This window comes from Eschscholzia californica, unplaced genomic scaffold (genome assembly GCF_041429995.1).
Source record: "Eschscholzia californica isolate CP2 unplaced genomic scaffold, dmEscCali1.0.p SCAF_4, whole genome shotgun sequence".
Lineage (NCBI taxonomy): Eukaryota > Viridiplantae > Streptophyta > Magnoliopsida > Ranunculales > Papaveraceae > Eschscholzia > Eschscholzia californica.
The window spans coordinates 33639346-33700293 of NW_028238461.1; the positions used below are offsets into that span (position 1 = coordinate 33639346).

General features: G+C 36.6%; 5 protein-coding genes and 3 long non-coding RNA genes across 10 annotated transcripts; 5 read left to right on the plus strand and 3 right to left on the minus strand.

Annotated features, from left to right (window-relative positions):
* Positions 1-11306: 11306 nt before the first annotated feature.
* LOC147544224 (protein EXPORTIN 1A-like) lies at positions 11307-24675 on the plus strand. 3 transcript variants are annotated; one of them, XR_015223225.1, is made up of 32 exons: positions 11434-12012; positions 12543-12659; positions 13305-13397; positions 13496-13567; positions 14494-14601; positions 14716-14798; positions 16354-16492; positions 16699-16767; positions 16853-16930; positions 17048-17110; positions 17201-17245; positions 17489-17596; positions 17667-17765; positions 18322-18525; positions 18756-18815; positions 19334-19444; positions 19790-19887; positions 19973-20081; positions 20507-20572; positions 20747-20845; positions 20966-21046; positions 21199-21288; positions 21756-21841; positions 21993-22073; positions 22155-22337; positions 22584-22650; positions 22733-22843; positions 23117-23362; positions 23443-23574; positions 23657-23761; positions 24157-24403; positions 24487-24675. XR_015223225.1 is itself a non-coding variant. In XM_086633412.1 (31 exons), exons 1-31 carry the CDS (start codon positions 11914-11916, stop codon positions 24277-24279), a joined length of 3225 nt encoding a protein of 1074 aa, XP_086489538.1. In that variant the 5' UTR covers positions 11307-11913; the 3' UTR covers positions 24280-24675. The 3 variants fall into 3 exon arrangements, 2 of the variants coding, with proteins under 2 accessions (XP_086489538.1, XP_086489540.1); XM_086633412.1 differs by having other exon boundaries at positions 11307-12012; positions 24157-24675; XM_086633414.1 differs by having other exon boundaries at positions 11365-12012; positions 13496-13817; positions 14427-14601; positions 24157-24675.
* Positions 12050-16191, minus strand: LOC147544225 (uncharacterized). The gene is made up of 3 exons (XR_015223226.1): positions 15913-16191; positions 14411-14971; positions 12050-13801 (listed from the first exon to the last, which is right to left on the minus strand). It is a non-coding gene; the product is annotated as an uncharacterized LOC147544225 (long non-coding RNA).
* On the plus strand, positions 15210-15514 carry LOC147544226 (uncharacterized). Its single transcript, XR_015223227.1, has 2 exons — positions 15210-15348; positions 15388-15514. It is a non-coding gene; the product is annotated as an uncharacterized LOC147544226 (long non-coding RNA).
* A 17071-nt stretch (positions 24676-41746) lies between the features above and the next one.
* On the plus strand, positions 41747-44203 carry LOC147544227 (uncharacterized). The gene is made up of 3 exons (XR_015223952.1): positions 41747-42010; positions 42861-42925; positions 43988-44203. It is a non-coding gene; the product is annotated as an uncharacterized LOC147544227 (long non-coding RNA).
* A 1141-nt stretch (positions 44204-45344) lies between these two features.
* On the plus strand, positions 45345-46079 carry LOC147544228 (uncharacterized). The gene is made up of 2 exons (XM_086635656.1): positions 45345-45793; positions 45893-46079. Exons 1-2 carry the CDS (start codon positions 45345-45347, stop codon positions 46077-46079), a joined length of 636 nt encoding a protein of 211 aa, XP_086491782.1.
* Positions 46080-49380: 3301 nt separating this feature from the next.
* LOC147544229 (vitellogenin-2 protein) lies at positions 49381-51059 on the minus strand. The gene has a single exon (XM_086638225.1). It carries the CDS (start codon positions 50413-50415, stop codon positions 49672-49674), a length of 744 nt encoding a protein of 247 aa, XP_086494351.1. The 5' UTR covers positions 50416-51059; the 3' UTR covers positions 49381-49671.
* A 3996-nt stretch (positions 51060-55055) lies between these two features.
* Positions 55056-55739, minus strand: LOC147544230 (uncharacterized). The gene has a single exon (XM_086635657.1). It carries the CDS (start codon positions 55737-55739, stop codon positions 55056-55058), a length of 684 nt encoding a protein of 227 aa, XP_086491783.1.
* A 3234-nt stretch (positions 55740-58973) lies between these two features.
* On the plus strand, positions 58974-60385 carry LOC147544231 (aspartic proteinase CDR1-like). The gene has a single exon (XM_086635658.1). It carries the CDS (start codon positions 59048-59050, stop codon positions 60383-60385), a length of 1338 nt encoding a protein of 445 aa, XP_086491784.1. The 5' UTR covers positions 58974-59047.
* Positions 60386-60948: the final 563 nt, after the last annotated feature.

A 60948-nucleotide genomic window follows, 5' to 3' on the forward strand; every position in this document is an offset into this window, starting at 1 on the left:
TCCGGTTGATTTAGGGGTCGTGGAGTTTAAGCTAGAAACCAACCACGATCGTCGAATTACGAAGTAATTCACAGCTAACTTCGACCGGATCCTACAACGGGTTACACATAAGAGTGTCAATTTGATCAAGGATATGACTAGTGGGAGTGAGATATAATAATGGGAGTGTCCCATAAAGATATCTCATAGGCCTAAAGAGAAATTAGGCAAAGATAGTACAAAAAGCCCAAAATTGAGGTAAACCGATTCGGGCACTTTTAGGGCTCGGATTGGGTTTATTTTTGGAGGGAAGTTTCCTTATGTTATGAACATTAAATCTGCCAATTTTGGCTGGGTTTGGACGTCACCCCCTCAAGGAATGGAGAAAATATCAACTAGTTGCTATTTTCGACAATTTCCTTAAATCTTATTCTAAAGGGTCTTTTAGGAAACCAAATTAGAGGTGGACTCTTATTAGGGATCTATATAAATACTCTTAGGGCAGAGAATAAGGTGTGGAATTTCTCTCTAAGCTTTCTTACTCTACCACATCAAGTAGAGAGGAGAAAGTGAGCTAATTCCCAACTATCTATCTAGTCAAAGAAGAAGTAGTTCTTCATCCAACCACCATTGGTGTGCTAGCTAACAACAAGGTGGGAGATCAAGTTGATTGCTCGTGTCCCAAGTAGAGGAGCTAGGTTTGAAGCTCTTGGTCTTCTCAAAAGCAATTGGAAAGGTTCGAGGGAAAACTAATGATTGAGGTATTCATCTTTCTAGTTTTACTTGATTATTATTATAGGCTTATGCATGTGATCCTGGGGATACTAATGTTAGACATATGATGTCTTTATCCTCTATAAAGATTAGTAGAAGGGTGTAAAACCCAACAGTTTCTTCTGGCTGACCTCCCAGTTAGGGGAAGGTTCGGTGGACCATCAGGAGCTCAGCGGTCCTTCTGCCTTAAGCCGGCTTGACCTTGTTGACTTCAGGGCAGATCTTGACTCTTCAGACGTTAGTCAACGTCTAAACATTTTATGCATCATCAGTTTCCCCTTAACAGTATAAATTAGGTGTCTTCTGAGTAAAAACCAGGGTCCCTTTAGTAACAGAGTCTTCTTCCTTCCAATCAAACTACCATGAAAGCTAACTCAAGCTTTTTCTCTTTAGGATTTTAAGTCCAAAACCGAATCAAACACAAGGAAAAGCGAGGCAATATAGTCTTAAGAAAAACCACTAAGGTTTCCGGTCAAAAGAGTGGCCGGAACAACCTTGAAAATTCGACAAGTTAAGAAGAAGTTCGGCCAAGATCATTGTACCACGCAAGTGTTGCCTTCTATGTTGCGTCCCGAGCTCCTCCTCTGGAATAACGAACCTTCCCTTGCTTGTCCCGAGCTGATGAGCTTCGTCTTCGTCTTGAAAGCTTAAAGCAGTCCTAGTTTGATGAAGACCCGAGCCTCTCTGTCCCGTGCTCTGATTGTAAACTCGTGTCGGCCAAAGCCTTGCCCGAGACGTTCTTTTCTTAAACCCCCTTTCTCTCTTTCCCTCTCTCAAACTTTAAACTCTTAGCCAAGAACTTAGAAACCCTAGTTGTTTAAAGGAGAAGACCCCCAAACCAGGCTTCCTCTTCTCCTTTTTATCTCTTTTCCCCTAAATTCAAACCCTACGTCAATCTTGAGTCTTGACTTGGGCCACCTCCTATGACTATTTTGACTTGTATTCTTAAAAGGAGGTGCTCTTAGAGTTTCTTTTTATCCTTCTTTAGACTATTGGGCTTTGGGCCTTGTATCTCATTAGAAACCAAGGGAGTGCCTTCAACTTTGTCATGTCTATCGGCTTCTTTCTTTCGTAGCTTCCTCGTCCGAACTCCGATTCGACTTCCGTCTTCGTCGTAGAACTCACCATAGACTCCACTTATCATTTAACCTATATCTTTCCTTCTGGTCTCTTCCACATGAGATATAAATGTGATAAATGCTTCGTTTTATTTTGAATCAAGCTCCTTACTCTAAATAGGCTACCTAACAAGAAAATCACCTAAATGATGGGAGATAAAACCCGAAACCGACTGACTCATCGAAGTTAAGTGATCTTAATGTGACATTTTCCCGCCACATCATGGGAGACTGAAGGAGGTGTCCTTCGACCAAAGATGCAATGCGAGCAATTTGTCGGATAAGACAATTGATGAAGAAGATCATCAAGTCGGACGATTTAGGGATCGTAATATTTAGCTAGAAACCAACTATGATCGTCGAATCGTTAGGCGATTCCCGACTAACTTCATCCGGATCTTATAACAGGTTACACCAAAGAGTGCCAATTTGATCAAAAGATATGATTAGAGGGAGGAGACATGAGAGTATGGATTAGATCCATAAATATGTCCAAAAGGCCGAAGAAAAGCTAAGGTAAAGATAGTATAAGGGCCAGAACAAAAAGAGAGTTTTGGGTCGGGCTTAAAGCCCATTAGTGGGCCGACGAAGGCATGGACGACCACACTATAAGGGGCCAAGCAGACCTATCCGTTAAAGGCATAGGGTGGTCGTCCAGAGAAAGAAAGAAAATTGAAGTTAGTTTATATTTTCTGAAATCCTAAGTCTGTTTTGGCTTTTAGGAATCCTAATTAGGGTTGAACTCTGACTTTGGGATTCTATATAAGGGCCTAATTAGAACAGAATAAGGTGTGGAAATTTTTCAAGGAGCTTATAGACTCTACAACATCAAGTAGAGAAAGAAAGAGAGAATACTTCTCAACTATCTATCTAGTCTAAAGAAGAAGGTGTTCTTCGTCTAACCACCATAAGGTTCTAACTAAACTTGAGGTCGGAGATCAAGTTGATTACTCGGTGTCTCAAGTAGAGGAGCTACAATTGGAGCTTTTGGTCTTCTTATATTCAACCGTTTAAGTTCGTGGGAAATAGAGATTAAGGTAACAATCTCTATCTAACTTAGTTCATATTATGCTTATGCATGAGATCTTGCGGATACTAGGTTTAGACATTAGATGTCTGAGATTCCTCTTAGAACACTAGGAGACACTCTAACCCAACACAAAATCCCTAAGTTTTTCGGCCAAGAAAATGGTCGGAAAAGTCTAGAGAAAATGGCCAAAAAAATGCTAAAATACGGCTAAGGCAAAATAGTCCGACCAACTCCTAGAAGGTCCCGAGCCAAGTTGTTAAGTTTGTGCATGTCCCCTTCTCTAGCTTGTTGTTCCCGTGCTCGTAAGAAACCCTACACCCGAGCTGCTCCTGTTGCCTTCCCGTGTTCGTAATGGCAACTGAAGAGTTGTTGTGTGTTGGCCGAGCTTGACCGTCCTATTGTTGTCGACCATGCTTTGGCCGACAACTCCCCATGATCTTTCACTCTCACTTCAAGCGTTTTCTTCCAAGAACCCACAAAACCCTAGCCTTGTTCTTCTCTCCAAAAGCTTAAATCCTTAGTGTTAGATCTCTTTTTTCTCTAACCAAAAACTCTTTATCAAGAGATTCTTTCAACTACTAAAACCCTAGTCTACCTTGACTTAGTCCACTTAGTTAGACTCTTTTGACTAGTCTTTGAGTTTTGGATTTTGCGTTTCATTAAGAAATCAAGTGGGTGCCTTCAACTTTGTCTCTACATTCTCTATTTTCCCAAAAAACACCAAAATGCCCCTCGACTTCTTTCTTTCATAACTTCTCCGCCCGAGGTCCCATTTAACTTCCGGTTTCACTATCGGATTCACCATTTTGTCTTTTGACCTCTGATTGTAACCAAAATAACCCTGGTGTTTTTTTCTTCCAATCTCGTCCACATGAGATTAAAATATGATGAATTACTTTGTCTTGTTATGAATCAAACGTCAGACTCCAAATAAGCTATCTAAAAAAATACATAAATTCTTATAAATAAAATCCGAAACGAACTAACTCATCGAAGTTAAGTGATCTAAATGTGGCATTTTCACGCCACGCCAATTCAAATAAAAAAATGAGATCGGACGATGAACAATATATGAAGAAGATACCTCTAGTATTTGAGGTTTGGGTCTTAGGCTTTAAAATTTTGATATACCGAGCACTTCCGAAAATGTCGAGTATTGTTTGTTTGTTTGTTTTTGGGAAATTTTTTAGGCATCGACACAGTATACTACAATTTTTGTATAAAACATTTAATGTAATGTTTTGATGTTACAATATTACTTTATAGAGTTCTTGGAATATCGTATCTTTTAATCACTTTCTCCATTTGTTTTATAGATGAATATGGATACCTAAACTACGAATTTTATGGTTTGTATTCGGCAAACCTTTTATTAAGTATGAAATTTATTTATTTGTCTTTAGAACATTGAAATTTATATTGAATAACTAAAGTTTTATTGACCATATTTAGGAACATGCAATGAAATTTGAGGGAGTATGTGTACCAACACAAGTTTCTGACCACTTCCACTAACATTTAAGAACATAAAATGAAGGGGTTGCACAAAAAAAATTCTCAAAAGAGTGAGAGATAAAATGCCTATCTATTTTCCTTGAGCATTGGACAAAGTTTAATATGCAACAGGAAATTTCAAAATAGCAAATGAAAAGAGGAGGTCGCATCAAACACACCTCATAAAAGAAAAAGAAGAAATGTAAAAATATGTCTCGTAGTACTGTACAAATACTTACATTTGAAAATGCAAAATGAAACGAAAATGTTGCATTAAAAAAACTCAAAATAGAAAGAGATGAAACGTGAAGATATTTTTCGCAAGCAACATACAAAAGTCTATTATCCAACAATAATTTTGTAAAATGCAAATTAAAAGGAGGAGGTTGCATTAAACAAACCTCGAAAAGATAACGAAATAAAATGTAAGCATTGTACAAAGTCTAATATGTAACAAGAAATTAAAAAGTAAAAATCGTAAAGTATGGGTTGCCCAAAGAAATCACAAAAGAGAAAGAGACGAAATTTCAAGACATTTTTCGTAAGCATTGTACAAAGTCTAATATGCAACAAGAAATTTAAAGTGCAAAATTAAAAGTAGGGGTTGCACAAAAAATACTGAAAAGAAAAAGAGATGAAAAGTCTAGTTATTTTTCATAAGTTTTGTACAAAGTCTAATATGCAACCAGAAGTAAAAAAAACCCCAAAATGAGTGAATGGCCCAAAAAATGGGGAGTAAATAAGCTTTATCCCCAGCCCAAAACAGAAATAAGAAGCAGGTCCAATTTGTCAGTTTTTTGGTGGGTCCGAGATGACAAGTACAATAAAGAATGTGTCTTTTTATCCTACTACCATTAATACCCTTTTCTCTTTATTTTCATTACATTCTCTCTCTCTCTAAAAACATTCTAGAGATATCTTCTTTCTCTCTCTAAGAAATTTCAAAAGCTATCTTCTTTCTCTCTCTAAGAAATTTCTAAAACAAATTTGGTGAAGAAATATTGGAATGGTTTAGGGTTTTGGAGAAGTCAGATTCAGTTTGATTTCTTGAACAAATTTGGTAAAAGTTTCATGGTGAAGAAATATTTTAGAAAAACCAGATCTGGAAATATTTTGAATCGTTTAGGGTTTTGGAAAGTCATATTCGGTGAAGAAATATTGGTGAAAGTTTAATGGTGGAGAAATTGAAATGGTTTGATTTCTTGAACAAATTTGGTGAAAGTTTAATGGTGAAGAATTATTTTGGAAAAACCAGATTTGGAAATATTTTGGAATGGTTTATGGTTTTGGAGAAGTCAGATTCAGTTTCAAATTTAATGGGGGAGAAATTTTTTTCTTGAACAGAGATGCATGGGTTCTAGAGAAATTTCAATTTGTGCAAAATTAGATCTGGGATTGCTTAAAAGGTTTTTAGGTTCTAATTAATTTGTCTTGATTTTTAGGTAATTTTGATTTCCTGCTAATTTCAGTCGGTTTAGTTGCTTGAGGTTTTAGCAATGTTGATTGCCGAAGTTTAATTGAATTCTGCAAAGCTTTTGAACAACATAGGAATATGGCTCTAGATAATCGAAACAATCACAATCGTTCTCGAAACAAGAAGCATAACAACGGAAATCCTATGAATTACTAGTACATAAAGCAATTCCCGGTACACAAGAAAATTACCAGTACAAAAGTAACTAGTACATAACCAAATGACTTGTACATAAAACAATTCCCGGTACACAAGAAAATTCTTAGTAGAAAAGTGTCTGGTACATAACCAAATGACTAGTACATAAAACAATTCCCGGTACACAAGAAAATTCTCAGTACAAAAGTGCCTCGCACATAACCAAATGGCTAGTACATGAAACAATCCACGGTACACAAGAAAATACCCAGTACAAAAGTGTCTAGTACAAAACCAAATGGCTAGTACATAAAATAAATCCCGGTACACAAGAAAATTCCCAGTACAAAAGTGCCTAGCATTTAACCAAATGGTTAATAAAAAACAATTCCCGATAAACAAGAAAATTCTCAGTACAAAAGTGTCTAGTACAATGGCTATTACATAAAACAATTCTCGCTACACAAGAAAATTCTCAGTACAAAAGTGTAGCACATAACCAAATGGCTAGTACATAAAACAATTCCCGGTACATAAGAAAATTCCCAATACAAACTGTCTCGTACATAACCAAATGGCTAATATATAAAACAATTTCCGATACACAAGAAAATTCCCGGTACACAAGAAAATTCTCAGTACAAAAGTGTGCAGTACACAAAAAAATTTACAGTACATAACCTCTTGTTTTAAAAAATGTACAATACTAAAAAATCTAAACAAATGCCCAAAATATAAGGAGATAGAGTTATAGAGAAAAAAAATAGTTAAAGAAAGAAAAAATATTTTTAGATAGAGAAAGTGTAAAATAAAATGAAAGTATTTGGGAAAATACAGTATTTGATTCAAAAGGAAAAAACTCTAGAGAGAAAAATGATAAAGAGGGAAGGAAAATCTCGAGATAAATCTAAAATTTGAAAATGAAATCCATCCAAAAAAACTTTAAGATTTGAAAAAAAACCTACCGGAAAGAGAGATAAATTTACCGTAAATTTATGAGAAAAATTAGGGGGAGAGATAAATCTTGAGAAAAATCTGGAGAGATAAAGTAGTTATAGGAAGAGATAATTTAGTAGAGAGATAATTTATGAGAGAGAAAGAAAGTAGTTAGAGAGAGAAATAAGGAGGAGAGAGAAATAAAATTGAGATGAGATAAGGGAGAGAAAGGACACATGTCACGTTTGAATTAAAAGAATGTGGGTGAGTACGGGATTGCGTGAATGGCATTTCTTGTAATTTCGTGAAAAATGAAGCCTAAACTAACGCTCCTGACCCCTTCCTGACACGCTGGACTTGCTTCCTATTTCTTCTCTGCAGTGGAGCGGGTCCTTATTTTGTTCAAGGGATTGGGTGTTTCAAAAAAAATGAAAAATGGAAAGAGGGGTAGTTTTAGATGCAATTTGTGTGTAATGAGAGAGGTTTTTTTGGGGAATTAAAAAAATTGAATTGATATGACTGATTAGACATTTGCCCTTTAAAAGTTATTACTTCTTAAAAACAAGGGTACAATGGGTAATATTGATAAAGGACTCAAAATTTTCGAGTATAAATATTTTCAAAATTAGTCAACTAAGATTGTCTTTTTAGAAGGACTCAAAATTTTCGAGTATAAATATTTTCAAAATTTTCGAGTATAAATTTTTAGAAGATCCTATAAAAGAATTTAGTAAGAACTTTTATAAACTTAAACAAAATCTTTTCTAGAGATCTAAACTTTAAACTCATTCTAAGTGTTTCTTCTTTTCTTCATCTTCTTCTCCAAACTTTTGTTTTCTACTAATCACTAAACCTTAAAAATATGGAGAACAAACCTAATATGTTTAGAAGTGACGAAAAATATGTTTTATGATTCACAATTAACTAATTTCTAAGGTTTAGAATGTGCTAACCTTTCTTGGGGAGGATTAATGGATGAAGAAACTTGTTTTGAACATCTCATGGAAGATGTATTAAGAGTTTCAAGAGATTTTGTTTGATAATTTCTAGAGTTTAGAATGTTTTTCCCTCTTTGTCTCTCTAACTTGGTATATGAGTTAAGAGAAATAAGGATAATAGGGGTTGGATATTTGGGGAAGGTAAGTAAGAGAAGTGATGGAGAAAGAAGAACAAAAAGTTTGATTAGAAGTTATGGAGGAGATGGGATGGATGAGTTTTTCTCTAGAGATAAAGAAAGATCATGGAAAGAAGAAAGAGGGGGAAAGGACTTAAAAAAAGAGTTAATTCCTATTTGGCCCCCTACTTTGTTACCAGCTTCCTTTATGACCCCTTATCTTTTGTAAATTCAAATTTGACCCCCTATTTTCATGTAAATGACATAACTACCCCTCTCATTAATATATTTTTGAAATAAATTTGATTAGTAAATATCTCTTTCCACCTCACTTCCCTCTCCACCACACATGTCTCTCCACCTCACCTCTTTCTTCTCCGACGAGGTCGCCGGCCGGAAAAAAATTTGGCCGGCGACCTTCAAACATTAAAAAAAACTTTTTTTTAAACCCTCCTATTTCTCTCTCTAAAAAATATTTAGAGAGAAAAAAAAGGGAGGGAAAGAAGGAGAGAAAGAGAGATATTTTTTTATGTTGAAGGTCGCCGGCCGGAAAATTTTTCAGCCGGCGACCTTCGTCGGAGAAGATAAAGGTGGGTGGAGAGAGGGATGAGGTGAAGAGACATGTGTGGTGGAGAGGGATGTGAGGTGGAAGTGAGGTGGAGAGAGATATTTACTAATTAAATTTATTTTGAAAATATATTAATGGGAGGGGTAGTTATGACATTTACATGAAAATAGGGGGCCAAATATGAATTTACAGAAAATAGGGGGCCATAAAAGAAGCTAGTCACAAAGTAGGGGGCCAAATAAGAATTAACTCAAAAAAATTGTTTTTGTACTTAAAGTTAATTTTGTAAATTGTAATTTTTTCTATGTTCTTCATAGAAAATCTTCCCCTGAGATTTTACAAAGAAACATGGATTCTCTAGAGAATTTATTCTCCAGATATTTTTCTTTATTCCCTAAAGTCACAACCTTATTTATTTATTCTAATCTTGTCTTTATGTATATTGAGCACTTTTAGAAGTAGTGTGCAACTGGTTGGTAACATAATTAATTTGTTTGTCAATGTTCCAAAAATTGTGTAATTCCAAATGGTGAGCTTTTTTTTTTTTACTTAGATTTATAAGTTTTAATTAGACCGGTTCAATGGATCTCTCGCTATGATTCAGAGCCCAGTTGTCCTCGATGAATTTGTGACAATTGGGGTGAGTCATCCATGTTCTAATTAACTTGAAAGGTTTAGGTGAGTTGTGTTTGTGGCAGCCTATGAATAAATGAGTTGGAATGGATAAGAGCCAACACCTTCTAAAGTAATGATATGAGAATCTAAAAAATTGATCATTTAGTCCCTATTAACTAAAGCTCTGTCAAATCTCTCTTGTATAATATTTTTATTACATTGTTTATGAGAGTACGGTAATGGGAAATCCGTCAAAAAGACCCAAATTATTGATATGTTTCTGAAGCTTGAATGTGAGAGAAGGGATGCCCTCCTTCTTCTGACTTTTCATGAGCGTGTAAATACTATTTAAGGTCTCCCATAAAAGCATATAAATATGCTTGTTGAGGTTCTCCAACTTCTTCCATAGAGACAGTTTATTCTTGTTACATGGGCAGTCGTAGAAATCAGTAAATAGGAAATTTAGATTGATGTTGTTGATATAACATGTATGGATCATATTCTTGTTCGAGAATATCATGTGCATATCCATATGCCTCTTCCAATAAATAGCCATCCCCAAGTTTTTTCATTGGATCTAATGTGTAAAGGTTGTACTCTCTGTTTGATTGACCGTTTTTGAAGTTTTATATTGATACATTTAGTGTCGGACAGAAAGACAACATTAGGGTGTTTGTGATGTACCATCGTAAGCAGTTGCTTACGGGTGATGTAATTATCACACCCTCTTAAATTCCGAGTAAGAAATGTCATGTTGTTATAATATGTAAGTATTTGTCCATGCTAGGTTGGTCAAACTGAAGTCAAATAAAGGTCAAAACCGAATCTGCATATATAGATAAAATTAGGGAGTTATTCCATAGCCGACCTCTCGATAATGTAATTAAGAGCATCTCCTTTGAAAGACTTTATCTTAAAATCTTAAGTGTAACCAAAGACTTCAGAGTTTTTTTTAACATCTCCAATGCAATACTCATTTGAGATCTTAAGAAGATGTGGAAACATTTAATTGTAAGATGTCTTAGTTAGAAACTCTATTTTTTTTTTTCTTTTGAGTATCTTAAGTATCGTAGTCATCATATTTACTTTTTTGGATCAATAGAAAATATTTCTCTATTAACCACTTTTTCCTATTAAATGTGTGTGTGACATGTGTAACTATTAGAGTTTTTATTAGTGTTGCATTGGAGAAGGACTTTAATTAAAGACACTCAATTTAGCCATATAAAAGAAGATCTCAACTGGGACTTAGACGCATAAGTTACTTAGATTGTTTGTTTGTGTTTTGCATTGGAGATGCTCTAAAGTTTAGAGAGGTATATAGGATACTCAAAAGGTCCAACCTCCTTAGAAAAATAACTAACAATGTTGAAGCTTGGACTAAGTCCAACACAGAAAGACGAAAAAGATGAGAGTAAACTAAAGAGTACCACCAAGTAAGAGTGGAAAACCAAGATATTATCACAAGTCAATAAGATGGCAAATGAACAAGAACTAATAGTATATAAACTAGCTCAAACATAGAGGACAAAAAGAAAGACTACAATAGGTTAACGAGCAAGGAAATCTATTATAATATTACATCAAACGATAAAACAGAGAAGTACATATATTATGACCTAAAAAGGAAGACGGAGAGAAACAATATAACAGAAGGACAAAACAAAGATCTAAAGATAGTAATCAATCATAAGTAACCTGAAACTAATTCGAAATAATATAAAGCTAGAAAAATATGCTAACTTAACTAATAAACAGAGATTTGTTGAAAAATAGTTCTATAACTTCAACCATACTTGGAAAACTTCTAAGATGTTTTAGACGAGAGATAAAATACCCCCTCAGATGAGTGGTTGTAAAAGATCTGCAAGTTGTGGTTGCTTTGAAGGGTTCGATCACCGTTTAGACGATTGACAAAAAAAAAAAACGTGGAGAAAATAAAGATTAAAGTTTTGATTTACCCTGTATAAGAGACTAGGGAGATTTAAGGTAATTATATTAATTTTTTCGCTATACGGTTCAGTCCGACCTATTTTGCATTAAATACGATCAAATTATTTTTAATCGGGTAAACGTGGTAATTAAGTAAACAAGGCGCGTATAGAGAAAGCCGCTTTACTGAACAAGACGATTTAAGAAAGGAGGAAACCCCATTCGAACCCCAATTACACCCTTAACATAGGGAGAGTCATTATTCACTCCTTTGTGTATTCATTAGTGGTTCTTCCTCAATTTGGATTTAAATATTTTTTCAAACAAGGAAAAAAAGGCTGTAAATTTGACCAACAATTAGGCGGAGGCATGATGTTGCGTACATTTTACACACTGACTGACCCTCTCTCTCTCTCTAAAAGGTTTACTAATTAAAACAGTCATTCCACATCAACACCATAAGACTCGAAGAAGAAACCTAAAAACTCCCCCGACCCCCTAACCAAACTGTCTCCTTCTTCTCCCCCCTCTTTTTCAAACTCTTTCTCTCTCTCTCAGCGGAAAGTATTTAGTTCAAAGGCCGAGTTATAGATAGAACATATAGGGTTAAGCTTAAGCCCTAAAATCCAGTGATTTTACTCTAGGGTTTATCAGTATTTGAAGTTCTATTTCGGTTGTTATATAGGGTTTTTGATTTTGGAAAGGACTTGCTTGAAAAACTATCGATTTTATTGTTCCGTCATGTTGGCCGAGAAACTTAAAGATTTAAGTCAGCCGATCGATGTTCCCGTTCTTGATGCTACTGTTGCTGCTTTCTATGGCACGGGATCTAAAGAGGAAGTGAGCATTCTGTATTCATCTCTTTAGCTTGATCTTGTTTTTTTTTTTTATTTTTAAGTTTGGCTTTGAAACTTCCTTGTTCGGCTTTGATTTTGTGAAAGGAAGTACCTTTTTTGGGTTTACAATATAGGGTTTCAGCAATTTGAAACAGTGGAAAGGGATGATTTGGGTAGAATAGAATATTTCTTCAACTATTGTAAAGGGATGCAGCTTCCAGTCCTAGAAACATAGCTTGTTTCCATTGTCTCAACCAACTAGGACTCTCTATAGTTCTTTAAGGTTCTAGGAAATTGCTTTGGATGATGACAATCAAAGTTCTTTTTCCCTCAATGGGTAGGGTAGTGCTTAAACTTGCTAGTGAGGGTTAGTATTATTTAACTTGAATTGGTCATTCGATGATGTATATGCAGGATTATGTTACACACGTCCGTGTAGCATTGATATTTCTCATTAGTTTATCTTTTTGGTTTCAGATGGGATCACATTTCTTTGTGTTGTAGTGTTCAATTTTCTTTTTATTTTGTTTGCAGAGGACGGTTGCAGACCAGATATTGCGGGAGCTGCAGAACAATCCAGATATGTGGTTACAAGTGGTTCACATTCTGCAGAACTCACAGAACCTGAATACCAAGTTTTTTGCGTTACAGGTTAGTTGTGCCTGCGCAATATGTAAACAGGGAATTTGATTTAGAGTTTTGTAATTGGATAGAAAGCCGAAAATGGATATGATGCGTTTGTAGCTCTCTCATAAAGTTAATTGACAAACACCCTTTAAAGGGAGATTCAAAAGGAGCAAGCCTGGGTGATTGAAGAGCCTCTTTTATTTGTTTGCTACCCTCTCCATCCTAACAAATATTTTAGCAATAAGTAATTACTTGTGTTGGCAAAAAAATCTTTTTGGTTGGAAGAGTAACTTGTCTACTTTTCTGGTTGTGTCCTGCATTCGGTTTATTTGGAATTCTCTGAACATTCACACTTGGATCTTCTCAATAGATGCACTATAGATGCTAGGTCATTTCTTTACTAAAGAAGTTAATTGAAAATGCTAGTGCGAGAGTCGGGCTTTATTTTTTTCTTTACAAACATGGTTCTTGTCTGTAATCCCATTTCTTATTATGTCGAGGCTTGGCAATCTTGGAACAGTTTATATCAGGTCTTTGATTTCAAAGGGACGCAGCATTATGTTGATTTATCCCTTCCAAAATTTTTATTTGAAAACAGAAGTTCTACGTTTCTTTCTACAAGCTCAGTGGTGACTTTTAATTTGACAAAATAGGATTTTTTGTTTATAGGTTCTGGAAGGTGTTATCAAGTATAGGTGGAATGCATTGCCTGTTGAACAGAGAGATGGAATGAAAAACTACATTTCAGAGGTTATTGTACAGGTAATTGCCATTGACTAATTCTTACTGAATATGACCCTGCTAACATTTCACACACTGTTATAACTTCTTGTCTTCTACTTACGCTCTGCTTCGTGTAGCTTTCAAGTAGCGATGCTACTTTTCGGCGGGAAAGGCTTTATGTTAATAAGCTCAACATTATATTGGTTCAGGTAATACCCCAATCACTGAGCCAATTAGTTCTTTTCAAATATAAGGATGTAAACTATTTCAAATACACCCAAGAAATGGGGAGCACCATTTTTTGATTCTACATCCTTGTTTGCTTATCTCGGAGTCCTGTTTTTGTGGTCTGAGAAATAAGGTTTTGATATTGCTTATAGCAAGTCCTTTTACTTCTTTCTTTTGTTTCAGTTTATATCTTGTTTTAGTTTGCTTGAAAAATACTAAGATAGAAGCTATGTGGTTGGTCTCGGCCGAGACAGCCGAGAATCTCGGGTCTCGTCTCGGTCTCGGCCCTCTCCCGAGACGAGACTCGGCCGGGACCCCGAGTTAGGGTTTGGCCGAGATTGTCGGCGAAACTCGGCCGAGACAACCCGAGACCGAGACAGTAATTTATAAATATTTAGAACTTTTTTTTTTTGAAAAACTCTTAGACCTAATTGTGTACTACTGTTTATTATCTTCTTAAATCTTAACTACTTGTTGTATTCCTAATAGATCTAATATAAATAGCAATAATACTATATAAAATTTTTAGGTTTTATACCTTATAAAAACTTCGAAAACTCTTTCGAAACTTTCAAAATTTTAGTAGATTAGGATTTATTTATACAATTATTAGGTTAGAATAAGTAGTAAAAACTAGAATTAAGAACTAATAAAGAAGTAAAGAACACAAGAACCTAATTTTAGTAGATTTTATTTTATGCCTAAGTAGTGCCTTAGTAGTAGGCCATTAGCTAACAGGTAGACTTGCTGTCTCGCCCGAGAATCTCGGTCTCGTCTCGGTCTCGGCCTTCGGCCGGACCGAGACCGATACCGAGATCAACTACATAGGATAGAAGATAGTAACATACTCCCTTCTGTCATTATTTTTTTGGTCGCTTCGATGTTATATGCTTTATCGAAATTACAGATTTTGAAGCATGAGTGGCCAGCCAGATGGCGGAGCTTTATTCCCGATCTCGTCGCAGCAGCCAAAACAAGTGAAACGATATGTGAAAATTGCATGGCTATATTAAAGGTAATCTATTACATTTGTAGTAGTTTGTCGAGTATGTTTAGTTTTGACATAGGAGTGAAGACAGTGTATTGCTTGAAAATATTACAAGCTTGAAGGTGGAATGTTTTTTCTCAGCTTCTCAGTGAGGAGGTGTTCGATTTTTCACGAGGCGAAATGACACAGCAGAAGATCAAAGAGCTAAAGCAGTCACTAAATAGGTAACTAAGATGGTGGACTGTGTTTTGTGATTATTAGTCTGACGTGTGTACTGATGTTTAAGCTAAATAGCTAATAATTTGCTTTAGGTTCACAAATTGCTATATTTAATCTAGTTAACTATTATCTTCTTTGGAATTAAAGTAGGTTAGCGAAGTTCATTAGTTTCAGGAACCTATGTTGTTTTGGGCGTGAGGCGAGGCGAGGCGACAGACTCATCCCCTCGCCTTGGCGAGCTTAGGCGAGCTTAGGCGAGCTGAGGCGAGCTGAGGCGACAAATAGTATATATTTAAGTAATACATACATACCTAATTACCAACATAAAAATAACTAAATAAACACTCAAAGTATGAATTATGAAAGAGTATGAAAGTATTAAGTATGAAGCGTACTCTGTTTTTAGCAACAAAAAAGAGTATGAGAGTATGAAAGTATGAATGTATGGAAGTATGAAAGAGTTGCTACCTTGCTGAAAACTATTGTCTACAACAGTAAACAAGTTTTTTTTTTCAAGTTAATAGTAAGTAAACAAGTTAAAAGTAAGTAAACAAAGTTAATAGTAAGTAAACAAGTTAAAAGTAAGTAAACAAGTCAAGAGTAAACAAACAAGTTAAGAATAAGTGAAAAACAAAAAAAGAGTTGCTGAAAATCACTAAGAACAGCAAAAAAAAAGTGGGAAATCGAGTTTGGACTGTTTGGTAGAGAGAAGAAATAGAAACTAGAAGAAGGAAAAGAAGAAGAGGGTAGAAACCGAGTTACCTAATGATGAAATCAACTTAGTTTAGTGGAGAAGAAGATGAAGAACTCTCGGTCATGGAGGTTTTGTTCGTTTAGGGCAAGTTAGAGAGAGAAACAGATTAGGAAAGTCGATTTAGATGGTCTGTCCCTTTGGGCAAAAGCCTAAAATTAAAAAAATTCTGTGGGCACTACCCTATCTCGACTTGGGCCGCCTCTCGCTTCCCCTGGGGCGCTTAAAGGCGCTCGCCTAAGCGTCTGAAGGCGCCACCAGGGGAAACCTGTTGTTCTCGCCTCAAAAAAAGGCGACACCTTTGGCAACCTGTCGCTTTGGGCGCTTAGGCGCGCCTTGGCGTCGCCTTTTACAACATAGTCAGGAACAAAAATAAGTTGCATCAAGAAGACATGTAACGACTTTATGAAATTCTCATTGCAAAATTACTTGGTAATTAAAAAGTTTATAGTGCCTTACCTATCTTAAGTTTAAAAGAATGCAGGAATGCAAGTCCTGGTACATCATTTTGGTTTTCTAAGAATGTGATGTCACTCATCCCAGATGCTAAATAACTGGCCAAGTTGAGCAAACTAACTTGTATTCAGAAGTCAGAACTATTTTTGCATATGTTATATACCCATGATAACCCTGTGTTACTCAACCCTTTGTAATCTTGTTTAATTTTATTTAATGGGGGTAGAAAGGAAAAAAGTTCTCACAAAGCAACTTCCTTTCGCGTGAGTTCCAGCTCTTTAATGAGCTAGTTTGGAGTAATGGTTTTTGCTGTAAGTTTTGTTCTTAATTCTTCTTAATCCATTTGCCTACAGCGAGTTCCAGCTCATTCATGAGCTATGCTTGTACGTGCTATCAGCCTCTCAAAGAACTGAGCTAATAAGGGCAACATTAGCGACATTGCATGCTTTCCTCTCATGGATTCCTCTGGGTTATATATTTGAATCCCCCTTGGTATGTGCATCAATCACAATTCTACTGCCATTATTCTTTGTCAATAGTCAGTAGTATAGATTTTTTTCAGGAAAGTGAGGTAATGAACACATTTAAGTTAATAAAAATAATTTATTTTACTTTTGGCACTTTAATTTCATTTTGCTTTTGTCCTGCTTCAACTTTTACTTTAATCTTTTGCACCTTCTGTTTTTTGGAAATCGTAGCTGGAAACGCTCTTAAATTTTTTTCCAGTTGAATCATATAGGAACCTTACACTCCAGTGTTTGTCAGAGGTGAGTACGTCTTTTATATTGCTTTTTCTTCTTTTCTCGGGAGTTCCATTCCTTCTAGTTTAATAGAGCTCCTCTTTCTTCTCAGGTTGCTGCCCTTCAATTTGGAGATTTCTATGACATACAATATGTTAAAATGTATACTATCTTCATGGTGAAATTACAGGTACATGTTAAGTGCTTTAATAGTTTTTTGTCTACATATACTACATATAAGAGCTGGAGTTACATCATTTGCTTCATCATCTTTTGGTTTTGTTGAATGATGTTATGTACTATGTAGACAATTCTTCCACCTGGAACAAACATTCCCGAGGCATATGCGCATGGTTCCACTGATGAGCAGGTAGCTTTTTTCTCAATTAGATGGATTCTGTCAGGCGCAAGGCTTGTTTTGTCTATTTTGATCTGTTTCTAACTATTCTCTCTCATGCAGGCATTTATTCAGAATCTGGCATTGTTTTTCACTGCATTTTATAAGGCAAGTTACACAGTTGGATATGATATATATTGTAAAAACGTCTATAAGTTATGAAGTGTATGAGTTTGTGTTGTTTGTCTCGCGATAGTTGTGATTGGTCAGGGCCAGACTGTGATTTTACTGTGCCCAGTTTGTTTGCTGGAGAAACCTTTTCTCTTACTACTTACTCCTGTATTCTATTGATTCTGCATTCATTGTAATATGAGTAATTTGAAGATACTGATCACTTTTTGTTTACGGCAGTCTCATATTCGAGTACTTGAAGCTACAGCAGATAGTAGTTCTGCACTCCTAATGGGGCTTGAGTATCTGATTGGCATCTCATATGTTGATGATACAGAAGTTTTCAAGGTATTGTCAATGAACTAGTGTGAAATCATGTCTATTGTAGTCCTTCGCTAACTAGTGGATTATTGACCAGGTCTGCTTGGACTACTGGAACTCCTTAGTTTTGGAATTGTTTGAGGCACACCATAATGCGGACAACCCAGCAGCAACTGCAAATGCATTGGGCCTTCAAGTATGACCTATCTATCCGTTTATTTAGGTTTACATTTTAGCTGGTTAAAAATTATTGTTTAGAGTTTGCTTACTGTTCCGCTGAAAACTTTCTCTGTAATCTTATAATCTGCTTTTTTGAATGAAACGGAATTCAAGAATATAAACCAAATTACTCCGCAAGTCAACTGGCTGATGGCCCGACTACGGCCAGAAACTGCCAAGTAACTCGGTTTATGAGAGACTTTAAGGCCTCTGCTTGAGTTTGACTCGGTCCGGCTGTACATGAGTCAACTGCCTCGGTTGTTAGACTTTTTGGCAGCGACTATACTGAGTTTATTTTTTATTTTGTTTGATTACTTGTACTGTATAGTGATGATGTAAAGCAATTGTGACACCAAGTGACCACAGAACGAAATTTGCCCCACTGAATGCCAAACCTTATTTTATGTTATTGCTTACTTTATTTGATGTCAGGCACATTAACTTTTCTATGTTACTTGTCTTTGTTTCTTGAATGTTACCATCCGACTTTTTGTTAGTAATGCTTGTTGACTCTATTTATACTTAATTTGCAGATGCCATTGCTCTCTAGTATGGTTGATGGTATGGGATCACAACTTCTGCAGCGACGTCAGCTCTATGCAAGTCCTATGTCGAAGTTAAGAACCCTTATGATCTGTAGAATGGCCAAGCCTGAAGAAGTTTTGATTGTTGAAGATGAAAATGGTAATATTGTGCGTGAAACTTTGAAAGACAACGATGTCCTTGTCCAGTATAAGGTTCGTATTTTGTTCATTCCGAGAAAGAGTTATGATATTTGTCCTATGACCTTTTAAAGATTAACTAAAGCTTATCAAATGATAGTTACACACTTGGATCAATTTCCATTGTCTACCTAATCTTTCTTACTATGTAAAACATGTAATAGTAATTCTAAGGTGTTTTCTTTCAATATATCTTATCTAATCTTTTTTGGTTTTACTCATTCCTGTTTTCAACATAATCTCAGATCATGAGGGAGACATTGATATACTTGTCACACCTTGATCATGAGGACACTGAACATCAGGTATGTATTAAACTCATTTTTATCTTTTAAGTTGTTGAGTGTGTTGGTATGTCTCCCTTGATTCCTTGAACTAATCTTCTCACTTCTTGATGGAGTGTGTTTTTGGTATCTATCTTATTTTGTTAGCATTGTTCTCTGAAAAGTGTCTCTGGTAGCATGTTTATCTCTTTTTTGTTTCGTCTACTTATTGAATTCTTCTCCTAAACGACCTTATTTTGAGATGAGGGTTTGTTATACCTATAATGGTAGGTTTCCTATAGAAAGTTCATAATTAGCTGAATTTTTTCCAAATGCATAATATATTCATAGGTTCTAAAGTTAGATTGTATTTGCCTGCACCAAACGAATACATAATGTAGACATATCTGCAAGTCTGTATCATGTGTAAATGAGTAACATTTCTGGTAGGTCTAAAATCAATACGTGTTACGGTGTTAGCTTCCTGCTCCTTGTTTTGAATAATTTGTCTTAGATTTGTATTTTGCTGTAATCGTTGTATTATTTTGTGTGTAACTTAGATGTTGAAGAAGCTAAGTAAGCAATTGAATGGTGAGGATTGGTCATGGAACAACTTAAACACATTATGCTGGGCAATTGGATCTATATCTGGGTCAATGATGGAAGAACAGGTATATTATTTCCTTGGTTTAGTGAACTTCTGAATTTTAAGATCATGTTTTAGTTTTTTAACCACATATTCACAGGTTAACTGTGGGATGTCATATATTTGCATTTTCCTAGACGTATAATGGCCTTTCTCTTGTTCACCCTATACTGTTTCACAAGCGACATTATATGGGACTTTACCTTTTCATAATCATACATCTGTATTTCTTTTCCCTTCTTTTCAGTAAGTAGTCTGTTGGATGTCAGAGTTGTTACAAACATTGCTCTCACATAAGCATTTGTTTCTCTTCCTCCCCTTGAAGGTCTTTTTGTTCTATAAGATAAATGGACGTTTGGCACTTTTTCAGGAAAACAGGTTTCTAGTGATGGTGATTCGCGATTTACTCAATTTGTGTGAAATCACAAAGGGCAAAGATAACAAAGCTGTGATTGCCAGTAATATCATGTAAGAGATGAGATTAATAATCGTTCTTAATGGGGTCTTTAATGATTCGTCATTTATTTCATTGACTGTTTCGGTTGTTTGGCAGGTATGTTGTCGGTCAGTACCCTAAGTTCTTAAGGGCCCACTGGAAGTTTTTGAAAACTGTTGTGAATAAGTTGTTTGAATTCATGCATGAAACACACCCGGGTGTTCAGGTTATCTTCTTGAGTTTCTGATCTTTCCAATTAGAATTTAAAGTGTTCATTCTTGATTTAGCTTTAAATGATGAGTTTCTGCTGTGTTCAACTTTTTACTTGACCGCTTCAATGTTCACTGAAGCCTTACAACTAGTTACATCCATTATGTACTTCATGGTTCAATGTTTACACCCTTCCCAGATTGTCAAATGAAATGCTTTTTTCCCTCTTCGACCTAAATAGCAGCAGAGAGTTTGTGCATAGACTTCTGAGATTGCTATACCAGTCCATTCCTTTGATGTTATCCCATGTAATGCATTTGTTAAATGAGCTTCTGTTGCCAGGGTCCACTTTTTTCCTTCAATTTTTTGACAGAGTTGTGTTTTACTTGCTCACCGTGCATCTGACATTGCATATATAACTTCTCTGCTGTTTACTTTCAGGATATGGCGTGTGATACGTTCTTAAAGATTGTTCAGAAATGCAAGCGTAAATTCGTTCTTGTACAGGTAACTGTTTCTTTTTAACCACACCATGCTTGAATATTAATAGTTAATATACTGTGATATTGAATATCGACTAGTAATGGTGATCGAATCAAAAAATAATAATTAATGTACTGATAGTTTTACTCATTGTTGGGTATGAGAGTAGAATTCACAGTTCCACTTTCTGGATTGCAGGTCGGTGAGAATGAAGCATTCGTATCTGAGCTTCTTACAGGCCTTCCAACTACTGTTGCAGATCTTGAGCCTCATCAAATTCATACATTTTATGAATCTGTATGTTATATGCTTATGTATTTTAATCTTCTCTGTTTTTGCGCTCAAGCGAATAGTCTGGTTATTTTGTCTTTATATTTTCTGGATATTGATTAGTTGAGCCTTACTTTTATCTTGAAGGTTGGCACTATGATCCAAGCCGAGTCTGATCCCCAAAAGAGGGATGCGTATTTGCAAAGGTTGATGCAATTACCGAATCAGGTATGTTCGACTTCGAGCTAGTAATAATTCTGTCATGTCAGAATTACTTGTATTGAGGCTCTTTCTTGTTATTCGAGTTTCCATGTTTCTTTCCTCTGCCTCTCCTTCTCTTTCCATCTGTAACCAGGGTTTGAGTGCATTCTGTTGTGCAGAGATGGTCAGAAATTATAGGCCAGGCACGTCAGAGTGTAGATTTCCTGAAGGATCAAGAAGTGATAAGGGCCGTATTGAATATATTGCAGGTGTGTACTTTTGAAATGTAGTGGTGCAGCTGGGATTAACTAGTTGGCCTATTGCTGTTTCAGTTCACTGAATTCATAAGTCTGTACTCTGATCTAGTATTAAAGTTACTATATATAGATGGTCTTAGGAGAGTCGGTCAGCTCTTTATTGCTGATAAAGAACAAATTTTCTTTTCGAGTTAGCTGCTGCACATCTATGCAGTATATTTCTTTAAGCTTAATTGGTCATTAGCATAATCTGCCTATCATCTACTATTAATGTAACTCTGGTTAGTTATATGCTTAGATTGATCTCCGACTCGCACGGTGTTTTGTTGTTGATTTCTACATTGGTTCGATATGGATGTTCACCTAAAATATTGTGTTGTGTACTCTGTCACTGCATACTACGGTTGACTGCGTGACTCATTTCTTGCTGTTTCTTTTTCCGTCAAAATGTTATGAATGTCATTGTTGCTTCTTCACAGACAAATACCAGTGTTGCGACTGCGCTCGGAACATTTTTCTTAACACAAATAACACTGATCTTTTTGGACATGCTTAATGTGTACAGGTATGTTCTATATTTTAAAGATGTTATTAACAGTTTATTCAATAATAGCTCAATAAGTAGATTATTAATGATGTTTGTGGCATTTCTGTAGTTATGTTATATCTGCATACTGACTACATGTGATTCCACACTCTTGTTGATTTCTTACCAGAATGTATAGTGAGCTTATCTCAAGCAGTATTGCAGAAGGGGGGCCTTTTGCTTCTAAAACATCATATGTGAAACTTCTGCGGTGAGATGATTATCTAGTTTTCGTATCTCCCCTTTGATATAACCCCACACTTATATTAAATGTTATGAGTTTTTCCAATAGATCAGTAAAAAGGGAGACACTCAAGCTTATTGAGACATTTTTGGACAAGGCTGAAGACCAACCTCAAATTGGGAAGCAGTTTGTGCCACCTATGATGGATCATGTTCTTGGTGATTATGCAAGGAATTTACCTGACGCTAGGGAGTCAGAAGTTCTTTCGCTCTTCGCTACTATTATCAACAAGTGAGTTTTATTACCTCAATTTTAGTGCATTTGTTTTATTTCATCTATGTCAACTATACGAAGAAAACTTTGAGCGGAAGTTGATATTTAGATAAAGAAGAAGAAGCTAACAGCTTGTATGGATTTATTGGAAAAAAAGTTCTGCTTGCTAAGTTATTAGATGCTGCATCAAAAATCTATAAGTAGACATAGATATGGATCAAAGCTATCTCAGTTGCGGCCTTAATTCCTGTTTGCCGAATGCAGGTATAGAAGTGTAATGATAGAGGATGTGCCTCGTATATTTGAAGCTATTTTTGAGTGCACTCTTGGGGTAAGAAGCTGTCTAACTGAGACTTCATTTTTATCATCCATCTGTTTCTTTATTTCACTTGTCAAGTAACTTCTAATTTCAGATGATCACAAAAAACTTCGAGGATTACCCTGAACATCGTCTCAAATTCTTTTCTTTATTACGGGCAATAGCTGCACATTGTTTCCCTGCTTTAATCTGCTTGTCAAGTCAGGTACGTATATGTTTCAATTCACCGTGTATTCCTTTTCTATAGCTTTTCTTCCTTAATATATTCATTCTAAGTTTCAAAAAAAAAAAAAATTTCACCTTGTATTCCTTTTCTATGCCTCTGGTTGGTCTTAAGACTGACATGGTAAGCTTATAAGCTAAATTACAGCTTGCATGTAGACGTTATAAACATGTGCTTTGATGACTTGCATAATTTTTTCGTGGATGTGGTCTTTCACTTTCTGATGATACTTGCATGTTTTATTGTGTGTGACAGCAACTGAAGCTTGTCATGGATTCCATCATATGGGCTTTCCGGCACACTGAGAGAAACATTGCAGAAACTGGCCTCAACCTCTTACTGGAGATGCTCAAGAATTTCCAGTCTTCTGAATTCTGCAATCAATTCCACCGGACATACTTCGTCTCAATCGAGCAAGAAATTTTTGCCGTTTTAACAGACACATTCCATAAGCCGGGTTTCAAGCTGCATGTTTTAGTCCTGCAGCACTTATTTTGCCTCGTAATAATTTTAACTTTCAGTTCTTGATCTCGTATAATTGTAGAACATCCTCTACAGCATTGACTAAACTGTTTTTTCAGGTCGACTCTGGTTCACTAACCGAGCCTTTGTGGGATGCATCTTCAGCATCTTATCCTAGCAACATTGTCTTTGTTCGTGAATTCACAATTAAACTTTTGGGTACATCATTCCCTAATATGACAACATCTGAGGTAGAGTATTATCACATGGACTAACCACTTTTCTTGCTCTTTACTCACTTTTGAAGAATCTGAACTAGGGGTACTTGTGCAGGTAACTCAGTTTGTGAATGGGCTATTTGAGTCGAGAAATGACCTTGCATCCTTTAAGAATCACCTCCGTGACTTTCTTGTGCAGTCGAAAGAATTCTCAGCTCAGGTAAGCACCTGTTCATTGAATACTCTAGTTATAAGTAGTAACGCTTCAAGCTTTTAACTGCTCACTGTGCTTGGAGATACAAATCTTTGCATTCAGTATTCCCAATATTCCCTTGTTCTCTAATGATATTTGTAGAAGTAAAAAAATCCTAGTTCATGAGAAGTGTGGTCAATTGTCGTACAACTGAGCAATATGGGCGGGAGCCGTGTGATCCCTAACCGACACAGGTTACTTGGGTGGATCGTCAGTCTTGGTTGATCCCAACTGCTCAGGTGTACAGAAAGAGTGTAGTGTGAAAGAATGTAGAATGTTTGGGGTCCTGTACTATGGTATTGAAGGGTAGATTGAAATTGAATGAGCTCGGTTGATAATTGTCGGATTTCTGTGGACTGCAGGATAACAAAGACCTATATGCAGAGGAAGCCGCAAAACAGAAAGAGAGGGAACACCAGAGGATGCTTACGATACCAGGGCTTATTGCCCCTAATGAGCTACAAGATGAGATGGTGGACTCATAGCTCTGATCTGACGACAAGCTGTTGAGTTTATTAGGTCGTTATGTCACCTCGTTCTATACTTATGTTGAAAAATATCAAGCGGGCACCATGCTTTCTGTCAAGGCTACCAGATCCGTTCTCATTGGTATTCTAAAGTTATAATTTTTCTTCTTTACTGTGTTTTTCGAATTTCTGGTTTCGACTAGATGGATGGTGGGTTGTGTGTAGGAGTACTGTTGTTGAGGCACACAAGGGCTGTCTATGTACTGCTAGTGATACTCGCACAACGGAAGTATTGTTGGTTGAAGTAGTAGGGGATAGCTCTTGGTTTGTTTCTTTTTTCTACTTCCAGGGTGTTGAAACCTATTGTAACAAGTAGTTTTCTTACTGAAATGCAGAGGTTAGTGTTTTATTTTATCTCTTTGGTGTTTTTTTTTTGTATGAATTATGGGTATTTGATGGGGGGTCAGTAGAAGATCGAAGTCAGGTGTTGGTCTGAACAGAAGTATTTGAAGTATACCTCTTTAGGTTTATTAATATCATAAAATAACCCTAAAGTTGGTCTTAATTGTAATACTATTTATGAAAGTACGGGCGGAGTATGTCTTTATTGGGTTTGTCCCTTTTCTATTTCCCTTTACCCCCAAAAGTTCATCACGCACGCCCAGGTCCTTGTATGTTTCTTCCCAAAAACTAGGTTCTTGATGCTGGTAACCCTTGGCGGGTTGGGGTTTGCCAAAACTCAACCTGATAACTCCCGTTTGCTCTTTTTTTAACATAAGTTGTCCGTTGAGGGACATTCCCCTCATTATCTCGTATGTATCATGTAGGATTAGGGCTTAACGATTGGGATGCCTATAAAGGACAGGCTGAAGGCACCGACGGAAATTGCTATCGTACTAGGTGATTGACACACCCAGTACTAGGCAACTTGTCTGCCCCATACGCAGCAGAGATTTACTCTTTTTCTTCGGTTTTTCTTCTCTTCTTTTTCGTCTCTTCTCGTTCTGCTTCATATCCAATTGTCACGGCCTTTTTGTCCCGTTAGGTCGACCCGGCATATTATGCTCAAAGACACGGGTCGATAGTGCGGAATATCAAATCCTAACGTGCCGTGCTGCGTCATGTACTCCCTCCTAGTACATAACCAGCCTTCCCGAACATATTCGGAGCATCTCGACTATCAAGTCATCTTGGTTCCCAACCAATAATGCGGCATGACACCAACGTGTCCCAACCTACGAGCATAGCTCGAGCCGTCTTGTATAACGCTTCCTTGAGTCATAGACTCTCGCCCACTATAAAGGATACCAACATATGTGCGGAGATCATTGTCATCACTTTATCATGGAACACAGCCTTGTTTCCAATTATCTACAATAAAGGAGTTGGTGAGAGGAAGAACTCTATTTTAGAGATAGAAAAAGAGTAAAACTATAATGAAAAAAATCTTGATTTCGTGCCAACCTTGATATATGATAAAGAGTTAGAGAGACAAAAAACCGAGTTTAGAATAGTTTGTTTAGAGAGAGAAAGAGAAGTTTGGAAAGAGAAATAAGAGAAAACAGAGACGGACAGAGAAAAACCAGGGAAGGAAAATTATTTTCTCACCTGGAAATCGTTTCCGGGAAGACGAGAAAATAATTTTCCCCAAGGTCCTGTTTGGCTGCGCAGAAGGAAAAAAAGGCAAAAAAGGTGTTTTCTCTCCGATTCTTTTTCTCTTATCCTTAATCCAACCATGTCTTTGATAATCATGGGTTTCTAACTCTCCCACTAGGATAACGGATGAAACCCTAACTTGAGTATTTAAATTTTAGTATCGTATTTATTTTATTATCTTTTCTCATGTGCTTTAATGTTTGAATTAGCCGTACTTCGGTTAGCCTAAGAAACTAACAACTTGGTTCCTAATTGCATGATATTTTAAGTGAAGTGGGTTATGGGTTTAGTTAATTACAAGAAGTTCTTTATCGTTTTATTTTTCCGAAAATTGAAGATTGAGTTCTAATAATTTTTGAGTTATAAAAGAGAGATAATAATTTGAATTAGATATTAGGTTCGAATATAATTGTTAGTGGTGAATTCCAATATCCTAGATTACCAACTCATAGTTTTTCATCATAAATTTATTTTGTTTTCTAAATTTCAATTCTTAGTTTCTAAAATTATCCTAAAAATGAATTATCTACTTTCCTAGTTTATTAGTTAATCTTAGGTTTAGATTTAATTCCAAACAAATCTTCGTGGGATCGACCTCGTAATTCTTGCCATATTTACATACGGTTCGTACACTTGCGAGTTTTAATTTGATCTAATTAGCCTAGTATTTAGGTTCACTAGATTTCAACTCAGTACATACGGGGTCAAAAACTTGATGTGAAATTATTTTCTCGTCTTCCCGGAAACGATTTCCAGGTGAGAAAATAATTTTCCTTCCCTGGTTTTTCTCTTTCCTTCTCTGTTTTCTCTTATTTCTGTTTCCAAACTACTCTTTCTCTCTCTAAACAAACTATTCTAAACTCCCTTTATGTTTATAGCCGAGATAGATGAAGAAAGAACAAGAAAAAGATGAAGTTTTAATGGAGTTTAATATTCAATCTTTCTCTCTCTACAGTATCTCTCTCTCTCTCAACTCCTTCTATCTAACTTTCTCTTTCTCACTAAAAGAAGAATTAGAAGAAGAAGAAGAAGAAAAGAAACAGAAACAAAAACTCAAATTTCTCTCTCTCTCTCTCTAGCTCGGGTTTGATCGTTAATGGAGCCTTGGAGAGATAATTTTCCTCTCGGTTTCTTCATCTTTTTATAGCTGGTTGAGTCGGCTTCTCTCTTCAATTCTTTCCTTTTCTTTCTCTCTTTCTATTTCTTCTCTTAGTCGGTCGCAGGGCCGGTCCTGACTATTTGGTGGCCCGAAGCGAAGTCAAAAAATGAGGCCCCTCTTATTATCCGCAAAATTTAGTTTCACATTGACCTTCATGAATCTAGGTCGAACCCGGTCCTATAGAATCTATGTAGAAACTAAATATATTTCCCGTCATTCAAAAACGCATACATAATGTAAATTTTATCAATTTAATCGTGGCTGGATTCATTGCAATAGTTACTCAACGGGGAACACGTTTTTGTGATGCTAAAATAGACCAACGGGTATTTGGGCGATTTTGTCTTTGGTTTTTCAGACCACTTGCTTTACGCGTCAAAGTTTTAAGACTTCATTCAATGACTTAAAGCATGAGGAGTTTTAGTTCTCAGACTACATTTAGTACTTAAAAGAAGAACCTATCGTTATATAACATATTTGAAAGTCAATTTGCAACAAGATTTTAGTAATGTGTTTTTTTTGAAGTGTTCATTACCCCCCTCGAGTAACTTAAAACATTGAGTTTGAGATCTTATAACATATTGGGAGGAAATGATTCTAGTCTGACCGATTATTCTAGAATTCTTAATATTTTAAATAAGATATGAAAACGTCATTCGAGCAAATGATTCGCTCCGAAAAGTGGGAGTCGGGCACATCAGCTTTTGGAGTTTGGCCCCATTTTTCGGATCATATAGCATTTCCAACGTGACGATGTCATTGTGATTGTATGCAGTAAATGTCATGAAGTTATCTGGACCTGTCTGGTGGTTGTGTGAGAGTTATTGGTCCTTGTGATTTGGTGATGTTGATATGGAGTAAAGGTGTTAGCTGGTAACGTGTTGTTGACTGATGCTCGTGGAGTCGTGGTAAGTAACTTACAATAGTTTAACAATCCTATTATATGTCAAGTAACTTACACTTGGGCTACCAAAATGTTATAGAAGCACATTAATGAATCACTGACAAGTAACTTACAATAGTTTAACAATCCTATTATATGTCAACAGTTGGTAGCCCAAGTGGAATCTTTGGTTATTTGAATTGGGATTATTAGAGTATAAATAATATAGTGTAGTTGGGCTTTAGGCCATTATCTAGTTGGGCTATAGGCCAAGTCATGTTAGAGTTTGAGTGGGTGGGTAGCAGGATTATAAAAAAAAAACAATCTTATTATATAATAGTGATTACTAAGATTAGTACAATAGTATTACAAAAAGAGAACAAAAATTACCTCTTAGTAATGATAAGTGTTGTGTTAGTGGAGTGGGAAAACAATGGTAGTCTTCAATGGAGAACTTGAAAAAGTCAGTTGAAGCATTTGGCTTTCACGTTTGGGAATAGGGAACGGAGGGTTTCTAAAGTAGAGTGAAGGATATTGGGAGGGAAAAAAGTAAGTGGGGAAGCATTTTTTGGTTAGTTTATTGAGTTGGTGGGCCCACATAAAAACAATATAAATTGAGTGGGAAATAAGAATGTGGCCCAATCTATAACTTATTAAGTTGGGGGGCCTTTAAAATTTATAATCAAAACAAATTACTATTGAATAATTTTGGAATTTGGGGGCCCTTAAAATGTGGGGGCCCAAAGCAAGGCTTTGCCTGCTTTGGGCCCAGGGCCGGCCCTGGTCGGTCGGAAAATCCAATCTTGGTGGCCTCGGTTTTAAGAAACCAGCTCTCGGTTATAAGGAAAGAGGAAGAAGAAGATGATGACGTCATCCGAGTCGGGTTTTATATTCCGGGTCACTGTAATTGCTCTGTGTACCTCTGGCCATGATAGAAGGTAGCCCACGACTTCTCTGGTTCCTCCGATTTCTTGCCAGATGCATGCCACGTGTCCCTCTTGACTTTTAGTATATCAAATTTGACCCGAACTTTGACTCGCTCTAATTTATTCATCCGGACTTCGATTTGACTTCCGTTTTCGCCTACGGGTTCGTCTTGGACTCTACTTTCCATCCGAGCACTAATCTTGACCATGAAATCAGAATCAACAAATGACCAAAATACCCCTAGTCTGCATTTCTCCGACTTTTATCCGTTTTGCACACTTAACTCTGAAAAAGGTACCTGAGTAGAAAAAGAGGTAATTCATGAGAGTAACTTGCCCTAGATAGACTAACTTATCCAATTTAAGAGACTAAGATGGGACATTTTCATGTCTCATCAAAGACTATTTAAAAAAAAACCAAAACCTCCATACAGCAACCTCTGTATGGCAACGCCGAAGAGTACAACTATCATGGCAGGAGCTCTCATCACGGGCGATAACAATGTCATAGGCTCTCTTCAGTTTGTTCAAGAACCCTCTGGTTCTCTCTCTAAGACTCTAACTCTCCCTCTCTAACTTTCTCTCTCCAACCCTCTCTCTCTCTCTAACTTCCTCTCTCATAACTGAGATGTCTTCTTATTTGCTTATTTTCAAGACTTGCCCAGGTAAGAGGGAAGATTACAGGACTATCTCCAGCCTCCAGGTCTTCATGGTTTCCATATTCATACCACTAATGGCTGCTATTTCACTGGTTCTCTCTGTCTCTTAATCAATTCATTTCATTAAATCAAGCAAGCTTTATTTTAATGCCTACCCATTTCTCTATTCTCATTATGTTTCTACTTTGATCAATAAATTACAAATATTGATGGGTTTGATTCAGGACCTCCTTTTAACCCATTAAAAAAAATCATGGAGCTCCAACTTACATAGAAAGGTGTAAGATATACTCGACTGAATTCAAGGAAGAAGAAGAAGTTAACCAATTTACCTAACCTTCAAAGTTAGAGGAGTTTATAGGCACTCTCAGGCACTCGTGTGAGTCACACATGTATTGTGATTAGTTTGTTAATTCTGGTTAGTTGATTAGTTAAGTTTGTTAAGAACAACTAACAGATGCCCTCTCTCTCTTTCTCTCTAAAATTGGTTAATCAATTCTACATATATTGAGTAGAGATTAAAGAGAAGTGTAATAAGAAATTGTGATCCTAGTGAATGAATAAAAACTCTCTGAGATTTTCGAAAACTTTTATGGTACCAGAGCCAAAGATTGTTCTTGATCAAGATAGAAGATCAGATTCAATTGGAAACTAAGAGCTCGTAAACAAATTGGTCTTCTGTATCAAGGAATCAGAGATTTAAGTTGTTTCAAGATGAATACTCCACCACAGAACACGAACCCTAACTCAGGTCAGACTTCATACAATCCTAATCTTACAAATTTGATTTCTGCTAGGTTAGATGGTTCAAATTTTCTTGTTTGGAAAGATCAAGTTGAAAATGCCCTAATTGGGAATGACCTTATGTGTTACATAGATTGAACATATACTGAACCATCACAATTAACTGTTGTTGATGGAAGAGATGTAGTTAACCCTGCCTATCTTCAATGGCGAAAAACATACAGTTTTGTAAAATCATGTATTAAAGCCGCAATATCCCACTCAATAACATCAGACATATTGGGACTCAAAACCTCTAGAGACATCTGGTCCTATCTTGAAATGGTTTTTCTCCAAGAATTTGAAGCTCAAAAATCCTCATTGAGAAATAAAATTCAGAACATCAAGAAAGGGTCTAGTTCCGTGTCTGAATACTTGAGTAAAATCAAGTCTATAGCTGATTCACTTGTTGCTGTGAATGATAAAGTGGGTGATTCTGAGTTAGCAAGAATATCATTACAAGGTCTTGGAAGAGAATAATCTCAATTCATCATAGTTATAGAAAATAGAGATGGTGGTTTAACCTTTGCTGAATTAAGAAGCAAACTGATTCATCATGAACAGTGGCTTAAAGAGCAAGATTCTCAAGAAGAATTGAGTGAATCCTATTTTGTAAAAAGACTCCCAAATAAAAGAACCCAATTTAGAGCAAATTAAAGATTTTCACCTCAAAATCAAAGCATTGAACCCTAGCAAAGAAACCAAAATCTTGATTCATCGCAAAGAAATCAGCTTAAACAGAAGCAACTTCAAGGACAAGTAAGGAATAATTTCTTTGATTATACTACAATTCCATGTGGTATTTGCTATAAATGGGGTCACTGCTAGGCAATGTAGAATGAGATTCAACGATTTCTCTGAATCTTCTAACAGACCCATTCAAAAAAATTTGCTAATCTTCATCTACAAGAAATTGAAGAAGAAGAGGAAGAAGATGAGGGGTTTGAAATGGAAGAAAATGAAGAAGAACAAGCACACTTTGGTGCTCTTGTTGATTGTAATATAACTACTATGGATGAAGCAAACCTGTCATATTCTTAAGTTGACAAGGATAAGAGATGGATAGCAGATACAGGAGCTACAAGTCATATGACTTATGCTGAGGATATGCTGAATCATAGTGTTCCCTATAAAGGTACAAATGGAATTATGATAGGGGATGGTAACTGTATGAATATTGCTAGCACAGGAGAAGCCACACTCATGGCTGGTTCAAATCTTTTTCAACTAAAAAAGGTACTTCATGTGCTTAATATACAAAAGAACCTTCTCTCCATATCAAAATTTACAAAAGAGAATTTTTGTGGAGTTGAATTTCTTCCATGGGGGTTTGTAATTAGAGATTTATGGACAAAAGAAGTGCTGGCAGATGGACCAATGAAGAACAATCTATATAGTATTGATTTTGAAATGAATCCTTATTTCAGTTCACAAGAAAAAGTGGATGAAGCTCATGTTTCTACAGCTACAGCTAAAACATGGCATCACAGACTAGGACATACAACTAAAGAGATCATTCTAACATTAGAAAAGGAAAATAAGATAAGAATATCAAAAAAGGACACGGAGAACATCTGTTCTTCCTGTCAGTTAGGAAAAAGTAAAAGACTTCCATTTTCAATTTCAGAGAGCTCATCATCTGTTCCACTTTAGCTGATACATTGTGACATATGGGGTCCAACACCTATACTCACATCTACTGGAATCAAGTATTATATCTTGTTCCTTGATGATTTCAGTAGATTCTTTTGGGTATACCCAATGAAAGTGAGATCAGATAGTCTCCAATGTTTTCAATATTTTAAAAGACACAATAAGAAGTTGTTCTCTCACTCCATCAAGAGTTTTCAAAGTGATGGAGCACCAAAATTAAGTAAAGGTGACTTTATAGAATTTTTGGTTTCATTTTAGATGCTCTTGTCCTTACACACCAGAACAAAATGGAAGAGCAGAGAGAAAGAATATGCAGATTACTTCTGTGGGTAATAATACACTATTGATTCAGGCATCTATGCCTAAACATTACTGGTTTCATGCTTATACAACATCAACATACATCATCAATAGGACTCCAAGTAAGGTTCTTTCTCTTCTAACTCCATATGAAGTTTTGTTTAAAAAATGCCCAAATTATGACGCGATAAAGTCTTTGGATCACTGTGCTATCCATATTTAGGAAACACTAAGGTTGACAAATTGAGTCCAAAGTCAGCAAGGTGTGTCTTCATTGGATACAACCCTACACATAAGGGATATAAGTGTCTAGACTTAGTCTCAGATAAAGAGTATGTCTCAAGACATGTGATTTTTGATGAATCAGCGTTTCCTTTTGCATCATCTGATTCTCCTTCATTGGTGAGTTCAACTTCTAGCACCTATGAAGTTTTTCCATTACCACAACTTCCTCCTAGTACCACTGCAACCTTAGTACCAAATTATCATACCACATACTCCTTATTAGACCAAGTTTTCTCAGCTCCTGCTGTGTCTACATCAGAATCAAGTATTTTTCAAACTCAACTAGAAGTCTCTCAGACTACTTCTCCACAGTCTCCTACTGAATATAATACCTCCCCAGGTACACTTCCAGTTTCAAATGTTCTTCCCATGCAAAACTCGACTAAAGAGTTGTATGAATAAACCCAAAGCTATACCTGATCATGTAGCCCATTTTACTATTCCTTATGGCATGCCCACTGCTTATGTTGTGTCATTACAATCTGAAATAGAGCCTAAAAGCTATAAGGAGGCTAGTAAACATGAACATTGGCAATTAGCTATGAATGATGAATACCAAGCTCTTTTGAAAAACAACACTTGGTCTCTCACTCCAAGACTATCAGACATGAATGTACTTGGCTGTAAATGGATATACAAAATCAAATATAAATCTGATGGAAGTCTGGAGAGATACAAGGCTAGGTTAGTAGCTCAAGGCTACAACCAGCAAGAAAGAATAAACTATTTGGAGACTTTTTGTCCAGTGGTTCAAATGCAGACAGTAAGGATAGTACTGACTTTGGCAACTTCGAAAAGATGGCCAATACATCAGCTGGATGTATCTAATGCTTTCCTTCATGGTGATTTATCAAAAAATGTGTATATGAAACAACCATCCGGGTTTGTAGATGATAAGAAATCTGACTTTGTGTGTCATCTTCATAAAGCACTCTATGGACTGAAACAGGCTCCTAGAGCTTGGTTCAATAAGATAGCTATCTATCTCTTTTCTTGGGATTTGTTAAGAGTGATTCAAATCATTCCATGTTTGTATTAACATCTTCTCAGCAGATGTTGGTCTTTCGTCTTTATGTGGATGATATTATTCTCACTGGTACTTCTCTAACTTCAATGAAGAAGTTGGACAATCTTCGCTATTTTCTGGGTATTGAAGTTCAGAAGTTTACTTCTCATCTTCACCTATCTCAGACAAAATATCTAGTGGAACTTCTACATAAATTAAATATACTGATTGTAAACCAAGTCTGATTCCAGTATCTTATGGCAAGAGGGTGTCCAAATTGCATGGTGACCTGATAGATAACCCCCTCTTTTATAGAAGCACGGTGGGTGGATTGCAATATGCCACCATGACTCGACCAGACTTGACATTCAGTGTCAATTATTTGTCTTAGTTTATGCAAGAACCAAGGACCAGTCACTTAACTTTACTCAAAAAGGTTTTGAGATATCTTAAAGGTACTATTAGAGCTGACATTGTTATTCAGGCAGGTGATCTCTCTAGTTCATCTAGGTTTTCTGATTCTGATTGGGGAGGTTGTCCAGATACTAAGAGATCCACACTTGTATCTTCGTCTTCTAAGAAGCAAACTACAGTCAGCATGTCTTCCACTGAGGTTGAGTATCGGGCTCTGTCTCTAGCTACCTCAGAAATATTGTGGATCACCTATTCAATCAATGAGTTGCATCAGCCTATTACGTTTCCAGTAGATCTATTGTGTGATAATATGGGAGCTAAATTTCTGACATACAAACTAGTGTTTCATGCCAGAACGAAACACATTGAAATAGATGTCCATTATATTCGAAATTTGGTGAAAATTGGAACTTTAAACCATCATATTTGTTGCTTCAGACGAGAACATAGCTGACATTTCACCAAGAGGTTAATGGTGTCTCAATTTCAAAGCATCGGCTCCAAACTCATGCATTTTCCTTCGGCTGCTTCGTTTGAGGGGGGATGTAAGATATACTCGACTGAATTCAAGGAAGAAGAAGTTAACCAATTTACCTAACTTTTAAAGTTAGAGGAGTTTATAGGCACTCGTGTGAGTCACACTTTATAGGCACTCTCAGGCACTCATGTGAGTCACACATGTGAGTCACACATGTATTGTCATTAGTTTGTTAATTCTGGTCAGTTGATTAGTTAAGTTTGTTATTAACAACTAGTAGATGCAGTCTCTCTCTAGAATTGGTTAATCATATATATATATATATATATATATATATATATATATATATATATTGAGTAGAGATTAAAGAGAAGTGTAATAAGAAATTGTGATCTTAGTGAATGAATAAAAACTCTCTGAGATTTGCGAAAACTTTTAAAAGGCATGTGGGTGACTTGGGAAACTTAATTGCTTGCACTAATGGTATTTGAAGTACATGCCTATCATAATTATTTATCTTTTTCTATTAGGCGGGATTAGTGTTATAGTTTCAATTTTTTATTTTGTTTAACTTTAAATTGATCAATTAAATGCTAAAAGTTCGATGCGTTAAAGTGTTGCATCGGAGAAGCTATTGAAATTGAGGATCTCTTAAGGGCCATGTAGGATAAAGAAGCTTTAGACATCCATTTTTGACACTCGACACGTAGGAATTTTAGAGTTTTTGTTAAGTGCTTTGGAGATGCTCTAAAATAAATTAGAAGCTTACTATCGCTAATTTTCTTTAAAATTGATTACTCTATTATAGTTATCGACATGGGATATTTGCTGTTTTGACCCCCTTTCGTATAGTTGTTTGGACTTCATTTTTTCAGTGATGTACTTTGGACACCCTTTTGACGGAATCACCTGAGAATATTCTGTCATTAAAGTTATACTTTAAATAATTCTCAGTTTATCCTTATATTATCAATATTGCACTTTGGAGCCCCTAGTTTATTTAACTTTTCTTCTTCTTCTTCTTCTTCTTCTTCTTCTTCTTCTTCTTCTTCTTCTTCTTCTTCTTCTTCTTCTTCTTCTTCTTCTTCTTCTTCTTCTTCTTCTTCTTCTTCTTCTTCTTCTTCTATCTTTAACTCATCTTCTTCCTCACAAACCCATCATCATCTTCTTTGATGAACCCAGCCACCGCTGTTGGAAAAGAATTTTAGACAGCGAGACTTGGTGAATGGGCATGTAACCCATTACAGATGGATACATCCCATGCATATGCATCCCTTGACATATTATAAATTAAGTGGCATCAACCACTCCAGGATGATCCAACGAAATACTCTCTCTATCTCCATATCTATGTTTTGTTTTTTCTTGAATTTTCACAAACAATAGTGAAGGTGCATTTTATTGGGTGTCTTATTTATACAAGTTCTTTGGTGAATTTTAAGTCGGTTCCTTTGCATTATTAGTTTATATTTTGGAGTGTTCTCGATCTTAGTCAAGGCGTACATACTTTGAACTAAGATAGTTGTTAAGACTTCATCGTATCCTGAAGGCATAATTCCTGACCCATTGTGTACTCGTGGTTTATACCAGAAGGGGGCGAATTACTGTCTAAAAGAATTGATATTATCGAGCTTTGAAGTTTTGTGTACATCATTTTTCTGAGTAGTTTCTGATGATGCACAAAATGTCCAGACGTTGACTAACGTCTGAAGAGTCAAGATCAGACCTGAAATCTACTGAGTCAACCCGGCTTAAGGTAGCAGGACAGCTGAGCCTCTGATGGTCCACCGAATATTCCCCTAACTGGGAGGTCGCCAAAAGAAACCAGCCCTGCAAAACGCCCTTGGCATGGACATATCAGCTCTGGGTCTTCAAAGGAGTAAGGGGGGTCCGCACAGGTTCGGCCAATGTCTTACGCTCAGAACTTGGGAGGCAGCAACGACCTACCGACATAATCCCGAAACTTCCAGAAAGATCTCAGTCGGCTACACATCTCAAATTGTTTAAGCTAGTTTGGACTCCATGTATCTAAAGGAGGAAACTTCTCCTTTAGAGTCTATCACATCGGCAAGATATCTACGAAGAATCTCTGAACTTAGGAACTTCCACTTATCAAAGATCCGAGATAGACTCTAAGAGAAACCCTAGATATGCAAGAAAGGAAACTTCTCTTTCGGTTTGACGGCAACCGCCTCACCACTGCCACTAATCTCAGTCGGCCTAATATCGCTTATAAAAGGCCCCCCACATCGTCCTTCACAGGACTCGATCTCTTGACCCAAAAAAAGATTACAAGAAACCCAGAGTTCTCATAACTCACCCGCCAAAAAGAATCAATCAATATTCATTCTTTTACTACAAAGAGCACCCTGACTGGCTTGAGTGTCGGAGCGGTTTTCGAACCCTTTGCAGGTTTCCCCCCCTTGTGGAACAGACGAACAAGAGCAAAAGCAAGGAGCAAGGGGAAGGAGCAAGGAACAGGAGCGAGGAGCTGGAATAGAGAGAAACAAAGCAGGAAGCAGAGCTGGAAGCAAGATCACTAGGCTGAATAACACCCAACATAACGGAATAATCATACATAATGGAGGCTGTCATGCATCAACTCCCTTTTTCATGCTGATCTAACGGAAGGCCAATTTTTGACATCAGTAGTTTCCATTTCAAATTGTTAGCAATATTTTCCAACAATTTTTAGACAGAAATTGTTTGCTTAGTTTGAAATGGAAGTATCAACAACATTGACTCAATCTCTTCATGTTATGAAACAAGACCACACGTCTTGAAGGTTTTAATGGAGAAAATTTTATAAGGTGGTAAGAAAAGTTGTTGTTCTTTGTGACTTCTATTACATTATTCTATACAATGGAAGGGGTACGCGACAGAATTCTTGATGAGACTAAAGACTTACTGAATTAAGGGAAAACGCAGGAAGCAAAAGGAAGACGATTTTCTTTGTCGTGGTCATATTCTGAATGCTCTATCTACTTTTATCTACAATGCTCATCGTTCAATTGATTCTGCCTAAGCATTATGGGAATCACTGGACAATAAATACCGCATTGAAGAGGCAAGTAATAAAAAACTTTTAATTGGTAATTTTTATGGATTTTAAGATGGTTAACAATAACTCTGTAATGGCACAAGTTCATGAGGTCTTCGAAAAATTGATGATATTTAAAACGGAAGTTGAAAATCAACTTGGTCTTAAAATTAAAATTTTAAGATCTGACAGAGGTGGTGAATATTATCCGAATGAATTTATTAAATTCTTCCAAACACATGGCGTTATCCACCAAGTCGCTGCACCTTACATTCCTCAGCAAAATGGAATTGCAGAGAGGAAAAATAGAACTATGATTGAGATGGTCAATGCAATACTTATAAGTTCCGACTTACCATTTTCATTATAGGGTGAAGCATTATTAACAACATGTTATATTTTGAATATGATTATTTTAAAGAATAAAAATGTAACTCCCTTTGAACTCTGGTTTAAAAGAAAACCTAATTTTAGCAGACTAAAAGTTTGGGCTTGCCTTGCATATGTTAGGAAACCTGCCCCTAAGAGACCAAAATTAGGTGTTCGAGCCTACAAGTGTGTTTATATAGGTTATTCTCATAATAGTGTTACATATCCATTCTTAAATCTAGACACCTTTGAAATTATTGAATTTGTAGACGTAGATTTTTTTGACAATTTGACGAGATCTAGTGCTAATGATTATAACTTAGTAGATCCTGTAACTTTGTCTAATTCTGAATCTACCATTGTTGAGAATAATATAAACGAATATCCTAAATCACGTGAACCTCCTAAATTGGAACCAAGAAGAGGTAAGAGGGCTAGAACAGAACGCTTATTTGGTCCGGACTTCATCACTTATCTAGTTGAAGGTGATAGAAATGAAGTGACAGACATTACAAAGTATGTTTTGAATATTGATAATGATCCGATTAGCTTTTCTTAAGCTATGAATTCTAGAGATTCTAGTTTCTGGAAAGAAGCTATAAATGATGAAATGAATTCTATCTTATCAAACCAAACTTGGGTATTGTCTGATTTACCTCATGGGCTTGACCTATAGGTTGTAAGTGGATATTTAAGAAGAAATTAAATCCCGTTGGTTTCATAAATAAGTTTAAAGCGAAATTAGTTGCTAAAGGCTTTAAACAGAGACATGGAATTGACTAATTTGATACCTATGCACTAGTGTCACGTATCTCCTTAATTCAAGTGTTAATTGCTCTTGCCTCAATTCACCATTTAGTTATTCATCAAATGGATGTGAAATCGGCTTTTCTAAATTTTGACTTAAATGAGGAAGTTTATATGGAACAACGTGAAGGATTTATTTCTCCAGGCCAAGAAAAGAAAGTTTGCAAGTTGGTAAAATCTCTTTACGGTCTGAAGCAAGCGCCTAAGCAGTAGCATGAAAAGTTTGATCATATTGTCCAATCAAATGGGTTTGTTGTTAACGATGCAGATAAGTGTATTTACTGTAAAGTAAATAAGTCTAGTTGTGTATTTATTTATTTGTATGTTGACAATATGCTCATTTCTGGAACTGATCTATCTTCTATCGAAGGAACAAAGAAATTTTTATCATCAAAATTTGATATGAAGGTTTTTTGTGTCTGATGTTATCTTAGGAATTAAAATTTTATGAAAGGATAATGTATTGGTTTTAAGTCAAACACATTACATCGAGAAGATCCTGAAAAGGTTATATCACTTTGATCATAAACCAGTTCCAACTCCAATGGACCACAATATTAAATTATTGAAGAATACCGGTCGTGCCCAAGCTCAACTTGTGTATGCTACTGTTATAGGTAGTCTGATGTATGCGATGCACTGCACTAGACCTCGCATAGCCTACGCTGTCAGTACTGTGTCAGTTTACTAGTAATCCAGGACCAGAGCATTGGAAAGCAATTTCTATAGTGCTAAGTTACCTGAAGGGAACCATGGATTATGGTTTACATTATAAAGGAGACCCCGCTATATTAGAAGGATATAGCGATGCTAGCTGGAATAGTATTGCGACAAAGTCAAAATCTACCACTGGATGAATTTTCACCTATAGGTGGTGTTGTTGTGTCTTGGGGATCCAAAAAGTAGACCATAATTTCTGATTCAACGATACTATCAGAATTAATTGTAGCAGATGCAAGCAAAGAAGCGGAATGGCTTAGAAACCTACTAGAAGATATGAAGAAGACATCTCCACCGGTCATGATAAATTGTGACAATCATGCAACACTATATAACGTTGCAAATAAGACCCACAATGGCAAGTCGAGACATGTGAATCACAAACATCAATTTGTGAGATAATTGCTCAAGAGAGGAGTAATTACAGTCTACTATTTAGAATCAAAGAAAAACTTAGCAGACTCATTGACTAATGGACTTCCTAAAGTAACGGTCTCGGTTAAGAATAAGGAAATGGGACTCAGGTTTGTGAATGAAGGTTGATCGCCTTTAACATAAACCCAACTTATGTCTTGAAATAGATAGGCAAAGTCCAAAGAGTACCAACAAGTTAAGGTTTTCGCGATTATGGAATACTAGCATTTTAAAATCTCCCATTTTTAAGCTAGTAATGGTTTTCTGCAAGACAAAGGATGGATTATAAATCCTTAATAAGTCCTAAATTTTAAGTGGTGCCTCGCGGAAACACCTCAAGTGGACTTACCTAAGTGAGTATGGAGATCAGACCGTTTCCTAAGAAAATATAAGATCATTTTCTGAAGAAGACTCATGGAAGGGATATTGCACATGGCCATTAATGTGCGGAGTATGAACACTCAGATTCACTGAAACAAGTATGTGCAATGGCCCTGGTTTCATCACTTTAGGATTCTTGGTTCAAGATACGTGCACCATAGCATTCTGATAAAACTTTGAGTTGTTTGCACTAAGTGAAGGTTCAAATCCATAAGATACCTATCATTTATGAACAAGTTTCTACTATAATGCCAAAGTTGTTTGTTTTGTCTTTTCTGTTTTGTTTTTCCTTGAGTTATTTTATAACTTTCAAATTTTTCGAAAATGGTGGAGGAATGTTGGAGATTTTTTCAAAAAACTTAATTGATGAGATTTTGGAGGGACTTGGCTAATTAAGCACAAGTGCTTTGGCCGTGAACATCAAAGAATGAATGGGTATATCCATTCATTTCAAAAGTGATGAGATACTTCCCATGTGATGGGATACAATGGTATCTCATTGGAATCTATAAAGCTTCTCATAATTTTGAGTTAAGAAAGTACCATTATCCAACAAAATTCTCTTTCTCTCTCTTGTTTTCAAATATCCTATTTTACTATGAACAGTGAAGGTTATCTTGGGTTTTATATCAAGTTAATTGGCGATTTTGGAGTCAATATCTTTTGTCATTATCAGATTATATGTCGGAGTGTTCTCGATCTTAGTCAAGGCGTACATACTTTGAGCTAAGATAGTTGTTAAGACTTCATTGTATCCTGAAGGCATAATTCTTGACCTGTTGTGTACTCGTGGTTTATACCAGAAGCGGGCGAATTACTGTCTAAAAGAATCAATACTATCGATCTTTGAAGTTTTGTGTACAACACCATTTATATGTGTAGTTTCCATTTCAAATTGTTAGTAATATTTTCCAACAATATATTGCTAATAATTGAAGAAATGCACCACTTAGCTTTGGCATCCTCCGCTACACAGTGAGACTTGGTGAATGGCCATGGGCATGTAATCCATTATGGATGGATACATCCCATGCATATGTATCCCTTGGCATATTATAAATTAAGTGACATCAATCACTCCAGGACGATCCAACGAAATACTCTCACTCTCTCCATATCTCCGTTTTGTTTTTTCTTGAATTTTCACAAACATCAGTGAAAGTGCATTTTATTGGGTGTCTTATTTATACAAGTTCTTTGGTGAATTCGAAGTCGGTTCCTTGGCATTATCAGTGAAGGTGCACTTTGTTGGGTGTTTTATTTATACTATTATTGTCGATAATTTTCAATAATTTAGTGAGTCATTTGCCACATGTGAAGGGATGCCTAGGATGGAGTGGCAATGCTCCATACATCCAACGAATGGGTGCCCATTTAGAAGATGAACTATTTTGCATTTGGGCCAAGTCAAGATAAGGACTAAATCTGCAACTTGTTCTGATTTCAGAGGTTATTTTACAATCTGGCCAAATCCAGGGACTTAGTTGAAATTTGGCTGTTTAGGGGAAAACAAAATCAGAATCTTTTTCTTCTTTGTTCGACTATTGCTCTAGGGTTAGGGTTAGGCAGAGAAATACTCGACCGAATGGAGAATTCCAACTCGAATTTCAAGATTACTTGTTTTGGCCGAATTCAAGCTTTAAGGAATGATTCAAGCTAAGTTTTCTTAATTTTAGTTAGAAATTTCGGTTTCTCTCCCTAAAACTCTATAATTCTGTATTTGGTTTTCAATGGATCTTTCGCTTCGAATTTATAGATGTTCGGGAAGAGATTGATAAAGGGAAAACTATACTAACTTGAATTCATCCAAACCAAGGTAAGAAATCAATAAATTAGATGATTGGATTGTCATATTCTTGAATCTAAGGTTTGAGGTATATGAATTGGGAGTTTTTATAATTCATGCAATTCTAAGATTAATATGGTTGGGGATTAGGTAATTTTGGAATTTTAACAAAGTTAGAGAGGTTAATTGCTATAATTTATCGCGCGAACGACGATTCGAGGGACTGAAATTCAGTCTACTGTTTGAGCATTTTGGGGGCTTTTAGGGTACTCTAACGTGCTTTCTCGAAACACAAAAGTCGTATCTTAGGATGCTCTTTTTCCGAGATGATATGTACAAGTCGTTTGGACCTCCGACGAGAAAGTCACGACTGTTTTGGCGAGCAACGCGCTATTCAGCAAACCTGGGAACTGCTCACTGTTTTACTGTTTTAGCTGGTCATAGAGGTTTCAAAAGTTGTTTGAGTCCTCATCAATATTGTATCTCGTCTCATGAGGATTCCAAAAAGGTATAGTAATAGTTATTTGGAGTCCGGATGAAAGAGTTAGGATTGTTTAAGTGTGTAATGCGCGGTTAGGACTGCTGCTTGTGTTTTTGCTATTTTGAGAATGTTTTTTCGGGTTTAGCGAAGACATTTATAAACCGAATGTTAAGGATAGAATTACCTTTCAAACAGTATATGGTAGAGTTTAATTGGACATGGCTATGAAAGTCAGAGTTTGAATGGAAATCGAATATACTTACTCGAAGTCTTCCGAAGTTGGCGAATTTGCTCTTATGTTATGAGTTTTCATTGTTTTCTTTTATTTATTATTTTTTTCGTGCGAATGTTCTTATCCAAGAATCTAATGTTTATATCGGTTATTCGTGTTTTTGGTAGAGGGGGAGCCGGAGATTATCGTTGACGATCATCCTACGATTTCGGCAGAGTAGAAGTACCGCTAGGTAGGGGTTTTGAGTCCTTTGTCTATTATGGTTTTATAGATAATGAAATGTGTTAGATTTTAAGTTTTATACGCCATTATAACTAGAGTTTAGATAGCATGAAACTCGATTTTACATGATGAAATGAAATATGCTTGAATAATTTTATTGTGATATGAGAAATGTTTTCGAATTGTTTTTCTATGATTGTGAACTTCTTGGGGTTTCCTTGTATGTACCCGAGTTAGGATTGTGTCATCCTACATGCACGTAGCCATTGAGGTTAGGATGACATATGGACATGGGTCTAACCTGTGTGAGACCGGTGAGGTGGTGCGACACTAGTCATGAGACCAGTGGCGTGAAGTGCTCCACTCGCTTGCCATTGGTGCTCGTGCCTCCTGCTCGAGGCTCAGGGGCGTACACCCTGATCGCTCGACTGGGAGGTGACATTGATTGGGATCCCTCTGCTTTGTGTGCGATAAGACTCTTGGTCGTTCCATTTTCGTGTTTGATAAGATAATGAATTGAATAAGAATACTGGTTTTGATATGAATGTAACTGATTTTGAAAGATCACACTAGACGCGTGACAGGGTACCGAAGAGAATAAAGTTCAGGTCCTTCCATGGGTATTGGGGGACGACTCTCTTATTCGAACTCCGTGATCAAAAACGTAATTAGGAACTTAAGGTATATATGTATCATGAGGTAAACTCTTCAATGATTGCAGAGTCCCTTAATGGGAGAGGGACTTACCGGCTAGGGGTAAGTCTCTTTCTCGATGAGATGCTAGTGCATTAGCTAGTGCTGAAATGGGACGGTATTGTCTAACTCACTATAGATTCTTCTGAGGAACTCTCTCTTAATTGGAAGTGCACCATGGGTGGACAGCTAATCACTGCTATTGCTTGCTAGATGTAAGGAAAATGGTTTTGTAAATAGCATATATCATAATTAGTTTGTAAATCGTTTTGTCATGATGGTTAGAACTTATTAGATGAACTTTTGAAAACGTGATGGGCTTTGAATTGGTCTTCTACCAGAATAACTCGTGTCTGTGAGTATTTTGACCCCCTACCAGTTGTTAGTGTGCAGGTGTTTTGTCGTAGCCTCGAGGCGGAGTCGTATTCCAGCCGGTGATCTTGTCTGACAAGGCTTTAGGCGTTAAGTCATTTTCTTTATTTTTTTTTCTTATTTCGTTCTTCATTATTTCAAAGTTATGTAGTTATTGAGGAAACCAAACTTGAATATCTATATACTTAACACTTAGACTTGTTTATAAGTTGTATCGACGTTTTATGAGGTTTTTGTAGTTCTTTTTGTGTTTTGTTTCAACCTGAAACTGAGTTGAGTTTGTTTAGATTCCGCTCGATAGTTTATTTCTTTGTGTATGTGAGTGTACGGTTTGCATGACAGATTTTACAAGTTTGACCAGTTTGACTTACATAGGAGACTCTGCCGGAATTTTGTCTCGTCTGTGAATTGTCGAGGCGTGGACGTTTCTATTTTGGGACACGGGGGCATCACACACATCTCTCCCCCCATGTACAAATTAAGTGGCAAATTAACTCTTTAGAAACACAACAGTATCCAACGAATTCTCTACCTCTCTATTTTCTATTTGATTCAGAAGTGAGTGAAGATGTGTTATTGGATATTTTGTTATACAAGTTATCTGGCAAATACGAAGTCGGTTTTGATAAAGATATAGAAATCTCTCTCAGGATTTGAGCAAATATTTGAATCTCAAATCCAAATGTGGATATCATACTTCCTTATTCATATTATTTAGTTTTGATTGCATATATTATCATAAATTGTAAATATTATTTATTTAGATAAAATATTCAGGATATATTCTAATTATCCATTTATGATTATAAATAGAGCATGTGCATCCTATTCAAAGGACACAAAGACATTTACTCTTTCATGGTATCTTGAGCTGAGTTTTTTTTTTTCTCTGTCTTCTTTATACTTGACCTCTCTAATGGCTCCTACTAATTCTTTATCTTCTACAACTTCTTCAAACATCAACCTCACTTATCCCACCCTCACAACCTTGTCCCACTTGTTTCGATCAAGTTAGACCACAATAATTATCTGACTTGGAAGAAACAAGTCATCCCTATTATGAGATCACAAGAACTCTATAGCCATGTTGAACCTAATTCTATCTCTCCCCCTTCCACCATTATTGACCCCGAAACTAACCTACCTATTACTAATCTGGCGTTCCTCCATTGGACACGGATTGATCAAACGGTTATTTCGTGGCTAAATACCACCTCACACCTTCAATTCTTTGTCAAACCCCTGATTTCTAAACATGAAAAGAACTTTTTTGTTACCTTGAAGACACATTTTCTGCTCAAAACAGTACTCGTAAGTCACAACTTATGCTTCATCTACAAACTATCCAAAAGAACTCACTCATTATGGCCGAGTACCTCACCAAAATCAAAGAAATTTCAGATGCAATTTCTGCCTCTCATGCACCTATACCTGACATTGAGTTGGTTCTCCATACATTACGTGGGTTAGGATCGTATTATGCTGCCTTTGTTACCGCGATTGAAACTCGCGAAAATCTTCCTACATTTATTCAACTTCAACCCCTATTGTATACTCAAGAGATGAAAATAACTCATCAACACTCATTATCATCTTCAACAGTCTTAGGTGCAAAAACAACAACATCTTCTCAATCTTTCAAGCCCACTCACCATCGAGGTAACTACCAACTACGAGGAGGTGCTCGTGGCGGTCGATTAAATGCAAGAGGTCGAGGCCGAGCTCGATCCAATAATCAATGGGGATCTTGTTCTCATAATCGTGGTTCTTCTTCTTCTTCCATACTTGGAAATCCTTCCCAATCAGAAAATCGGTCTATTGTTTGTCAAATTTGTGGTCATTATGGTCATTAGGCTTTACAATGTTATCATAGAGATGATTATGCATACCAACCCAATGATGTCTCCTAAAGCTTCGCTGCCCACCAACCTCAAGATGTGCTTGTTGATCCTAATTACTATGCCGATTCGGGAGCACCGAATCATATGACCAATGATGCAACTAATATGACAACTCGAGGACCGTACTACGGAGGTGGTCAAGTTGCAATTGGTAATGGTGAATTACTTTCTGTTAAGAATGTTGGTTTACAGTTTTGATCTCAAATCAGGCACTGATCGCTTTCCTATGATACTCAGTATCGCAATGATAGCTGGTATATTTGGGATGGTATATTTGGAAATAGAGTTGCTGCTTCAATGGGTGTTGTTGCTGAAGCCGCATCAAACTTGGTTCCCCTACTTCTTCTATTACTTTGAAGAATGTATTTTATGTGTCTTCTCTCTCAAAAAATTTACTTTCGATTTCTCAACTAACAAAAGATCTAGATTGTTTCGTTGTTTTTTATCGTCATATGTTTTTTGTACAGGATCGACAAACGGGGAAGCGGGTCCTTCAAGGTCTTAACAAAGGGGGCCTTTACCAATGTTCGGGCAAGGCACTAAGGGATTTCTATAAGAGTCTCCAATCATTAAATTTTTGTTTCATAGGAAATAGTACTAAAAATAATGTGTGGCATATGCGCCTAGGACATCCACACTCTCATACTTTTAATAAAATAATTGCAAAAAATGCTTACTCATATTAAGAATTTATCACCATCTCATATGTGTGAATCTTGTGTTCTTTTCAAACACCATCGTCTCCCTTACACTTTATCAACTAATCGTTCCGAAACACCCATTTCTATAATTCACACAGATTTGTGGGGACCCTCTCCAGTAACATCTTCTCAAGGATTTAGGTATTTTTTACTATTTCTTGATGAGTCTACTCGCTACACTTGGTTGTATTTTCTCAAAGAAAAATATGATTTTTTAAAATGTTTTAAGATTTTAAGAACCTAGTTGAAAACCGGTTTAATTCCAAAATACAAATTTTACAAAGTGATGGGGGTGGCGAATTTTCTTCGACTTTATTAAAAGAATTTCTCTCCGAAAATGGAATTTTTCACCAATTTTCTTGTCCCCATGCCCCCCAACAAAATGGGATGGTGGATAGGAAAATTCGTCACATAGTCAAAACGAGTCTTGCACTTCTACATCAAAGTCATCTTCCAAAGCCTTTTTGACCTGATGTTTTTGGCACCGCCGTTTGTCTAATAAATCATTTGCCAACTCCTGTTTTGCAAAATCAATATCCTTTTTTTCTCTTATTCAACCAACACCCCAATTACAATTTTCTTAAAGTTTTTGGTTGTAGGTGTTACCCACTTCTTACACCTTATCGAAAAAATAAATTAGAATTTAAAAGTAAACCTTGTGTCTTTACCGGTTATAGTCACCAACATAAAGGGTATAAGTGTTTAGACCCCACAACCATGAAACTTAATATCTCAAGAGATTAACTATTGATGAAACATTGTTCCCTTATGCATTACCTTACTTGCATGATGTTACTCGAGAGGTTACCGTTAGTGAATCACCTCAATGGCTTTTTCTTGATATTCCTCCCCCTCTCCCTTCACCTTCACCACAACCATCACCATCTCTCTCTTACACAACCAAATCTAGTCAATCTTTTCCCTCTGGTCCTAGATTGGAAACTTCTTTGCCAATTTTGAGTCCTACTGACTTATCCCAAGATCTTCCCTCTAATGATGGACTCTCTACGAATCCGTTTGCTGCCCAAGATGGCCAGAACATTAATGAGACTCCATTTGTTTTGCCCGTGAATGATACTGCTCCACTGGCGCCAGTTCGAACACATCAAATGATCACATGTCCAAAACAAAGAATTACAAAACCGAAAGTAATACAATCACTGCTGGCCACCAAGTATAAAATCTCACATTCTTTTCTTTCTACTGTTCCTTCTTTACCAAAGGACCCATCATGTTATACAGAGGCAAAGAAAGACTTACGATGGTGTGAGGCAATGGCAGATGAGTTTAATGCTTTGATTAAGAATCAAACCTGGTCATTAGTTCATTTTCAACCTCATATGAACCTTGTTGGATGTAAATGGGTCTTTTGGATTAAAACTAAAAGTGACGGCACAGTAGATCGTTTCAAAGCCCGTTTGGTAGCAAAAGGGTTATTCACAACAACATGTAATTGATTATGATGAGACTTTTTCACCAGTTGTTAAACCAGTTACAATTCGGCTTATCTTAAGTGTTGTAGTTTCTTCCGGTTGGCAAATCCGACAGTTAGATGTTAAAAACGCTTTCTTACACGGATACCTTGATACAAAAGTTTTTATGCATCAACCGACTGGATTTGTCAATCCAAATTACCCAGATCATGTTTGTCGATTAAATAAAGCTATTTATTGTCTTAAACAGGCACCCCGAGCATGGTTTACACGCTTCACTACTACAAGAATTGGGATTTGTCAGTTCTAAGTCTGACACTTCATTGTTTCTTTATAGTTCCTCATCTTCAATTACTATTTTATTATTTATGTCCATGATATCCTCATTACAGGTTCAAACCCCTCACTTATATCAGGGTTTATTTCAAGACTTAATTCTCAGTTTGCAATGAATGATCTGGGTGAGGTTCATAATTTTTTGGGCATGAAATTAAAAAGGACTGCTTCTGGTTTATTTATTACTCAATGCAACATATATGACCCACAATCCTATTCTTCATTCTCGAAGCAAACATATAGACTTAGATTGCCGTTTTGTCCGAGAAAGGGTTGTTCGTGGTTCATTACAAGTTCGATATATCCCAACACAAGAACAAATTGCTGATGTCATCACCAAAGGATTGCTCAAATCTCGTCATCGGTTTTTATGTTCCAAGATTTCACTATGTGATCTAGACGATCAGCTTGAGGGGGGATGATAAAGATATAATAGAAATCTCTCTCAGGATTTGAGCAAATATTTGAATTTCAAATTCAAATGTGGATATCATATTTCCCTATTCATATTATTTAGTTTTGATTGCATATATTATCATATATATTGTAAATGTTATTTATTTAGATAAAATATGCAGGATATATTGTAATAATCCAACTATGATTATAATTAGAGCATGTGCATCCTATTCTAAGGAAACAGAGAAATTTACTCTTTCAGCTTTCCTTCGGCAAATTCGACGTTGTTCGTGCTTCTCTTCCGCAAGAACTGTCCGTGCTTCTCAGAACCACTGAACACCCATAATCGTATCAAACCCCAAACAAAACAAAACCTTAAACTCGTTTCAATCTTACCCAAACAAAACCCTAAGCGTTGGCTTTTGTAATTTGACAATATCTTTTTGTTTCTGCAATTATTGTGTGTATATCGTAAAAATCTACAAAAAATCGATTTTCTGTTTTTTTTTTCTTTTAATATTGATAGTGTGTATATCCTTAGAATCCCACCCCTACCTCCATCGAACGCAAATACAGTTTGACAACCAATAGATTAGCCAAATGGGCAAGAAAGCAGAAATACAATAGAACTTTTACTACTATTCCTTCATTTCCATCTCAACATTCTTGTAGCTATATGAATTTTTTTTTTTTTTTTTGATGAAGAGGTAGCTATATGAATTATTAATGATGTTCCTTTGCAACATAAAAAAAAGTAGATAGAAAAGAAAAGAAAACTAGTAACACCACTTCTACAGTGAAAAGAGCTTCGGACCCAAGAAAAAGAAAGCAGATGAATATAATAAAAATTATACTAGTATCGTTTTAGATGTATGGAAGTCATGAAAGAGAAGAAAAATGTGATAATGACCGCCTGTGGTTTCACTCTGATTTTTCTTCATCACTTAAAAGATCTTCAACTACAGAAACATCAATCCTAGCAGATACTTGTTTAGCCCATTCCACTATTTTCTCAGCTTCTCTATTGATTTTCTCTTGCTCCTTCATTGCCTTTTTTAACTTCTTTTTCTCTTCTTTCATTGACAATGTTGTGAAATCCCTAATAATCTCATCATCCTTTTCCCAATCAAATGGCTCAAACCCACTCCTTAATACCCTAGTTTCCTTTTTCTTCTTTTTCTCAACTTTTTTGCCCTTCTTAGGAGGTGGACTCCAAAAGCAACAAGCTTGTCTAGGTGGAGATGAACCACCTCTTTCAGAACCAGAATCAGAATCAGAAGAAGATGAACTAGAAGGTGAATTTATGTACCCACTTCTTGATTTTTGTTTCAATTTCTTTTTTGGGCTTGTTTTCACTTGGTTCATGTTAGGTTCTGTGGAACCAATTTCTTCATTTTGGGATGGAATTGGTTCCTCTGAGAACTGATCTGATGAAGTTCCTTTGTGAATTTTGGATGGGGGTTTTGTTTTTGGGTTTGGATGTGCACCTGGAAATGATTTGAGTTTGCTAAATCTAGTTTCTATATCAGTGGGTAGAACAGAATCTGATATACCAGATGAATTTAGAGATACAATCTGTTCAAGAACACAATGATCCATTGCTTGAGAGATTATATCTTCCACGGCAGATTCATCACTTTCAGATATGAATGAGAAATCGGCCATGGTAGAAGAGAGAGAGAGAGAGAGAGAGAGAGAGAGAGAGTGAGAGGGTAAAGTGAAGAAGGTCGTAGTGATTTTTCTATGCCCTGGGTCCAACGGTAGAGTGACTTTTAGGACCGTTGGGGCCCAGAGTTTCAGGTCCGGTTCACAATATGGCGGTTTCTTTATGGGTTCTAACCCTATGAGGATGTAGCCCTAACTATTGCCAACCGTCGATTCGGAACCGACCATGGGAAGTCTAATTGGGTGCTCCGATACTCTTCTTTTGTGCTATAAGGGAATGAGAAATGTTATATACACTTACCATTTCTACTTGCCCCACTCACATCTCCTTTGATTTCAACAAAAATTACATTAGATGCGAGAGTATATAACAAAAACGGTGAATGCATTTAAAATTACCCTAGGGGGATGACTTTATTAGCATCTTGCTATTTCTCAAAGTATTTATAAGCAATCAGCTTATCTAAAAGGCACCGATTGATATATGACACATCGAAACATCAAATAATAGTTTAGGACATATTTATATAATTTATTAGAGGTTTTTCCTGAGCTGAAAATCGGTTGGAAAAAAATTCTTGTAAATTATTTTTTGAACGTTTCAGGAAAAAAACACAAAAGAAAACACTTACAGTATTGGTGCTTATAAAGTATATGGGTCAATGTTCATCGACTAGAGTCAAACTAATCCGCCATTTACCTAAAGCACAAAGGTAGGGTGCTTTTACCGGCACGGCCGCACCTAGGGGTGGGAATTTTGTCCATGAGCCCGAACCCGCCGACGGGCACCCGAGCCCAACGAGGACCATGGACGCCCGCGCCCGTCTCGGGCACAACCCGCCCCCGCCAAGTTTTGGTGGGCGGGCATGGGATAAAACCTCTACCCGCGCACCCGCCCATGCCCGCACCCACTTAACCTCACCAATGATAACCAACCAAATTACATCAACTTTATGGGTTGATGAAGCACAACAGTCCATGTTGCTAGACTTAGTTGAGATGGTAAGCAATATGTTTAAGGGCAATCACATGAACCCATTCCATTGCTTTGCAATGGCCCAAGAGAATTCCACGTAAAACACTGAAGTAGTCTTTGGCTTTGAGGGAACAAAGAGTGAGATAAGTTTATGTTATATCTCATGAGAATTCTTCATTAGTTTTCAATGTGAGATTAAATTCCAAAAGGAACAACACAAATAACGTCTAATTGTAATCCCACATTGTCTTTTTAGAATCAGGAAAGGCGTTTGGAGATTTTATAAAAGGAGAGGAAAAAGTGATTTTTTTTCAAGTCATGAGATTACCCGCTACCCCCCCTGCCCATACCCGAATTACCCGAGCTTCTTAATGGGCTTGGGCGGGTAATGGACAAGGCGAATTTCAAAATTGCCCGCCCGATTAACCCGCTGACCCTAATAGCCATTGAAGTTTTGTGCCCGACCCGCCCGGCCCGATGCTTCAAATGCTCATGGACGCCCATACCCGCCCAATTCCCACCCGTAGCCGCACCTAATCTAATTATGTACCTATAAGTCTTTCTTAGACCTCCTAATTCTGCCTCACTACACCTCCAAAACGAAGAACAATCGTTGGATCACAAGCTGTTTCTTTGTCATTTATCTTTGATTTCTCAATTCATAAGTCGTTCTCCATCGATTTCTCCTTATCAGCTATCGTTGAGATGTGTGTGCAAGGAAGAGGTTGCGCCATTGAAAAACTTCAACTTTAGACACATGGCAAATCACTAGGGTATCCTACTAACACCAACAATGAAAAACTCTATCTAGAATTTACTAAATTCAACCCCAAGTTGCTATTCTTTTTTTTGGTTAAGAAGTACATATATTATTAAGCTATTAAAATGTCGTTACAATACAAAGGAACGATAAAATAAGGTACTCTACTCCATGTCTTCGATTTATTTTTCTTTCTTGCCCATTTCGCAAGCCTATCCGTAGGCGAATTGAATTTTCTGTTTGTGTAGTTGAATTTCACCCTTTCAATCCTTCGTTGACTTCTTGTATTTTCCGGATGTGAATTCTAGACTGCGATTGAACTTCATGCTTGATATTCTAAATGTTTTGGATGATTTTAATGTTATCACTTTCTATGATGATTTTATTGTATTTATGTTCAGCCGCCCATATCAGGCCATTGAGAATAGCTATTGCCTCACCTTCTTCAGTATTTCTGCTTCTAGTAATAAATGTATGAGCTTCTATGAATTTAGAGTCAGAATCATGGATAATAAGGCTGGTACCTGTAATTTCATGAACATTGATAAAAGACGCATCTATATTAATTTTCACCCATGTATGTTCCGGTGGGTTACCCGATTTTGTTAGCGTCCAAATTCTTTGATCTTCACCAGCTGCATAGATAGGAATGGATTTTATTAAGTTATGGGTCAAGTTGTCAAAGGTTCTAGTAAGAGCCTCTTCATTCCACTCGTTGTTCGTCATCAATTGAGCTACCTTAGTCAGATTGAACTCATTGCTACGATTCTGGGGAGTATTAATGTCAGGAATCCAACTATCCGTCCAAATGTTGATGTTCTCTCCATTGTGGACCTCCCAGGTCGTAAAATCTTCAATCTGGTTCAATTGCTTCCTTATAGTCTTCAAGTTCCAAGAATGATGTGGCTTGACTGGACCCGGAGTCTCCGTATGGGGAAAATACGTAGCTTTCAGGAAACGGACCCACATCGCATTGGGCTCCGCCTTAATCCTCCAAGCTAGCTTACTGAGCATAGCTTTATTGTCTAGTTCAGGGAGATGAATACCCAGACCTCCTATGGATTTGGGAAGACAAATAGACGACCAAGATTTTGTGCAAATACCTTTGGACTTACCCCACCAGAACGACTTTTGAATAGTCGAAATGCTTTTGCTTATGCCTTAGGGAATGGAAAAGCATTGCATTTGGTATCGGGGTACGGCGGCTGCTATCGTCGAAATAACAACAGTGCGCCCGGCTTGAGAAAGGAAGGAGTGATTCTAATTCTCTAGTTTGTTTTTGATCTGTTGAAGGATGACCTTGAAAGCATTGTTCTTATTCGCTCCAATGAAAAGCTGCGCCCCTAGATATTTATCCGACGTGGACACATTCTTAACTTTAAGAGAGCGCATTATAAGACACTTGAATTTAGGGTGAGAATTCTTGGAATAGAAGATATTTGATTTCTTGTAGTTAATCATCTGACCAGAGGAAACGCAGAAAGTATTAAGAATATTCTTGAGAATATGAATATTATCTAGGGAGTTGCAACAAAAAATAATGCAGTCATCAGCAAAGAGGAGGTGCGAAATGGTGAGATTAGGATAATTAGTAGGGAACCCCAGGAAAGTCTCAGAGTCACGTTTTGCTACAATCATTCTACTCAAGCCTTCCATGGAAAGTGTGAAGAGAAAGGAGGAGAGGGGATCTCCCTTCCTGATACCCCTGGTCGGATGAAAAGTGGGACCCGGAAGACCATTGATCAGAACTGCCATAGAAGAAGTAGAGATACAACTGTTAATCATCTTAATCCAATGCTCAGAGTAGCCTAGTTTCGCCATGATATCAATCAGAAAATTCCACGCAATCCTATCAAATGCTTTAGACATGTCCAATTTCAATCCGAAGTACCCCGTCGCTCCTTTCATTCTTTTCATCGAGTGAATGATCTCCTGTCCTAATATAATGTTATCCGAGATCTATCTACTCGGAATATACACCGCTTGAAACAGAGTAATGATAGAATTAAGGGTTTCTTTAAACCTATCAGCTAAAATTTTCGTGATGATTTTGTTGGTGGTATTAAGAAGACTAATAGGTCTATAATCTGCAGGAGTCTGAGGGGTAACAGTCTTAAGAATAAGACAGATGTGAGTATGGTTAGATTCGGCAGGCAAAGTAGTAGTAAGAAAAAAAATAATGTACAAGGGTATGGATATCGGGCCTAACAGTGTCCCAGTTGGATTGAAAGAACAAAGGGGGGTAACCGTCCGGCCTCGGAGACGCCTTTTTCTTGAGACCCTTAATGGCCGTATTGATTTCTTCTTCATCCGGAATAACATTAAGTTTATTATTCTGATTAGGGGAAATAGAATGGTGAAAAAGATTAAGGATATCCGGGGCAGTGGTAGTATTATCCGTAGTGTTGATGTTAAGGAGGTGAGAGGTGAAGATAGACTGAATGCTATTAATCCCTTCTTGCCAATCACCATTGTTATCTTTAATAGCCATCATTTTGTTGGTACAGTTACGTTGAATGGCCTGCGAATGAAAATATTTGGTGTTCTTATCCCCCACCGAAATGAAGTTATTTCTTGGATTTTTCCTTCCAAAGACTCTCTTGGTACTTGTACAGTTGTTCTAGCTGCTCATTCAGACTAGTGAGCTCCTCCTTATTACTGCTTTCTTGTAATCTCTCTGTAATAATCTTGATGTTTCTTTCAATATTACCGAAAACCCTTTTATTCCATTAAGTGAGATGTTTACTTAACTTTTTGAGCTCCACTTGGATATCTTGATTTGTCTTCCATTTTCCCGCAATGAAGTCATGGCATTCCGGGTGAGGAATCCAAGTACTAAGGAATTTGAACGGCTTAGGCTTATGATTAATATTATTAGCGTCAGCAAGGAGAATAGGGAGATGATTAGAGCCCACTGTATATACCCGAGAATTGGTATAGCGTCAGCCAATTAAGATTAGATAGAGCTCTATCTAGTCTTTCTTGTATGAGATTTTCACCATACTGCTTATTGCTCCAAGTATAAGGACTACCCTGATAACCCATATCCATGAGCTCAAGATGGCTAATAATAGAGAGAATACTAGAAATATGGGAATTGGTAGCCTGAGAACCTCCTTGCTTCTCCTGCATGTCTAGAATATTATTAAGGTCTCCGATGACCATCCACGGCCTATTATTATCAACCTTAAGAGTTTTCAGCGTTTTCCAAGGTTTAAGTTTATTCTTATGGTAGGGGCAACCATAGAAGCCAGTAATAAAATTATAGACACTGTTATGCGGATTATAGATTTTAGCATGAATAACATTATTATCTGAGTATAGGATGGTAATATCTAAATGATGCTTCCAATACATAACTAGGCCACCAGCTTTCTTAAAAGGTTCAACAAAGTGACTACTGTAGTGCTTATGAATCTTAATATTCTTATTAATAATATTAGACTTATTCTTAGTTTCTGCGAGGAAAATAATATCCGGGTTATATTTTTTGATGAGATTCAAAAGATGTTTCTTAGTGAGATACTGCGGAATCCCTCTAACATTCCAGCTAAGAATAGAGGGATAAGGGCTAGGGGAATTATTCATAATGTACTAACTAAGTATAGAGGCACCACCCCCAAAAGGTAAAATTAGAACGATCACACTAACAACAAGCCAGTATAAAAGCACCCACCCCAAGAGGATGGAGAAACCCGAAGCCTACACTGAAGGCACCCACCACCAACTCTCAACAGAGAAGGTAAAGCTAAAAACTAAATAGCTAAAGCTACTATAACAAACCTAACATCTATATATACGAAGCCAGAAGGATACAGAACATAAAACGCAGGAGATTAAAAGTTTTAATACATATTACTAATCAACTAAAAATCATACTATAACCAAAGCTTTAAGATTAGCAAAAAAACATCTAACTAATGAACATATATTCATACCATAACCAAGTCTATATATTAACAAAAATCACATCTATCTTATATTAGATGTGAAGAAACAGTCCAACCAACCAGCAAGCTAACTACAAGATGAAATAAAGACAAGATACCAAACCTAAGCTAGAACAAAGAACAGAAGCTAATACTATAATTAACACAAACACAAATAACAAAAGTAAAGTTGATAAACAACCAAGTAAACTATTCATGATCTCCCTCCTCTCTGGCATCTGTAGATGGACCAAGAGACGCCAACATTGAATCCTAGAAGATGTGTCTACGTCTTTCTTCTTGACTATCAATGGATTCAAGTGGGGGGGGGGGGGGGGGGGTGAACCAGCTAGGAGGAACGGAAGGACGACGACGAGGAATTACCCAAATACCAAGCTACTGGATTCTCCACCAAAGATGTATCACTATTCTTCTCCATGACCCGAGCCTTCCTAAGATTAGTTTTCCTCCTGACTTCCTCCTCTATCTTAACCTCCATAATCATATCTAGGTCTTTCCGTTTTCCTCGACCCAGAAAAATCTCATGAGGAGGAATGGGAGGAACAACCACAAAGGAAGAAGGAACAACTGAGAGAGCCCAATTATCAGAAGAATGAGGAACAGAGGACTGCGTCTCCATAGGAGAGCCAAAAACATGAGATTGAGGCTTGATACAGGGAGTGATAGGATGCTCCACTATTCTACACTTATGGCAAATGGCTTTAGGAAATTTGTAGTAGCTAAAGTTAACTGGCTTACCTCGATCAGTGAATATAGAATTAAGAGTAGCCAACATAGGAGTCCTGACGTCATACATAAACTGAATCCGGATAGTAGAGTTGGTAACCATGCTGAAGTTCTTCGGCTGAATCTGAATAATGTACCCCATGCATGAGAAGATAATCTCTAAATCGTGCCTATTTTGAATGGAAGAAGGGAGACCCGAGAAACTACACCACATGGGTTCTAGCATGAGTGGGGGAATCACATCTCTAAGTGGAAAATCCACCTCCTGCATCACCACTAGATAACCTCTAATGATCCATGGTCTACCTTGGTGGATTTCATTCAAGACAGTATGATTTCGAGGTTTGATGAGGAAGTGATTAGGGCCAGTAGCAGAAGCGGTAATCCTACACTCCCTGAAGAAACGAGATTAACCAGAAAGATGCTTCCTAATGAAACCGATGCCATAGTCATACTGGCAACACAACCTAGCTAAGAAACCAGAGGAGATCTCTTGAAGTTCTTTGTTCTCGGAAGGCTTTGGGTAGCAGATAGTAAGGTTACCGTAGTCAGAAAGACTAAGTTGGATGGACATCTTCTGGGTTAGATCGTCAATATTCTGAGCAGAGGGGTTGGTCGACATGAAAGGAATCAAAAGGTAGGAGATGAAGAAGTGGATGAATCTCTCTCTCCAGAAGGGGACGATTATGAAATGAGGAAGAAGACAGGAAAGAACTATAAAGGAGATGATACCTACTTCCTTTCTACTTCCCTCAGAATACCTACCCATCTCTAAGAGTACACGTGTATGCAAGGGTATAAACACTCGTCTAGAAGAAAGAGAGATCTTCTAGAGATCATAAACACTTGTACATCAAGATAGAGAACCAGCCCCAGCAGACGAAGTGGCTCAAAGACGCAACAGATTCAGCGCATGCGAGGGAGAACTTGAATAGTTTACTCGATTGACTCACTTAGTTATTACACATGTTTAAAATTAAAAGAAATTAATTGACAGATGTTGAATATTAATGGTTTATGATAAATACCTTGATCTTCTCTTGATTATTCCTCTTTTTTCTGTTTCCCAAGGAAAATAAAAGCTGGCTAATCTTCCTTTATTCTTCTTAAATTCGTCTAAATTAGCTTTTAATGTTGACTATTGTGTCTTGGTAACCGTTCTAGGTGATTGCATGTTGAGTTTGTTGGTTGATATACCTTCAGTTATAGCACTAATGGTGGTACTAGGGTTTCGGTAGAGGAGAAAGGAAAGAGATGACTACTTTCTGGGCTGACGTCAGCTTTGAGTCTCTCTCCTCAAAAACCCCTTTCAACCCCATGTTGCTATTCGTGTATGATGATTTACATCTTAAGACATCATTACATAAGATATCATAATTTCACATCAAATTACACAAATACATCTAAAGATGAAATCATGTAATCCAACTCTCAACCAACCCTAAAAGCGATAGAAACTAAACACAGAAGGACATAATAACGGTTTACTTTATTTATGCCTATAAATTACATTGAATAATATTTCTGAGTATATAAAGATATACAACCGATTGGCTACAAACCCATGTGGGAACGTTAAGGTTGGTTATTAGCTTTTTCAACGGTGACTTTAGGACGTGTTATTTATTTTAAGGTAATTTGTTTTTATTGAGGATTTGAGTAAAAATATAATCTCTAAATTATCTAATGCTATATTTAGACTAATTAAACAATTAAATAACTAATTACATATTCATGTAATTCTAAATATTTGAATTATAATTTAAACAATAAAAATCTACTATTCGTAGGAAATTATTACTATGTAGTTGAGTCTTGGATATATGTTGATTTAGTTTGGGTTGTTTAGTGATCTTATTCCTCAAATATTAAATAAATCATTTTAGTTTGTAACTGATCTCTTGACATTAATGGGTTAGTGAATCCTAAATTCTATCTATTCAAAGAAATAAATAGGTAATTATGTTAATCGTTTTCTTAAAATATGAAATTAAAACGTGTGAAGATTTTATTCCTAGAACACCAAAATAAACCATAGAAATATATTTTGGAAGATCACAGGATTCTTTCTTTTATAACTTAAAATCACTTCACATTCCATTTTGGAAGATCAAAAACAATAAAAATAATTCTTGAATCATTCATTATCTCTCTCACTATAAATCCTCAATCCTACTTACATTCTCCTTCATAGTTTAATCTTTCTCTCATTAGTCAATCATGGCAACCAATATTTTCTTAGGCTTGATTTTGTTCTGCATTTTATCTCTCTCCACAATATCTTCAATCTTTGCAAGTAATGGTGGTTTTAGTGTTAAGTTAATCCACAGAGACTCTCCTCTTTCTCCATTTTACAACCCATCACAGAATCCGTTCGAACGAGTCCAACAATCGATTCGACGTTCAATTAATCGACACAGTTACCTCAAAAACTCGTATTCTCTATCATCTTCTCATGAGAATAACACCATTAGATCAACTATAATATCTAACAATGGTGAATATCTAATGAAGTTTGGATTAGGAAAACCATCTCATGAAATACTAGCTATTGCTGATACTGGAAGTGATTTAACTTGGATTCAATGCTTACCATGTAAAGATTGTTACAAACAAGTCTCTCCACTTTTCGATCCTTCTCTCTCAAAAACATATAAAGATATATCATGCTCTTCGCGTCAATGTCAAGAACTAATTAGTCCTGGTTCTTGTGAACCAAGAGCTAGTTGTATTTATAACTACGGATATGGTGATCAATCCCACACTGAAGGAAATGTAGCACTTGAGACATTAACTTTCGATTCAACGAATGGTAGGCCCATTGTTCTCCCTAGTATAATATTTGGTTGTGGACATAATAATTCAGGGACGTTCAACGAACGTGGTTCGGGTTTAGTAGGTCTTGGTGGTGGGCCTTTATCTTTAATCTCTCAATTAGGTTCTATTATCGATGGTAAATTTTCGTATTGTTTAGTTCCTGTTTTTTCTGAATCGAAAACAAAAACTAGTACGTTCAACTTTGGTAAACAAGCTGAAATTTCGGGTAAAGGAGTAGTTTCAACTCCATTAGTACCAAAAGAAGAGGAAACATTCTATCATCTAACACTTGAAGCTCTAAGTGTTAATGGAAAAAGGGTACCTTTCCTATCAGGTGGATTAAACCGAAACGGCAGTACTGTTAAAAAAGGTAACATTATGATTGATTCAGGAACTACATTAACAGTAATTCCGCCATATTTTTACGAAAAGTTTGAATCAGAAGTGAAGAAAGCTATTGATATTGAACCAGTTCCACCCCCAGAAGGTATTAGTTTATGTTACAATGTTAAGGAACTTACGAAGGTACCGAAGATTGTTGCACATTTTACGAATGCCGATATAGCTCTGAAGCCATTAAATACTTTTGTGGAAGTAGTGGATGGTAAAAGTTGCTTAGTATTTGTTCCGTCTGAAGATTTTTCAATATTTGGGAACTTGGCTCAGATGGACTTCCTTATTGAGTATGATTTGAAGAAGAAAAGGGTTTCTTTCAAGCAAACCGATTGCACCAAGTACTGAAGGATCAAGTTGGTAATGAATTAGTTTCTCTAGTTTAGGAGCTAATGTATGGGTCTAAGATATTTAGTAGTGAAAGATTATTACAATATGGTAATGTTATATGTAATTTATAGAAACCACTGTTTTTATTACACCCTAATATCAATCAATCACTTTATTCACGCAACTATACCATTCAGCTGCCTATGTCGAGTGTCAACAACGACTTAATCGTTCTGTTTTTCACTTTTTTGTCTTGCTGGACTTGGGAACTTGGGTAAGTTGGTTTCTTTTTGTTGTAAGAAGCTCGCTCATGTACTAGCGGTTCAATCTCGTCGAACCAGGAATAAAGCGTGAATTCTATCCAATAAAGAGTAAAATTATCCAAGTATCAATACATTATTACTATTCCGAGTTAGACAAGCACAATTCACGGCTGGAAAGAACCGATTACCTGCACAAGAACTAAATTGTGTCTGCAGTTTTGAACAATCTTTATGAACATATGAGAAAATAAAAATGAAAATGAAGAGGGATAGATATCAAAGAACTTGTATCCCATACATTGTTCTTAGAACATTATT

Excerpts from the sequence above, each read along its gene's own strand:
- LOC147544224 (XM_086633412.1), top strand. The coding sequence starts at position 11,914 with ATGTTGGCCGAGAAACTTAAAGATTTAAGTCAGCCGATCGATGTTCCC. Across the intron at positions 17,766-18,321 it reads CAAATGCATTGGGCCTTCAA|ATGCCATTGCTCTCTAGTAT; the intron begins GTATGACCTATC and ends CTTAATTTGCAG. Across the intron at positions 22,338-22,583 it reads TTCGCTACTATTATCAACAA|GTATAGAAGTGTAATGATAG; the intron begins GTGAGTTTTATT and ends TGCCGAATGCAG.
- LOC147544228 (XM_086635656.1), top strand. The coding sequence starts at position 45,345 with ATGGCCGAGTACCTCACCAAAATCAAAGAAATTTCAGATGCAATTTCT. Across the intron at positions 45,794-45,892 it reads CCTTCCCAATCAGAAAATCG|CTTCGCTGCCCACCAACCTC; the intron begins GTCTATTGTTTG and ends TGTCTCCTAAAG.
- LOC147544229 (XM_086638225.1), bottom strand. The coding sequence starts at position 50,415 with ATGGCCGATTTCTCATTCATATCTGAAAGTGATGAATCTGCCGTGGAA.
- LOC147544230 (XM_086635657.1), bottom strand. The coding sequence starts at position 55,739 with ATGAATAATTCCCCTAGCCCTTATCCCTCTATTCTTAGCTGGAATGTT.
- LOC147544231 (XM_086635658.1), top strand. The coding sequence starts at position 59,048 with ATGGCAACCAATATTTTCTTAGGCTTGATTTTGTTCTGCATTTTATCT.